The following is a 52840-nucleotide window of genomic DNA, read 5'->3' on the forward strand; positions in this document are numbered from 1 at the left end:
AATTCCACCTACTTGGGAGACTGAGGCAGGAAAATCGCTTGAGCCCAGGAGTATGAGGTTGCTGTGAGCTATGATGACACCACTGAAATCTAGCCCAGGCAACAGAGTGAGACCCTACCTCAAAAACAAAAAACCCACAGATATTATTTTACAATTCTGGAGGTCAACTTCCAAAATTGAGGGGTCAGCAGGGCTGTGTTCCTTCTGGTGGCTCTAGAGAATTGTTTCCTTGCCTTTTCCAGGACCAAGAGGCCTCCTCCATTCCCTGGCTCGGGGACCCTTCCTTCCCCCATCTTCAAAGCCATTCTCTGACACTCTGGAATAGTTCTTCAGCTTTTCTTTGTCCTTTAAGACATTGCTATTTATTAAGAGTACAGGCCGGCTGTTCTGTAGGATGTCTCTCAATTTAGATTTTTCTGATTGTTCCTTTATTATTAGTCGCATTTTGGCCCCAGTGTTCCATAGTTGAAGTCGTGTCCTTCCCACATCAGGCACATGTTACCAGTTTGTCTCGTTTTATTGGTAATGTTATGTTTGATGGTGATACAGTTCTTCATTGTAAAAGTAACTTTTTTCCCTTTGTAAGTCATCAGTAGTCTGTGGGGAAGATACTTTGAAACTATTTAAATAGCCTAAGTCCCAGTGAACTTTCATCCGATGGTTTAGCATCCCTTACTGATAATGCTACGGTGGTTGCAAAAATGTTGAGTTTTCTAATTCAGTTGCTCCACGTACATTTATTAGCTGACACTCCCTTGTATCTATCCTGGCCTTTCTCCGGTCTGTTCTCCACAAAGCAGCTAGAGTGACCTTTAAAAACCACAGATGTGATCCAACCCTTCGGTGGCTGCCCTCGGCCCCTCAGATGAGGCTGGCACCCTCCATGTGGTCACAAGGGCCCGGCATGACCTGTCTCCTTCCAACCTCTTGTGGTTTAAGTTTGCATTTCCCAGATAACTAAGGAAAATGAGCACTTTTTCATGTTTTGGATATTGTCTTTTGTAAAGTATATTCGAGTGTTTTTCCAATTGTTCTATTGGGTTGTCTTACTTCTTTTAAATTACATTTTATGTACTTAAAAACTTTTTTATTTACTTAAAGATGAATACCTGCTCATGGCTAAGAAATTTAACATGTTACAGACCTATTTCTTGTATATTTTCCCAGGGATATTCTATGTACATATAAACATATCTATCCCTCAACTGTTCTTTTTTACACAAATACAGTTTTATAAAATAGACTTAATATACTTTGAAAAACATTCATATCAATTCAAAAATCTGTCTCATTTTCTTTTTACAGTTGCACAGCGCAGTATTCCATTTGTGAGTACAGCATAGATTACTTTATTTCATATATTCATGGGCACAGAGGGTGAGTCTTTTGTTTCTACAAACTTGCCACTGTACATGCTCAGACACAAACATCTTTGTGCACATGGGTGAGTCTCTCTACAGGGCTGGGTCAAAGGTATGTGCACCTAAGTATTTTTGTGATTCGTCTTCTAACTGGGTCTGCAGAGCGCTGAACAAATCTACAACCGTACCAATCTGGTTTGCCTGGCCAACACAGGGTACCTGTATTACCAAACTTTGATCTTTGCCAGTCTTCTAGGTGAAAAATGGTATCTGCTTCAACTTTAAATTTGCGTTCACTCCTTTTACTTTGAATGAGGCTGAGCATCTTTTCATGTATTTGAATGGAGTCTCCACTTTAAATGGGCTGTTTCCTGGGATGAGTGCTTAGCTGGAAACTAGCTCCTGAAGTTTTGGTTTTCGTGTGAGGGGGAAACAAAATCAACCCAGGAGACGCATGTTCTGTATGCCTGCATGGGCTTGAAATGTTAGAGCTTTTCTGCTCCTAGGCCCTCAGCGAAATCAGGGAGAAGCAAAAAACTCTGTGTTGAACCACAGTCTTAAAACAGGAAGAAACCTTAAAATCAAGTCTAACTCATATTTTAGAGATTTTTTTTTTAAACAAAAGCTGAGGCTCAGTGAGGGGAAATGACTTTCAGAAGACCACATATCAGTTCTGTTGAGAAAGAGATGGAGATTCTTGATAAGAGTTGAACTGCTTTTGTCAACTGCTACCATCCCAGAGAAATATTTTAAAGAATGATTTTACTGTGCAGTTTCCTTTAGCAAGGGTGTATTTTTTGCTTTTTTTTTTTTTTTTTTGAGACAGAGTCTCACTCTGTTGCCCGGGCTAGAGTGAGTGCCGTGGCTTCAGCCTAGCTCACAGCAACCTCAAACTCCTGGGCTCAAGCGATCCTCCTGCCTCAGCCTCCCGAGTAGCTGGGACTACAGGCATGCGCCACCATGCCCGGCTAATTTTTTGTATATATATATTTTAGTTGTCCATATAATTTCTTTCTATTTTTAGTAGAGACGGGGTCTCACTCTTGCTCAGGCTGGTCTCGAACTCCTGACCTCGAGTGATCCACCCGCCTCGGCCTCCCAGAGTGCTAGGATTACAGGCGTGAGCCACCGTGCCCGGCCAGCAAGGGTGTATTTTTAAAGTTACAGCAAACAAGCTACACTAGCAGCTAAAAACACAACATAAACAAGCGTAAAAGAAAATAAAATTTCAAGACCCTCTAAATTTATTATGCTAAGGGGGAAGTTAAGCCCTAGAGACTGAGTGATGTAGCATGTTTGCAACTTCTGCCTCTTGGACTGTAGATTAACTTTCTTCCTCATTGTTTTTGTTCTGTAGGAGAGACTAGACCTCCTCCCCTTCCAATAACTGATCTTTGTCATAGATTAACTGCCTCCTTTATTGTCCTGTGCCTAACTCAGACCAGATGGTGCAAAAGACTCCACAACTGTTACATCAGTGTGGAATGCTAAATATACCTTTATTGAAAGAAAAAGACCACCTCAACTAATTAGATCGTTGTAACTATGCATTAAGCCTTATATAGAAAGATGCTGAAATTCTGTTAAACTTTCCTAAACTTTGTATGAACAATCCCAAACTTCTACACTTTGGAACACTGACTTCCATTCTTCGGACTTCCTGCTTCCCAGGTGGCTGGCCTCAAACTTTGCCCTCCAATAAACTCTCTTTAAACTAGATTCTGACCGTTTTGGTTATTTTAGGTTGATGCAAGTGTAGGTAATGAGGGCAATTAAGGGGTAAGGATCCCTCCACTCTTCATTTTTTACAATGGAGGTAGTGCCACTTGCAGACTTTGAAGTGGGTCAAAAACGTTATTGGGTGCGTAGTGGAAGAAAAAGAATCCCTTTCTCCCTACACTTTTTAAGTTCTTGGTAACAAAGACAGATTAACAAGAGGAAAACAAGTTTATTTACATGTATATCTCACATATGAATGGGAGAAACTCAGGGAAGAGTAACTGAAAGAGGCGTCTTAGAATTCAGGTTTACATAGTATTTTCCACAAAGAACAATACATTTGTAGAGAAATGACAGGACAAAGGACAGCGGGGAAGGTTTGTAAATGGAGGGAAACTTAATAGAGTAAGGTTGTTTGCAGATTCCTCTGGGCTAATAAGAGCCTAGCGTCTCCACTACACTAAAGGAGAATCTATACCCGGCCTTTAGGCAGAAAAGGGGGAGGGTAAAGAGAGTGTTTCCTACAGGTGCTGCTTCTTAATTGCCTTCAGCTCAAAATAATTTTTATGTCAAAGAGGCATATTTTGGGGAAACACTTTCTGGTTTCCTTTAGGTGTCTTCTTTTGTCTTTAAGCTATCTCTATCTCTAGAGGTTGTAGAGGATTGATAGCAATGCAAATGATTCTTGCCCACAGACATTAGACATACAAATGCATCTTGTCTGGTACAAGTTCAATTAACTTCCCCCTCCCCACCCTGGAAGAGGGCAGTTTTGCATTTATTAAGCAAATTCATCTCAGCATTCCAGACTGCCTATATGTATTTGCCTTTTGGATTCACCTCTGAACTAACTGTGGCATCATACATATGCCCTCATTGAGTTAAATTAAATCTTTGACACGTGTTCATTTTATATTTGCATGACAGTCATGATTTTACCTTTTAAAAAAAAGATGTGCTTTTAACATTGCTTATAGCAACTGTACCCCAAGTATAGTGGCTGCAGGCAGTCTTGCTCTTATCCAGAGATAACCATCCTTTCTTTGAGCATACCGAAAAGAATTGAGGGTTGATTGGAGGCCTACCTCCTGAAGGAATCGAAGGCACCAGGAGATAGGGGGCCCAACGTGGGTTGACTGAATGCATAGCACCAATCTGAATACACAGATGTACAACACACAGTCACTAAATTTTAAACTTTTAAAGCTGGACTTCTGATAAATTAATTCATTTAATGCACACCTTACTTCCAAAAGTCTAGCTGGAATAAGAGTTTCTGGGAGCAAGAACGGTAAAACGTGAGAAGGTGGTTTGCAGATGGTGAGTCTGACACATGCCTCCGCTCTCATTCACCAACCTTACAGAAAACACGGAATACTTACCGGTTTAACAACAAACATAATGGAGCACCTACTTCCCAGCCCCGGACAAACTGTCCCGATATGATAGGGAATGCAAAGAAATAAAACACATGTTTCTACTTTCGAAAGACTCAGGACTTATCATCTGGAAGGGATCGCAGCGATGCCGTAGCGTAGAAGGCCCGAGGGGGCAGGGGGCCGAGCGGACCCCAGGGGTCAGGCGTCCGATCCCAGGTCCAGGGCGGCTGCTTTCTGGCTCAGTCATTTCCACTCCCGCGCCCTTATTTTTCCATTTCCTTAGTTCTCATTCCTGCGCACCGTACAGGCCCCACTGAAGCTGGTTCAGAGAGGCCGCCGCAGGCCCGGTCCACGCCACCTGCCAAACTCTCCACCAGGTTCGACAGCCTAACGGCGCGGCTTGGACCCTGCGGCAGCCCGTAGGCCCCATTCTTTCTCTTCCGGAGCCCATCTGGATAGATCTCTTTATTTTAGCCAGAGAGGCTTGTCACTAGGAGCTGCCTTTTCTAAAGGTACTACCAGTCTGAAAGAGCCTCCGTCCAGAGGAATTCTGGCCTCCGCGTCCCCTCAAACCGCCCGAAGCGCCCCTCTCCGAGGTCCGGAGCGGCGCGACCGGAACTGTGCGCAGGCGCGGCACCAGTGACCTCCCCGAGTTCACTTCCGGGGGTCGCACGCCCTGCTCTCCTGCCAGAGCTCTGGGCTCCGGCGTCAGCTCCGCGGCCGCCTCCCTCCTACCGGCTCGGCGGGACCGAGAGGACCGAGCCGAGCCGCGGGGCCCGCTCCGGCCCGGCCATGAGCGCGGCCGCATGATGCTTCCCTGCCTCGGCTGCTGCAGTCGCCGCCGCCGCCGCCGCCGCCCGGGAGGAGCCGCAGCGCCGGGCGACCCCGCCCGGGCCTCGGGTGAGTGCAGCGGGCTGGGCCGGGCCGGCTGCCCACGCCCGGGTCTCCCGGCCACTCCCAGCCCCCGGCCTGCTCTTCCCTCGGCCCCGCTGCTCCCTCTTCTCCACCCTGCCGCGCGCCTGCGACCTTCCGGAGTTCCTGGGGCACCTCTGTGCCCGCACCTGACTTCCCTTCCAGGTGTCTCCTTGTCGCTCCTTAGTTGATCTCTGAGGACAGGGCCCTAATTGCAGCTCTAGCATTTGCCTGACCTTGGTCGTGACACTCAGCTCTTCGAGCCACAGTTTTCCGTTCTGTGGCTAATGATGGGGTGGTGGTTATAGAGCGGCCATAAACCCTTCTGTAATCTGTCAAGAGTGTTTTTATAGGCATGTATTGCAAATGAGCTTTCTTGCATGTCGCGTTGTGGCTTCTGGAATGCCCCTGTTTTTCCCTCCCCTATAAGTTGTTAACTTTTTTATTCCTTGCCGGTGTTCCTGGTTATAGTCCCACCTGCCCCACGTCAGTGATCTTTGCGGGGTAGTTGCCTGAAAGGGCATCTGGGACAATCAGGTCAGCTTTTAGGGCAGTAAAGTTCATCTCTCCTCAGGTGTTGTTGCTTCTAGAACTCAGTCCATTTTTGCTGTTGGATAGATTCACTTTATTAGCTTATGAATAACCAGTTTCTTGTGGCAGTTAAATTTGGAGTGTTAGAAGAATTGTTGATGCAGCTACCTGCCTGGTAGCTTCTTTCAGTGTCTAGGCTGTGTACAGTGCTGTCCAAATCGATGTTTCGTTTGCAGTCTGCTTAGTGTATGTACTTAAAAGCACACGCATTTTTGTCTGTGCCACTGTGACTGTCTCAAATGGTCTAGAGATTTAGGTCATCTTTTTCTTCATAAACTCTTCACCTCACAGATGAAGAATCTCAGCTTGTTGATGTTGCTTTACAGCTTTTGCTTAGCCAAAGTCACCTTTTAAAAAGTCACCTTGTTAAATTTGCTTGTTAGGAAGTCAGAACTCGGTTAAAGTGAAAGGCCTTTGGGATATTTGAAATATGGACTGGAACAGAGGTATCAACTAAACTGCATTTCTTGAACATTTTGGAAAATAGAAAGGTTAGAGTTATTGAAGCTATTTGGATTTTGTACTTTGGAGTTAGACTGGTATGTTCACATTGGCTTCTGAATTGAGTTGAAGGAGAACAAGACTATCTGATAGGCCGGGCGAGGTGGCTCACGCCTGTAATCCTAGCACTCTGGGCGGGAGGATCGCTCAAGGTCAGGAGTTTGAGACCAGCCTGAGCAAGAAAGAGCAAGACCCCGTTTTTACTAAAAATAGAAAGAAATTAGCTGGACAACTGAAAACATACATAGAAAAAACTAGCCAGGCATGGTGGTGCATGCCTGTAGTCCCAGCTACTTGGGAGGCTGAGGCAGGAGGATTGCTTGAGCCCAGGAGTTGGAGGTTGCTGTGAGCTAGGCTGACGCCATGGCACTCTAGCCTGGGCAACAGAGTGAGACTCTGTCTCAGAAAAAAAAAAAAAAAAGAGACTATCTGACAAGGTAGTTTAGTTTCTTAAATGATTCACTAAATAACAATGGAAACTGTTACCAATGGCTCAGAGCCTGCCTTCCTTGACAAATTAATGAATTGGAACTTTACAGCTCTGCTAATCAATGTACTGTAAAAACAGAAATCCTCTTCAAGAATGGAAAAGTATTATGAATAGAATAGCTCTGTCAGTGAGAAAGTATTAAAATGTACTTCATGTAAGAACATTCTTGCCCCAGTGTGGTGGCTGTCGCCTGTAGTCCCAGCTATTTGGGAGGCTGAGGCAGGAGAATCGCTTGAGCCCAGGAGTCTGAGGTTGCTGTGGGCTATGATGATGCCATCAAACTCTAGCCCAGGCAAGAACAATCTCGATTAAGTCAAAAGTATGAACATACTTTTACATTCTTACTGAAACTGTTGTCTGCTGGCTGGGACTCTTTGACGATGTAAGTAATCTTTGTTAGTTTGAGAAATTGGAACTAGAAATAAGTTCACATACAAAGTTAATGTTTGGGATGCGTTGAGAAGTAGTTTTCATGACCAAATGACTATACCAGATAATTTTCCTAAAGCAGCTTTTTGGAGTATGTTTCTTTAAAATAATGTTTTAGTTACAAAAGACTACATGTTTGTTTTATTTAAAAAAAAAAAATTCAAATGCTAGAGCAGAACATAAAGCATAATGCCCAAACTCTCATTTTCATTGGAAATTGTTCTCCAAGCTGGTCTCCAGGGCGTGTGTTAACTGTCTGCCGTGTAACCCTTCAGTTGTAATAGCCGAGGAGAGTTTCGGCTGACCGTGGGGGTAAGCCAGCTGTGAAGTTTGGAGGGTGCGGGCCCCAGTGCACGCAAGACCGCCCTCACTTCTGACACCAACTGCGAGGGGTTTTTTGGGGGTGGGGCGGAGTTCCTGAAACCATCCTCCTGTTGAGTACTTCACCCGAAGGACTCACAGAACTCACTGAAAGCTCTTACGTTCACAGTTATGGTTTATTCCAGAGAAAGGCTACAAATTGAAATTGGCCAAGGGAAGAAGCTCATAGGGTGGAGTCCAGGGAAATACCAAATGGGGAAGCTTCTGTTGTCCTCTCCCTGTGGAGTCAGAACACGGTACTTTCCTGGCATTGATGTGAGACAGTATGTATGGAGCATTGCTAGCCAGGGAAGCTCACCTGAGCCTTGGTGTTTAATTTTTATTGGGGCTTCATTACTTAGGCTTGATTGATTGATTGACCGATTGCCCACCTGGGTGGTCTCAGTTTCCAGGTAGACTGATACTGGGTGACCCACAGCCTCCACCCTGAAATCTCATTGTAGGTCTTTCTGACGTGCCGGACCCCACCCTAAATCATACTGTTAGCGGAGGACAAAGGCCAGACAGCACCCTTCCTTCCTTCCCTAGTGCCCTTCCTACCTGAAAATACTGTGTGCTTGTTTGCTTTGCCACTGCTGAATGAATATCCCTCTTAGATCACGGAGAACACAAAGGCCACAGGGTAGCTTTCTCAACCTCAGTTCCCTTCTGACTAAAATGTCCCTGAGTATTCTTCCCCTTGTGTTGGAGGAAGGAAACCCCTCCTTCCTGATGTTAACTCTTGTGTCTTTCTGTTAGGGGACTGAATTATCACTTACTATATCTTGCCTCCTTGATTGTTTTTTCTTGTGCTGGCTTCTTTGCCTCTATCTACAAACATTTTCTTACCTTGCTAGTTTTAGCCCTGCTTGCTACTGAGTGCCATTCCATTCTTGAAAAATATTTCAGTAGAATCCTATTAATCCTCTAATAAAATCCTCCTTTATGAGGCCCAGAGAATGCCTTATTTTGCTACAGCACCTTGTAGTTTTGAAAACCTTGTTTTCTCCAGGGCCTCGTCCATAGGTCGTAGTGCTTGAAAACTGATGAATGAATAATTTGGCTAGGCAGAGAGAGAATTCTATTTGGAAGAAACAGCAGAAGCAAAAGCACAGAGGTGTGAAAGGCGAGGAGTTTAGGGGAATGGAAATGAGCACCGCGTGGAAGAGAGTGGTGAGAATTGAGTGTGGAACCCATGGGCAACCCTAGAAGGTTTTGGACCAGATTGATTTGTGACCTGTGCTGTGATTTTGGATGATAACTCCTGCAGCCATGGAGAGGGTCGTTGGAACCTGGTGACCCTTGAGGTTAGGGTTCTGCAGAGTATGGGCTAGAGATGAGGGCTGCCTGAATGTGGGTTGTGGGAAAGGAGAGAGGAGAACAGTCACAGCTGTAAGGGGGATGTGTGATCAGCATCCATGAGTGAAGGAGGAGTTCTGCATCTAGAGGTTTAAAGCTGCTCAATAAGTCCTGGTCGCACGAGGGATGTTACTGACATAGAAACAGAGGCTATCTCTGTGTCAGGCTGGGGGTCTGGTTCGCTGGGAAGTGGTGCAGCGCATTGGCAGCACCCGGTGAGGAGGGGCAGGCAGCTAGAGAAGCTTCCAGTCTCTCTTGAGACAGGCTTTTACAGTTCATTGAAATGTTTTGAATTCTTAGATTCCATAATTCCCACATTCCATTTATTCATTACAGAATGCACCGTCTGAAACTGAGTGCTCTGGGAGCCAGTGTATGTTAATGGAAGAACATGGGCTTTAGAGTCTAAACAGCCCTGACTCCACCTTCATTGGCTGCGGATTTGAGCAAGTTACTGAGCCTCTCTGAAGACTCAGTTCTGAGCATGAGCTAGTGATGGTGCCCAGCTTTTAGGGCGGTGGTGGGATTAACTGTGATCGTGTGTACAAAGCTCTGCATGCACAGTAGATGTCTAGTAAATTGTCTTTCCTTTCACCCTCAAATATGTTACCCTGTCATTAACTTGTAACTGAGAGCTAAATATGTTATTAGCATGTCAAATTTTCATAGTATTTTGAATGCTGGTGAATCTGATGTTATAACAGTTCATTTCACGCTAAACAGAGAAACCCTATTTAGGAAGATGTAGAAAGAGGTTGGGCTCAGGCTCAGCTATTCCCTGGGACAGGACAATTAAAGAAATTTGCAACTCCAGGGTTCTTTTTATTTCTGGATTGAGAATTCTTGAGGATTTAGTTACCATGCTGAGATTTTTAAAAATATTTGCCCCATTTGACTCTTCCAGTTGTGGCTCTAGTACAGGGATAAAAGTGAACTCTTTGGTGTACATGTAAACATTCCTTGGCGACAGCCTCAGCCAGCCCCCACGCCGTAGGTGAGATACCACGCACATGTTTTCCGGACATGGGGTTGAGGCTTCCCTGTGAGTGGGGATTTCTCTCTGTCCATCGCCTGTCCCCTTTCTCCCCTTAACCCTCTTACATCTCTCGTCCACTCCTTTTCTCTGCAAGACCTTCTGACCCACTCCCATGGCAGATGTGACTACCCCGTGGTCCTCTCGTACTTCCCTTCGTGTGCCCGTGGGCTTCATTTCCACTTTTTCTTGTGTCCCTCAAGCATCCTCCCTGCTTTTCTCACTCACTCATTCACTCAGCAAATGTTTGTGGAGGGCGTAGTGTGCTGGGCTGTGTGGGGATGTTACCAGAACATCCCCTTGAGGCGATGACAAAAGAACAAGACAGCAGCCAGAGCGGGTAGGAAGTGTGGTCAGCAGGCTCGGTGGGGCTTTAGGGACCACGCCGTGTGTGGGAGGCTGGTGTTGGATCTTAGTCTAACTGAAAAGGCAGTCATCCGATGGATGCAGGCCAGGGAGTGACATGTTCTGATTGTTCTCTGTAAAAGGCCATGCCGGGTGCTGAATGGGGGACAGGATTATTGGGTGAGTAGAGGCATGAGAATAGGAAGGTCTGGTTAGTGGGTGCTCCCAGCCCTCCCCAGGTGAGTGTTCATGTACCTTGATCTGGGCAGGGTGGGGAGGTGAAGAAATGGTCAGATTTGGGATGGGTTTTGGAGGTACAGCCACAGGACTGACTGAGGGGTTGGATGTGGGGAGGTGGGGGAAAGAGATGGAGGGCGAGTCCTTGTTTTTTGACCTTAGCAACTAGATGGTGTGGGATTGCTTACTGAGATGGGGAAGAATGGGGTCATGACAGTTTTGGGGGAGGTTCTGCTTTGACCCGTAGCCAGTTAGAGACAGGTAGTCACTGGTGCATTAGCAGTTGGGAGTTTTCCAGATACAGGTTTTTTATTTTTCTCCCCCTAAACTTCCTGGGACTGAGATCTCATAAGCTCGTTTCTGAGGGGCATGCAGATGGAGGGAAACCCAGGACTGGGCCTGGCTACTCCCTGCGCTTGGATGTCTCTAGAGGAGAGGTATCTAGTAAGAGACTGAGGTGTGGCTAGTGAGAAAGAGAGGTGCAGTGTTGTGTGTCCCCGCTGCGTCCCTGGTTCCTTGTTTGCTGTGTGTGTTCTCTAGGTTTGCCACCTTTTTGATCTGCAGTGTCCAAGTGCTACTTTCAAGTGATTGATTGACCCCCTGACTGACAGTCTCACTCTGTTGCCCGGGCTAGAGTGCAGCGGCATCATCATAGCTCACAGCAGCCTCAAACTCCTGGGCTCAAGTGATCCTCCTGCCTCAGCCTCCTGAGTAGTTGCGACTGTAGGCATGCGCCACCACACCTGGCTAGTTTTTTAATTCTAATTTTATTTTTTTAAATTTCAGAGTATTATGGGGAATTTTTCTATTTTTAATAGAGATGGGGCCTAGCTCTTGCTCAGGCTGGTCTCAAACTCCTGAGCTCAAGCTATCCTCCCGCCTGGCCTACAGCGTGCTAGGATTACAGGGGTGAGCTACCGTGTTTGGCTGATGATTAAATGTTTTAATATAAAAGACCTTTCTAGAAAGGTTAAGTAAGGTTACTGTTCGCAGTGTGGATAATGTGCTAGCGTACTATTGAGACTTGGCTTCAACTGGGTTCATATTCTGGTATTTTTTTTCCCCTTAAAAGGTAATATTTTGTTCTTTAGATTCAGTAATTTGAGAAGCAAACCTTGGTTTCATGCGGCGTGCTAAATATTTCATGAAGGCAAGTGGACGGAGGGAACGCAGGGAGCATAATCACAGCAAACTGCGGCGATGGTCTGGGTGCCGCCTTCGTTGGCCAGGTGGAGCGAGGGCTTCGGTGCTCTGCAGTGTTCCCACCCCGACTCGGGTTCCCTCTGCCACCAGGCTGGAGCCATACCTGGCGTGTAGGTGCTTCACTGTCTCCCTCCAACCCGCTTTGGGGTGTAGCAGTCTGTTCCGCACGGCCACATGCGGGATCTCACTGTCACCCGAATGGTGCCTCCTCTGAAGTCTTACAGGCCCCCGAGACCCAGCCTCAGTCCCGCCTTTTCAGTCCTCTGAGTCTGTCCGGGTGCGGGTGTGGTGGCGTGTCCTTCGCCTGTCCTGCCAGCCTTCTCCTCCCCTTTTCCTCACGGACTCCGAGGTCAGCCATTGCAGTGCAGCTGTCGCCTCTGCTGATCTCCAGCCCTTGGGAGCCTTTCGGGAGCCGAGAGGGCTAACCGGTCCCGTCACTTCATTAGACACAAGGTTCCGCATTGTCTGGGCTGCAGGGTCACGGTTCAGCCCTCCCTTGGCTGGGGCTCCCCATAGCTACCCTTGCACCTTCCTGCGTCCTCACATCCCCAGCCCCACCTCGTCTCTGCTGAGAAGCAGTCTTGTCCAGTATGAACTGCTGAAGCTTCTGTTCATCTCCACGTTTCTCTGTAGCTGCCCCTTTTTCCTCAGGAAGAAGGGCCAGCTGCTTTGTCAGCTGTCCCCCGAACCCACTCGCTCTGGCGACTTCCTTGATCACCTGCCCTGATAACCTGGCTGAGGCTGTGTTCGTCTGGTTTCTCCACAGTAGAGCTATTCCCCCTTTCCATACTCTTTAGAAGGACGTCACCGCACAGCCACACTAAGGATTGCGGATACGTGCCACCTCCCTGTGGCAGGAGGTCTGCATAAATGACTTGGAATTCTTCAGCACAGGAGATTTGTATATTCTCTCATACTTATTTGTTTGTATCAGTCTGGACTCATGGGTATTTATTTTTTACTCTGAGTTATAGTGCAATACTGTTTTATTTTGTTGCTCAAATCGTTCCAGCTTTGGCCATCGAGAGCTCTTGCAGTTGGTTCCTATGTCCCTTTGACACGTCCCATCCGCGCGCACGTGTGTGTGTGTGTGTGTGTGTGTGTGTGTTTTGAACACTTCCTTACTTTCTGGCAGTACGAGATGCTCCAGGCTCATCTTGTGTATTTCCTGCCTCAGCCCTGGTTCCTTTTATTTTAGTGGAGAATGGTATTAGAAACCAAGATCTGGGTGTTCGGTGTGCTGGTGGCTATCAGGGTGTGGCTCTTGGACCCTCTCCGCTGACAGAGCAGGTAAATGTACGTGCGCGTGCTAACCCGTGTAAACACAGGCATCCACAAGTATTTCTGTGTGTGACTGTGTTTACAGTAAACTAAACTTGAGTTCATGCTCCCGTCTCCACCTCTGTCTCGTGCCCGCACGGTCGCTGCAGCCTCCTCCCTGCTCCTCTGGACCCTCCCGCTCTGCAGCGAAAGGCCTGGCTCCCACCGTCGGCCGCCCATCACCTAGCTCTTCAGTTCCAGAGTGTGGGGACGATGGTTTCAGAACTGTTAATCACACCCCGTGGGAACAGCTTAACTGAAATGCTGTGCTGGTGGCTCCTTTTGCCTTCATCCTTAGAGATTCACTCACTGCCCGGGTTTCTTTGGTCAGCACCTTTCCCTGCCCTCTGCATAAGTTTCCTCATGTTTCTCATACAGTTAGTCTTTTGTCACAGTCTGCGTTTCATCCTGAGATCCGTGACCTGCTAAATGATTTCTTAATAAATTGCATACGTTAAAGCTCACTGTGCTATAAGGTTCTATGAGTTTGGGCTCGTTCATAATGCCATGTAGCCACCGTCACAGTACCATGGAGCAGAATAGTTACACTGCCCTGAAACCAATCCCCTCCAGCCCTGGCAGCCACTCACCTGTGTCCCGTCTCTGTAGTTTGCCCTCTTCAAAATGTCATGTAATTGGGATCATACAGTATGTAGCCTCATTGCTGGCTTCTTAACGATATGCTTTTAGGGTCCATCCATGTTGTTGTGTGTTAATAGCTCGTTTCTCTTTCTTGCTGGGTTATAAGGACGGACCACAGTTTGCCCATTCACCTATTGAAGGATGTGTTTTTAGTGCATGCGAATAAAGCAGCTGTGAACATTCCCGTGCGGGGTAAGACTGTGTCTGCTGGGTTGTGTTGGTGGGACTATGTCTGTCTGGCTTTATAAAAGCTGCCAAAGTGGCTGTACTGTTTTGCATTCCCACCAAAATGAGTGAGAGTTTCGGTTCAACATCTTTGCCAGCAGTTGATGCTGGTCAGTTTGTTTTAAAGAGATGGGGGTCTCGCTGTATTGCCCAAGCTGTCCTCAAACTCCTGGGCTCAAGAAATCCTCCCACCTCAGCCTCCCAAGTAGCATCTCTAATGGGATAAGGCGCTGAGTGTCTTTCCATTGGCTTATTTTCCATCTGTGTAACCTTGTTAGTGAGGTGACTGTTCAGATCTTTGGCCTATTTTTAAAATTGTTTTTGTTTTCTTATTGTTGACTTTTAAAAGTTCTTTATGTATTCTAGATACAAATTCTTTATCAGATATAGGATTTACAAATGTTTTCTCCCAGTCTCTGTGGCTTGTCTTTTAACAGTTTTTTTTCTCTTTCACCTTTTGCCTGGCCTTCTCTGTGGTTTCATTCCCTGGGTGTGCAAACTTGGACCTTCATTCTTTAAAAACAGAAACCTGCGGTGAACCTATATTTCTCTTGTAGTTGCAAGAAAAGTTCAGATACTTACAAAATTAGAAAGAAACGGGAACCATTGTGTTGGGGCCTCTTAGTTTACATGCTGTTAGTCTAATAGCTTAATTGGCTTAACTAGGCCTATTGGTCGTCATTCTGTTTCTATTAAATCCATTTTGGGGGCTATCCTAGGCTCTTTATGTGTGTCATGGTCATACCAAAATGCATCATTGGGTGGTACTTAAATCCCATGGGTCCAGAGGAGCCCATCTGTAAAATGGAGAGACCGAGAACTTTTTAAGGATTGTCGTAAACATTAAGTGAGATAATACATGAGAGGGGAAATTAAAGGATTTTCCTCCACTTCTCCCTGTAGCTACAGATGTGCATCATTTAACTGCAGTTTGAAAAATTTGCTTCTCTAATGTTCTCAGCATTCAGTCTCCCAGGCTCTCGGCACTTTGCTGAGACTGCCAGTTAGGGTCTGAGATGATCCAGTTGAGTGGTTGCCAGCTGCAGCCTTCCTGGCTCGCTCCCCCCACCTTGCCTAATGCCCTGGCCAGCTTCCTTCCTTTAGTGTCTGTTCCCCAGGGCTCCTGCTTGTCACCCCTTTGCTTCTCTCCGCGCCCCGGCCTCTTCAGGCCCTGCTACCCTCCTAGCCCCAGCCCCGTCCGCTCTGCTCTGGGTGATGGGAGGCAGTCAGCTCCTGGGTGCCAGTCCTCCTCCTGCCAGCCTAGTGTCATGTTGTTGCCAGTTACCTTTACCTTTTTTTTGTGGAGACAGAGCTCAGTCACCCAGGCTGGGGTGCAGTGACATGATCACGGCTCACTGCAGCCTCAGCTCCTGGGCTCAAGCCTCCTGAGCAGCTGGGACCACAGGCATGTGCCACTGTTCCCAGCTAAGTTTTATTTTATTTCATTTTATTTTTATAAATTAATTAATTAATTAATTGAAAAGGAGTCGGCACATCCAGAGTGCAGTGGATAAGCCTCGCCCTGGGAAAACCACCTTTGTGATCGTGGTATATCCCCTGCCGGGTTTAAGTATCCCGGCTAAATTTTTTCGTTTTTTTAGAGAGTGCCACCATTTTTTAGAGAGTTGCCTATGCTGGTCTCGAACTCCTGGCTTCAGGCAATCCTTCTGCCTTGGCCTCCTGTGTACTTGGGATTGCGGGCGCAAGCCACTATGCTGGGCCCACCAGTTACCTTTTAAACCATCTGTGCGTTTACCTAAGGCTTGGTGCTTCCCATTCTAACAGAGCGAAGTCCAGACTTCCAGACTCCTTGGAGTGGCAGTCAGAGTACCGCTTTAGGGGACCCCAATCTTGTCCTTTTGGTCATGTGTCCCTATCTTGCTTCTGGGCCCTGTCCCTCACTACTGTTCTCCCTTATTGCCCGTGCCTTGCTGGTCCACCAGGGCCCACCCATGGTGTCATCTTTATTGACTCTTTTCTGGTTCCTCCAAACAGAATTAGCTGTTGTCATCCCTCTCCCTTATCACACTTTGCTCCTGATTTGGGGACAGCGTTTAGCACATTGTTCACAAGGCTTGACTCCCACTTGGCTGGTTCTTGGGCTTCAGTGAGCCCCTGTGGCTGAAGCCCGGTCTGTGGGCCTTGCAGAGTGTGTGCTTGGACACCCCTCACCCCGTGTCTGAATCACAGATAGAGCTCTCACAGCAGGGTTGATTGTGCTTTGTATAATTCTTCTGTGCTTGCAACAGAGATTCGCTTATTTCTATTTTTTATAGGTCCTCAGTGGGTGTATGAATAGTAAAGCAATGACGACTTTAAACAGTGTTTTAGTATAAACATGAACATCAGACTCTAGGGTAGACATTTTTAGTATTGCAGTGATAAAAATAATTATTAAATACATCTTGATTGTTTTTTGTAGTAACTGATCACCAAAGAATACTATACTTTTTGTTTATTTATTTGTTTTCAGTGTGTTTATGAGAAATACACCTTTTGTTTATATTCAAGGAAAAAAATCAGAAGAGCTTACGAAACTTGCTTGAAGTTACAGATAAAAGTGAATCCAAGACAGGGTCTTGACTCACGAATGCAGTTTGTACAGGAAGAAAGCTGTCTTAGCAGCCAGCTGGGACTTGCCTTTCGCTGCATCCTTCCACTTTCACACCTGTGTGTGCCTGTGCTGGGTATTTTTGTTCCTCCTCATGTTTTTATTGAGTCATAATTGATATACAAGGAAATGCACAATTTTAAGGATATAGTTCATTGGGTTTTGAAAAACAGCTCACTGAATTTTGTTTTGACAAATGCACATACCTGTGTAACCTACTTCCCTCTCAAGATCTGGGCGTGCGCATCAACTCAGAACGTAACCTTGGGCCTCTTCTCTGTCATTTTTCCCTTGTGCTCAAACCCCTCTTCCGATTTCTTTCAAAGTAAGTTAGTTTGCCTGGTTTAGAGTGTCGTATGGGTAGACAGTCTGTATATAGTCTGTGTCTGGCTTCTTTCACTTAGCCTATTTTTGAGATTTATCCATATTGGTGCTTGTATCAGTAATACTTTCCCCTTTGCGCAGAAGTATGCCATTGTATAAATAAATATACCACTATTTATCACCTGTCGATGGATATTTGAGTTGTTTCTTGTTTGGGGATATTATGAATACAGCTGCTGTGAACAGTTTTGTACAAGTTTTTGTGTTCATATTTTTTTTCTTGATAAAATATCTAGAAGTGGAATCATTGAGTCATGGGGCAGGTGTTAGTTTACCTTTGAGAAAGTGCCAAACTGCTTTCCAAAGTGGTTGTTGTATTGGATACTTTTTAAAATTTATAAAAGTAGTAGTGCTTTGGTCTCATTCTAGAAATTCTGCTGTAGACCTGCAGTTGGCAGTCCTGAATTTTGCAAACCAGTTTTAGGTTCTATAACTTTGCTAAGATGAGCTCATTGGAAAATAGTTCCAAATATTATTAAGCATTTAAAATTATTGGCAATTGCATAGATATTCGAATAAAGTTATTATTTATAAATAGTGTACTTAACAAGTCACCTCCTTAGTTTAAGCAACTTGGGATTCCTGGCCACACCTGTCACTAAAAAGCTCAGAAGGAACCCAGAGCTGGGAGTATGTGAGGGAGCCATTGGCGTGTCAGGGTTTGCTGAGGGCCTGGGACAGACGGTTGCCCAGCGAGCCCGGAGGGATCTCACGGTAGCCGCACGGCACACTTGAGGCAGGAGACAATGAGGGCCTCTGGGTTATCAGGAGGCACCCAGAACGTGTTCGATGGCAGAAACCAGGGAAAGTCTCCCTGGCCACCTCTTGTCCTGCCCAGGCCGTGTCCCCTGTGCCCTCCCAACTCCAGCCTGCTGGTGTAGACAGGCTCTCGGTTCACACAACACACAGCAGTGGAGGGTTTGCAGAAGCAGAAAAACGTGGGAGGTAAATCGCGTACAAACAAGCAGACAGGCCAGCAGGTGCTGCGGAGCCAGCCCAGTGGCAGCCAGAGTTCTGCCATCGGGAGGGGGCCGGGCCTGCCTTGCCCTCCCGAAGCCCCTTGCCAGAGCTCCGCTGTGTGGACGCCCTGGCCGCACCCTCTCGTTTTGTTTTATCTTCTCTCCTTACGCCTTCCTCTTTGTCCTGTAGTTCTCCTTTCGGGAAGATTTCTACACTCGTCCAATACTATTTTTAAAATTCTACCATCGTGTTTTTATTTTTTAATAGGAAGTTCTCAGAAGGTTCCCCTTTTTGTTTCACAGATACAATCTTCTCTCTTATTTTTTAGAATGTTTATTAGAGTTCTGTGTTTTGTTGAAGTTCTCTGTGCGTCGCATCTCTTCTGAATTCCTTTCCCCCCGTTTCTTTTTTGGGCCCTGTCTTTCATGAGGCATGTTGTGATTTCTTCATTTTTATGGCAGAGCTGTGACAAGCGTTTAGAACCTCTCCGTCCGTGGGTAGGGTGTCGCCTGGTGGCCCTGGTCTTGGGGAAGTCTGGCAGCGAATCTGACCTTTTTGTTGGGGTTCTCCGACATCTTGATGCCTTTAGACCTTTTCTCTTGGGCCATGTTAGTGCTTCAAGAGAGGATTTCTCTGCTCTCCCCCCTGCCAGGGTTCTGGAAGGCACGTGGGAAAGGAGCGCTGGGCATCTCTGCTGTCAGCAGGGAGCCCTCCCTTGGCTGCCGCGTCTTCCTTCCCGTCCTCGCCCCTCTCGCAGCAGGGCCTGCAGTTCCGTCCCGCACCTCCGGCCTCTCGGGCTCTCGCCCGATGTTTCTGGAATTCCTTTACTGTGGCCAGTGAACTGGTCTGTTGAAGGTGGAGCTGCAGGCCAGACAGATTTGGTCTGGATTATCCCCCGGATCTTTCTGGAGGGATTTTATTTTGGCTCATGGATTTGTATTAACACTGAGGCTAAAAGAGCAGAAGGGCAGAATGGACAAATTAATTACTTAATTTCCAGGATTGTCAGTCAGTCTCAGAAGAGCAAAACTTAGTAGAGCAATGATTTCATGGTTAAGGATAGTTTTGAATGATGGAACTTTATGTGTGAAATGTTCTGTTGCTTATATATGCTCTAAAAATTAATCATACGCTAAGATGCATTATATACTTTTCTATCGTAAATAATTTTTCTAATGAGATTTTGTTATCTTTCAGATCCTATCACATAGGACAGTATGCACCTTAAGATCCTGAAGAAAAGGCACAAAATGCTCAAGTGATGTTTAGAAATAATTTGTGAGGTAAGAGTGTATAATCTTTAATCAGATGTTTAATCAGTGTTTCCGTTCTCACAGCTGACACTAACTTGCATATTTTTGAAAATACAGCGTGTGTGTGTGTGTGTGTGTGTGTGTGTCTGTGGTAAAACATGGAAGCCTCGGCACAAAGGTGGACGGTAACAAAGTAAATCTTTTCACCTGCTGTGTGGGGGTTGCTTACCGCACGTGCTTATTGGAAGCAGGGTGCGTCTTTGGGGGTGCGTCTTTGGGGGAGCATCAGGTGAACCGCACTGGGAAGTCACAGTCCTACAAGATGAAGGGCTACTCCAGTGTAAAGGAAATGGGAAGTGTTTTCTTGTGTGCTCGTCCCCTTAGATAATGAAGATCTGCAGTGTTGCTTTTAGGGTTCTGGGAAACGGGACTTTATTTAATGTGGAGATAAAGAGGTTGGGTTTAAAATGCAGAGGGAATTACATCGGCCATTAGAGGACAAGAGTGACGATGCGACCTCGGTCTGACAGTCGATGCTTAGGGCTTTCAGATGCTCCCAGCAACGAGCTTCGCGAGTGTGTGATCAATAGTGATTGGTGTCTAGTGCGGAGACTGCATCCGCACTCCTGCCCAGCACGCACACGGCAGTATCGCAGCTCAGGCTGCGTGCCGGGCCGTTTGCTGTGTTGTTCCCGGTGTTCTTAGATTAGACTCCAGTGAAGGGCGGGTTTCTTCATGGCCTCCCTCCTTCCTGTTGCATTAACGAAGTGTGAGGACGGTGACGGGGACGCAGCAGATGCCCCTGCACTTCACTGCAGAGAACGCGGTCTGTCCAGGCTGACTCGCTGTGCTCATTGACTGCCTTCTTGCAAATGAGTGATTTCTGGATCTCAGGTTATTTTCCTATTGACTTCTAGTGGGTCTTACAGACTTGTCACTAAAGCACTCAAGCATTATACGTCACTAGTGTGCACTTCTGGGCATGTCCTGCCGTGACCAGGGCTTGGTGTCTCTGTGGGTACTCCCCTTACGCAAACGTACCTGCTGTCTGCACCCCAGGTGAAGGCACGTCCCCGCGGGCTGCACCCTGCTCTCTGTGACGATTCTCACCGACACCCAGACCAGGAAGGCCGAGCTGCACTGGCTCAGGGGTTGGCATGTGTGCCGTTAGACAACTCGCAGGACCCTGCTTTCTGTGTAGAACTCGGACCGCACACATGCTGCGCTCTCACGGGCGTGGAGCTTGCTGACTTACTGCTTAGCAAGCACGCACCCCTTTCTCACAGAACGCGTCCTGCTTGAGAAGTAACCACGAATGAAGTGGTTCTGGTCAGAGGAATTTTCTAGCTTAAGGCCTTGATGTACTTGGGCCCACAGTTGTGATTCACTAAGAAACTCCCATGGCAATTACTAGGAGGTTATTTGAATCTCAGTGACGGACCACTTTCTTTCTGTTGCATCCGCCTTTAAGCAGCATGTCCTTGCTGCGTGCCAGGCCGCAGGCAGGCACGGGGCGGGAGCACGGGGCGGAGACCCAGAGCCTCCCTAGCAGGGCTGACCCCAGGCAGGCAGACGTGCGAAAGTTCTCCAAGGTGGAAAAGGGGAGGTAACTAGACGGAGAGCTGATGAGTGTGCCTGAGCATTCGGGGGAGGCGGAGCAGCCTCCACATACTCTCTCGGCCCCCTGACAGAACCAGGCTTCCCCAGTGTTACAGGCAGAAGCAGTTTCAGCCTCAGTCTGTAGACAGGTACGTCGGATGTTTCGAGACCCCTTTTCCAAGTGCTTCCCAGAGGAAGAAACTCCCTTCTCAGTGGGGTTTACGCAGAGATGGCAGATTCTGCACAAGTGTTTGCAGGAGCTGAGCACGCGGATCTGGGAGAGTTCAGTAAATGCTACCTGACAAAACGGTGGGGTAGGGCCTGTCCAAATTCTTTGGCTCTTTAATTTCTTCTATTTCACGTAAACATTTTTTAAAGCCAATTTTGTCTGATTCAAAAGTAGGGCTATTTTACTGACTTTGGAAAACAATTTCATTTTTCTCCTGTACCCATCAGTATTTTTATATTGAGAGGGAATTCTGCAAAGTATCTAGGGCATGAACTCATCAGCAAGTGCATTTATTATATGTTTTCATAATTGCCATGTTCCAGTTGCATTTAAGGAAGAAAAATGTCACGCCCAAGTTTGAAAAACTGCAGTCGGTTGAGAGCGTTCCTATCACTCCTCCTTTTTCATACTCGAAAAGCCACGTTCTCCGCACCGTGTCTGTCTAGGACGAGCAGAGCTTCTGGGCAGTTGCTGAAACGCGTGTCCGTGTCCTCTCCCCTGTGAGAGAGCTCAGACACAGTCAGCCGTGACTCCTCCCTCGCTCTCTGTTGTCATGAGCATCACGACTCCTCTGTCAGACACCGGGAAGAGACGGTGGTGAATTTAAAGAAGCCGTGAAAACAGTTACTAGGGAAAATGCAATGTTTTCTTTAGTTTCTTTGGACCTCATATGTTCTTGGCAGTCAGATGCTATAGGAAATAGGGGAAAGGTATCAAAAGAATAGCTTAAAAGTGAATGGATTAATGAAGGAGACTTTAAAAAGATTAAAACTGAGGTGAAGGGGCATTCTAGAAAGAGTATAGAGTCAAGAAACAGAGAGAGAAAGGAGCCTGCTGCAAAAACATGATCACGGAGAAATGCGGGAAGGAGCTGAGCTCCGTGTGTGTGTGAGCCAGTGTGGAAATGAGTGGAGACCACCCATCCACTCACTGTCTTCCTTGGCCGCTCGGTACGTCTGTGCCGAGTGTCTGCGCGGGAGCTGTGAGTGAGCTGCTGGCCGGAGCACAGACGGGGCCCGGGTGGAGTGGGAGCAGCAGTGGCACAGCAGGGTCCCTGTACCCTGCGGGAGCCTGGCTGCTGGGACTTTGCGCCATCCTGGTTTGCATGTGGCTGTGCTGGCCACAGGTGACTATGTAGGCATAGCCTGTGCTGTGGGACTTACTGGGTAGTAGACAGTGAAACAGTCATTGGGTGAAGGGTTTAAAAATTCAAATCTTAACTAGTTTTCATGTTCTCTTCTGCTGTGTATATTTAGACTAACATTGTAAAATGGCCAGGGGCAAACCGTAACCATCCCATTTGAGGGGTCTTGTGAGCATGTATGTATGTGTGTGTGTGAGTGTGTGTGTTGCCCATGAGCCTCGCCAGCTCTTTGTCACCCCCTCTCTAGGGGGTGTGTGTGTGTGTGTGTGTGTGTGTCCCCCTGAGCCTCACCAGCTCTGTGTCACCCCCTCTCTAGGGTGTGTCGGGGAAATCATGCAGCCATCAGGACACAGGCTCCGGGACGTTGAGCATCATCCTCTCCTGACTGAAAACGACAATTATGACTCTTCGTCATCCTCCTCTTCCTCCGAGGCTGACATGGCAGACAGGGTCTGGTTCATCCGTGACGGCTGTGGCATGATCTGTGCCGTCATGACGTGGCTTCTGGTCGTCTATGCAGACTTTGTGGTGACGTTTGTCATGCTGCTGCCTTCCAAAGACTTCTGGTACTCCGTGGTCAACGGGGTCATCTTCAACTGCCTGGCCGTGCTCGCCCTGTCGTCCCACCTGAGAACCATGCTCACCGACCCCGTGAGTGCTCACCGCGTCACGCCACAGACTGTGGCCACGGGCCTCTTGTCCATATAACCTCAGGTTTCTATTAATTCCTGGATTCAGGCTGGTAGCATTTTTCACGTCTTAACCAGAGAATAAACATTGCTTAAATAGCAGTGATCTCATGTATACAGATGGAAAATATTATCCCATTGGGCTGCTCTTTCAAGTGAGGAGATTGTGCTAGATAATATCTAAAATCCCTTCCAGTTCAAATATTTTGTGTCTCTAAAGGATGGACTGAAATCCAAGAGGCCTGGGTTCTAGATTTCAACACTTTACTAAATCTTTTCAGTTGTCTTTTGACCGTAATTTAACTTCTTTGGGCTTACGGTTAGATTTTTTCTCTCACTGTCTAGTTCTCTTATTGTTTTGTCTCTGCCAAAGTGTGGAGCAAACATTGCACTCAGTTGGGTGGTAAAAGGTAAAGGCTCAACCCACCTGCAAGGCAGAGAGGGAGGATTCCGTAATTGCTGCTGTCCCCAGGTGTTACTTTGGTGGAAGCTGGGCACCGTAGAATGTAGGCACAGTCACAGGGAGGGAAGTGACAGGTGTGTGGAAACCAGAAAGGTAGGTCGGACCTGCCGCAGTCCACTGCTCTCAGTTCCCGCTGTGTCGAGGGCCACCTGGCTCAGCTTCCACACCGGGTTCAAGGCTGCGTCTCTGAGTGTTGAGACGTCTCCTGGTTCGGGAAAGGCACTGGGGCCGACTGCACGGATCCTTGGAGCCCAGCCGTCAGTCACCTCCAGACCGTTCCAGGCTCCCCCCAGAGCTTGGAGGAGATGCCCAGGGGCCGCAGGTGTGCGCAGCCAGGTGTTAGTGGTCCATACGGGGTTTTATTGCAGAAAAGTTGGTTTCACTGCTTTAGAACAATGGTTTTAAACCACTGGTGCAGGGACTCCTGATGTATGAATGTAAACGCCAACCATAGCTTCATCTGTAAGATTAGGACTCTCTTTTTGAGAATGAACTGATACTGATCAGCCTCACGTAATGTGGTTTATCCGTGGATTTATCTAACTTACGCGATATCTGAATGTGTTACATGGGGTTTTGATGTACGTTATTTACTTTGTCTCCTATTTGACTGGTAGGGGTCTTGGGTAGTCTGTCCCTGGGAATAGGACAGTATTATAGACCCAACCCGGTGGGCAGTTGCGGAGCAGTACCTTGGGAACAGACTTGGAAGCAAAGTCTGCTGTTGGTTCTGTAGTCTGATCTGATCGTGGAGTCGCTTCCCCAGGGGGTTTGTGCCTTCGGAGATTTTTTAGGGGTCATCTCTTCATTTCCTTTTACTCAGCAAAAGGATCCCTCTCTTGCCAAGCCCTGCTCCTGAACCCCGGTGTCTCCATCCTCTCCTCCTCCTTGCCTGCAGTCGAAACACCTCGTAGTCGGGTGCTTAGATTATGCAGAGTGGCAGGAACAGGGACAGGGTCCGGATCAGTGATTTCTAGTAGAATATCTCACTGTTGGAAAAGCCCGGTTACTATTGACTACCTGCTGGAAGTGAAAGCTGGGCCGGATCCGTCCTTCACGGGCAGTTACGGTGAGACCACGTCTGTGCAAAGCTGCTTGCTCGTGAGTGCAGGGTGGGGAGCGGGAGGAGGCTTCTCTGGGCAGAGTTTGTTTGTTTCTGCTAGTAAGTGCACTTCTCCCGTCCCCCTCTGCATTTGGGCTCTCCAGCCTCTCAGCAGACCAGCTGCCGTCCCCGCCCGCTTTCCTCCTGGCGGGGAAAGGCCTCCGGACTTCTGGGAGGCCCTGAGAGCTGGGGGAGGCCCGGAGGTGGGGTGGAAAGTGTGCAGGGCACTGCCGCTGGCCCTGGTGTGGGTGTGTTTCTGCTGCTTGTCCAGCCCCGCAGAGGACCTCGAATGAGGCGCCTCCAGGGAGGGGCACCAGGACGGAGGGAAGCTTGACATCTTGGACGTCAGGGTTGTTTTTATTGAGGTTTAATTCACACGCCGCAGGATCCATCCTTGTAAAGCGTGTAGTTCAGTGGTTTTGACTACGCTCTCAGAGTTGTGCAACCGTCCCCACAGTCAATTTCAGGACATTTTTATCACCTCAGAAAGAAACCTCACACCCTGAGCCGTCACTCCCCAGTGCCCAGAGCCGTCGTGTGCTTTTCTTCTCTAGTGATCGGCCTGTTCTGGACATCGCATGGGAATGGAATCGTGCAGCACGTGGCCGTTCGTGTCTGGCTGCTTTGAGCGCCGTGCTCTTCAGGTTCACGTTGTACACGCAGCAGCACTTCCTCCTTTCTGTGGCTGAGTGACATCCGTGGCGTGGACAGGCCGCACTTTGTTCACGGCCATCACCGGGCGGGCATTGGCGCCGTGTCCACTCCTTGGCCATTGTGAATGGTGCTCTGAACGTCCGTGTGCGAGTTCTCACGTGGGCAGCTGTCTCGGTTCTCTCGGGTCCCCTCCCAGCAGTGGAGCGTGGAGTTGCTGGGACACGCGGCACTCTGCGTGAAGCTTTTCGTGGAGCCGCCCCACTGCACATTCCCACCGGCAGCGTCCACGTCTTTGTCAGCACTTGTTACTGTGCATCTTTTGTGCCGTGGCATCTCATTGTGGTTTTTGTTTGCATTTCCCTAATGACTAATGATGTTGAGCATCATTTCATGTGCTTATTGGCCATCTGTATGTCATCTCTGGAGGAATGTCTGTTTGAGTTCTTTGTCCATTTGGATGTCACTATTTCAGCCATGCCACATGTTAGGATTCTGGTGGCAAGTTATAGAAACCACTGGGAGTCGGCGTGAATAAAACTGAGAACCGAGGACAAGGGTGCCTCTGGCCCCCTGGCAGGCTGTGGGGTGGGACGTGGGAGCTGTTAGGAAGGTGCACAGAGGGGAGAGACTGACAGACACATCAGCGTCTTGGCTGTCCCTGCCACCTCGTGAAGAAGGGCAGCTCCACAGAGCAGATGGAGTTGCAGTCGGTAAGCTCCAGACCCACAGCTCTGAATGAGAGACTGGGCGTGGCCCAGCAGCGTCAGCTGTCCCCTCTCTGTCCTATCACTGGGGAGTTGCTTTCTTTCTACAGGTCACGTCTTGACCATGCCAGGGTCCAGTCTGGACTGAACTAGAACCGTCACACTGCCCCTGGGTGAGGCAGTTGAGGACATGGGGCATACGCTCCAGTGGGACTTCATGTCATTTTCCTAAACCAACAGGACCAGGCAGTCCTTGCTGGGGTTGGCTTGCGTTTGCCTTGTCACTTGAGGAAAGTCATTGGCGCTTGGAGCGAGAGGGCGATGGGGTCCGTGGCATTTTACGGATAGTAACGAGTCCCACCGTGGGAAGATGAGACTTCTACCAATCTTAACTTCTGGAAACACGTGGAGGACTTATCACTGTGCAAGGCCCCCCGCTGCCCCAGAGCCCGCAGTCTCACGTCCCGCCCCACTGTATGTCCTGAGCCTCCTGCTCACCGCTGGCCCCGTGCCTCCTCAGGGTCCCCCCGCACAGCTGTCGCTCCTGCCCCAGGGGCTCTGCCAGCGTGTTGTGTCATCGCAGCCTCACGGCAGTGTGAGAAGGCGGCCGAGTACCTGCCTGAGAACATGAGGCCTGGCAGGTAGTAAGAGGCAGAGCTGGGACTTGAACCAGATCGTCTCCAAAGCCTCTACTTTTTTGATTAACTTCTTAGAGAGTATGTCAGACGTGCTCAGTAGACAGAAAAGACTGCACAGTGACGGCCCCGTCACCACCTCAGGTCTGGCTGGTGTCACCGGGGCCCTTGCCCACGCTCTTCCCCCCGCCCAGGTGATTTCAGTAAATCTCACTCATGTCGTTTCATTTGTAAACATTTGTATCTTTTTAAAGGGCTGTTTTTAAAAAATACAACCTCAGTGTCAGTAGCTCATGTAAAGCAATTTAATATTTAATATCACTTATCCAGTTAGAGTTCAGATTTTCACTTTTTTGTTTGAACCAGGACCCAGATAAAGCTCCATTGCGATTGGTTTATGTATCTCTTAGTATGTCTTCCAATTAATCCCTGTGGCCCCTGCAATTTCTTTTTCCTTGGGATTTTTTTAGATTGAAGAAACATGGCCCTTTGTCCTGTCACTGGCGTTTGCAGTTTGTTTCTGTCCTGGGTTTTAATACGCTCCTCATGCCCGCTGTTTCCTGTAAATTAGTAGCTAAATCTGCTAATGCTACAGATGCTCCTTCTGAACTGCCCCTTGGTTAGGTCCTGGGTTCCAGAATGCAGGGGCCAGGGGGGTCAGCAAGGAATGAGATGGAAAAAGAAAGTAAAGAAAGCTTGCTCTGCAGAGCCTGGCTTCCCTGGCGGCCTGAGGTGGTGGAGAGCACTGTCCCCTGCCTGGGCGTCAGGTGTCCCTCCCCACGGCAGGCGAGGAGGGACGTGTGCAGGGGCAGCTGGAGGCCATGAACAGGGCACTTCCCCAGGCGTCTGTGGCCTGGTGCCTGCAGCCGGGCCCGTGGGAGAGGCGGTGAGAAACATTCAAGATACGTTTAGAAAAACCTCCCTTGAAAATGGTTAAAGCATGAACTTGAGGAATGTGCTCGGTTACCTGGAAGGTTGGTTTTGGTGGACGGACACATGGCCCCTGTGGATACAGAGGAAACGGGTGGCCCCCTGCGGCCCTCTTGGCAGGCACTTCCTGGCAAGGCCCTGTGTGATGGTGTGACCTCGTGCAGGGGCAGCCCCTTCTGCATGCTGTTTGTGCTTCTGCTGAACCACACCTCGCAAGGCTTCGAGTGTACATGTAGGTACAGACTCAGGCCTCCGGTGAGTGGGCTGGAAGCCCCAGGAGGCCGTGCCCTTGAGGAGCTGTGTTGTCTGCCCAGGGTCTGAGCAGAACCGAGGAACACCTGGAACCATACAGTGCCTGGAACCCCAAGCAGGATCTCAAGTCCTTAAGGATCACCTAGTGAGTGCTTTCCTCAGCTAACAGATCGTAAGTGACCAAAAGAACGGATAGCATTGGGGTGTCTGCTTTCCAGAGATGTATTGTGCCATATCACGTCACATTTGCTTTTACTGTGGAAAAGTACATGCATATCTCAGAAATTGAGGTGTTTGGAGTTTTAAAATCTGGCCCATTTCTCTCATTGAGAAAATTTGTAACACTCAGCACCTGCAGTGTACATGCAACATTATGGGATTTTATAAAATCATAGTCGGCATTAAGACTCCTGGCTTCATGGAGGACAGTTGGTTAAAGACTCCAGATTGTGATATGTAAGTTAAGTAAAATACTCTCCTTGTTCTGATTTAAATTTTCGAAGACAAAATTTAAACCCTTACCATTTTGAACTTTTCTTTAAGGAGGCAGTTGGAGGAAGTCAGCTGTAGTGGGGGCTGGGAGGGGACACTCGGGTCTGCCTTGTAGCCCCCTCCCACCCCCGCTTTCCCATCGTCTCAGGGGCCTCCCTGCCTGCTGCTGCTGAGGCCAGCGCTGCCTCATGGGCCCCGAGTCCAGCGGGCTGTGTCTCTGCGGCATACTCACTCGCTGTGCGTCCCAAAACGTGGATGTCACAGAGGTCAGGCCGGTGGCTTTAAGGAGCTCCAGTGGGGCTTCTGTCTCCGCCTCCAAGATCTCCCAGGACTTCCTCTGGCCGCCACCCCTCCATCTTCTGGTGCCTGTGGAATCACTGCACCCCTGGACTCCAGATGTCTCTGCAGGTCTCCGTCCAGACTGGAGCATTTCTGCATGAAGTGCAGGCCCTGGGCTGAGGAGCAGGCTAGAACTTGCTCCCTTCTTTGAGGCATCAGCACCCCCAAGGCAGGTCTCCCTGCCTTACTGCAGCCTGCCACAGCTTCCAGAATAATCTCCCACAAGCACGGTTCCATTACGTATCTCCACTGTCCAAAGAACAAAGCCTTCCTGTTGCGGCCAGCGCGGACCTCGGCCGGCCACTGTGCGGCCTCGCTGCCCTGGTCTCAGGTCGACGCAGCACTGCATGGGTGACTCTTGGCCTTCGTGCTCTGCCCCGTGCCGCCAGCTCATGGCCCCCTGACGCGTCTCTCCGCCACCTCCCTGTCGACCATCCTTGTCCGGCTCCTCTGGCACTTGGTGTGTGGACAAATGCATGGTCACACCTTCGGACACTGCTCCCCAGGGGCTGCTCGTGCCACACACAAATCCAGTCAGGAGGTCTGGGCCGCAGGTGCCACAGTTCCTGAACACTTGAGAAGGTTGGCAAAGAGACAAATGTATTGCAAAACCTCAGCAACACGAGATAAAGTCCTTTTGAGATTGCTTTGTTCCTTGTTCCCCTCCTGCCCCTGATAGGAACCCCTGGTGGCTCTTACCAGTTAAACCCTCCCCTTTAGAAGGGCGAGAGGGAAATGGTGTGGCCAGAAACGCCCTGGCCTGCTGGGGACAGTGCCCTTGTGTGCCAACACACCTTGCCTCTGGTGGGTCCCGCAGTACGCTGGGGAACTCTCAGGTGATCCAGCAATTGATGAAAAGGATGATAAGGTATTTATTTTTTGTTTAATACATATATCCTTTCTCGTGGAAAATAAAACTTCTGGTCCTGCCCAATTAATAGTTATTTTTCATATGCTCTAAGTGGTAGCCACAGCATTATAAATTATTTGATGACCTATAAAGTCTAAGATGAATTCTTAACTTTTCCTTCTCTCCACCTAAAACACATTCTTACTGTACCGTAGGGGGCAGTGCCCAAAGGAAACGCTACGAAGGAGTACATGGAGAGCTTGCAGCTGAAGCCGGGCGAGGTGATCTACAAGTGTCCCAAGTGCTGCTGCATCAAGCCAGAGCGCGCCCACCACTGCAGGTGCGCAGCCCCGCCCCCGCAGGAGGTGCTGTCCGGGCTGCATGCTATGGCCCGAGGGTGTCCTTCTCCTTCCCGGGTAGAGAGCTGAGGCCAGGGGCCAGTGCCAGCTAAGTGCCCTGGAGTCTTGCCCAGAGTTGATAAACAGGACAGAATTCGGGATCCCTTCCTACCCGAGGAGACTCGGGGGGCGATAGCCAGGGGAAGTGACGGGTGCCTGCTTCTGTTTGGGTGGCATGGCTGCCACGGCTGCGTACGTGTGCTCAGCCTCTGCTGGGCACATCCCGTGTGGAGTCCAGGGGGACGGCTCAGAGGCTTCCCCTCACTCCTGCTCCTGGCTTCTTCCAGCCCGATAAATAGAGGGGCCATTGTGTGTCAGCTTTTGTCCTTAGCAGGGTGTTGCAGCATAGATGCCAGGTTCTTTTGGACATGCTCTCAGATGCCAATTATTCTAGTTTTTAAAAAACATAGTCTAATTATCCCTGTGTCCTTGGACTATCTGGCTCACTTACTAATAGAATTTCTGGCTCACTCCTCACACTCCCCTGCTGGTCTTGGTTGCATTTTGTCCACTTGCCCGAGCTCTGCTGACTCCTGACTTTCAGACAGTGTGTTTGCTCCTTGGCTGGGTTCGGTGGCTCACACCTGTAATCCCAGCACTCTGGGAGGCCGAGGCGGGAGGATCGCTTGAGCTCAGGAGTTCAAGACCAGTGTGTGGCTGGGCGTTGCTTGTAGGTGTTAAAGTTTGACAGTCTGGGTCTGTTTCTCCACTCCTTGAAATGATTGTCACACATCTCTGTGCTGTCACACTGATGGGGCGTGGCTGTGCCTAGACAGTGCCTTTTTCCTGGTAGGTCATGATGTGCCAGGACACATGGATGAGGATGACCTGGAGACGGACGCCCACGGGAGGAAGCAGCTATGAATCCCCGGGGTTCTGAGTACTTTATGACTATAGTGAAAAGTGTTAAACGGTTCATATCCACACAGTCTGGCCGGAAAGTAAAAAAAGCAGGAAATGGTAGAGGATGGCAGATTGGTGGCTATCTTGGGCTGGGGTGGGAATGAGGAGTGACTGCCTGTGGGCATAAGGTTTCTTTGTGGACAGTGGAGGGTTCTAAAATTAGGTGGTGATGGTCGCTCAACTCTGCAGATACAATAAAAATCATTGAGCAGTGCATTTAAAATGGGTGAACTTTGATGGTATGTACATTATAGTTCAGTAGATCTGTTTAAAAAGATGAAATGGGAATTTTTTTATTTTTTTTATTTATTTTTTTTTGAGACAGAGTCTCACTCTGGGCCGGGCGCGGTGGCTCACGCCTGTAATCCTAGCACTCTGGGAGGCTGAGGTGGGCGGATCGTTTGAGCTCAGGAGTTCGAGACCAGCCTGAGCAAGAGCGAGACCCCACCTCTACTAAAAATACAAAGAAATTATATGGACAGCTAAAAATATATATAGAAAAAATTAGCCGGGCATGGTGGCGCATGCCTGTAGTCCCAGCTACTCGGGAGGCTGAGACAGGAGGATCGCTTGAGCTCAGGAGTTTGAGGTTGCTGTGAGCTAGACTGACGCCACGGCACTCACTCTAGCCTGGGCAACAGAGTGAGACTCTGTCTCAAAAAAAAAAAAAAAAAAAAAAAAGAGTCTCACTCTGTTGCCTGGGCTAGAGTGAGTGCCGTGGCGTCAGCCTAGCTCACAGCAACCTCAAACTCCTGGGCTCAAGCGATCCTCCTGCCTCAGCCTCCCGAGTAGCTGGGACTACAGGCATGCGCCACCATGCCCGGCTAATTTTTTCTATATATATTTTTAGTTGGCCAGATCATTTCTTTCTATTTTTTTAAGTAGAGACGAGGTCTTGCTCTTGCTCAGGCTGGTCTCGAACTCCTGACCTCAAGGGATCCACCCGCCTCAGCCTCCCAGAGTGCTAGGATTACAGGCCTGAGCCACCACACCCGGCCTAAATGGGAATGTTTCATAAGTTGGGTGCGGCAGAAGTCAGGCAGAGAACCTGCGTCAGGGAACGAAAGGTGATGCTACTGTAGAAATCTACCTGGAGTTAAGAAATCTGCAGCCATAGATGTTTCGCTTGATGTAATTCAATGGTGCAAACTATTTCTAAAAGAATAATTGACAGCAAATTAGTTATTTAAAATTGGATAGGCTGAGTGCGGTGTTTCATGCCTGTAATCCCAGCGCGCTGGGAGGCCAAGGTAGGAGGATCACTTGAGCTTAGGAATTAGAGACCAGCTGAGCAAGATCGGACTCTGTCTCTACTAAAAACAGAAAAATTAGCTGGGCGTGGTGGTACATACCTGTAGTCCCAGATACGCGGAAGGCTGAGACAAGAGGATCACGTGAGCACAGCAGTTTGAGGTTGCAGTGAGCTACAGTGACACCACAGCACTCTACCCAGGGCAGCAGAGTGAGACTGTCAAAAAAAAAAAAAAAAAAAAAAAGTTGGCTATATGGTATATTTTGGGCAAAAATAAAATAAAACTGTAAAAACATGATTTTATGCATGGGTGTATATATAGATAGTTGGATGACTGGAGATGAATAATTTGAAGATACTAAGAATTTCTCTTTCTTTGAAGGCAAAAGTTGAAACTTTTTTTATTGAAATAGACGTAGAATTTGTAAGCTTGCCAGATTGGGAACACTGTTGATAGGTGTACGCACTCCAGTTCTACTGGGAGAATCTGACACTTGTGAAATACGCCTCAGTGGAACTTTTGCCCTGAACCTGTTAGTCCATTTTACTTAGGAAATAAGATAATTTCAGTTAATTAAAATGATAAATATTAAAGGGTACAGTGAATATGTATTATAGATGTTTTTTAACATGCTATATATTTTTTTTTTTTTTTTTTTTTTTTTGAGACAGAGTCTCACTCTGTTGCCTGGGCTAGAATGAGTGCCATGGCGTCAGCCTCACTCACAGCAACCTCAAACTCCTGGGCTTAAGCGATCCTCCTACCTCAGCCTCCTGAGTACCTGGGACTACAGGCATGCGCCACCATGCCCGGCTAATTTTTTCTATATATATATTTTAGTTGTCCAGATCATTTCTTTGTATTTTTAGTAGAGACTGGGTCTCGCTCTTGCTCAGGCTGGTCTCGAACTCCTGAGCTCAAGCAATCCTCCCGCCTCGGCCTCCCAGAGTGCTAGGATTACAGGGTGAGCCACCTCGCCCAGCCAATATGCTGTATTATTACAGAATATTCATTCTGATTTTCTTCCACCTTGGTTGTGTTTGGTTGTTACTCTGGTTTCCTCAGCACGGAACACTGAAAATCAAACTCTCCTTTTCAGTATTTGCAAAAGATGTATTCGGAAGATGGATCACCACTGCCCGTGGGTGAACAACTGTGTAGGAGAAAAGAATCAGAGATTTTTTGTGCTCTTCACTGTAAGTAAAAATATTTTTGTAGTGACTTATGTTGAGTTAGAATAAATTTCCCTGCTCCAGATAAGATTGTAGATAAAGAATTTCTAACACCAGACCAGTTTCTTTCCAACTGTTTCTCCAGGATTCAAATTACAGTACTGTGCTGTCACCAGTAGGAAGGAGTCCCAATAGATTAACACACGTTGCTGGTGTTATTTTAGGTGTTCACCGTGGCTTAACTCTCTATCAGATGCCCTAAACTGCCATTGTTAAGAGGATCTTCCTAAAGTATGTTAGAGCTTATATCTCTATTGTATATACTTCTATAAAATTATTTAACTTGGGTCTGATATGGTCTCGGGTAGGCAAATATCAACTACTGCAATTTATTCCTTTCCTCATTTTTTTCCTGAAAAATAAAATGGAAGTGTAAATGTAATATTTCATCAGCCTTTGCTCCTAGAAAGATTTAATTGTTTTTTTGTTTTGTTTTGTTTTTGACACAGAGTCTCACTCTGTTGCCCAGGCTAGAGTGCCGTGGCGTCAGCCTAGCTCAGAGCTACCTCAAACTCCTGGGCGCAAGCGATCCTCCTGCCTCAGCCTCCCAGTTAGGTGGGACTACAGGCATGCACCACTATGCCTGGCTAATTTTTCTCTATATATTTTTAGCTGTCCATATAATTTCTTTCTATTTTTAGTAGAAACAGGGTCTCACTCTTGCTCAGGCTGGTCTGGAACTCCTGAGCTCCCACCTCAGCCTCTCAGAGTGCTAGAATTACAGGCATGAGCCACCCCGCCCAGCCAGATTTAATTGTTTAAAAGTTACTAACCAATTTCCTCTGATTCTAGATGTACATAGCTCTGTCTTCAGTGCACGCTCTGATTCTCTGTGGATTTCAGTTCATTTCCTGTGTCCGAGGGCAGTGGACTGGTGAGCTCTGGTTTTGTCTGTCATTCCTGGAAGCGCATGCTGTCGGGTTCAAATGGGAGAAGGTTAAAGGAAGAATCTGTTTTCCAATTTTGAAGGAAATCTTTCCAGTTAATTCAGGAATTAATTGAATTCTTAAAGAAAGAATATGGTGAAGTTCTAACACCGCCATTTTGCTAGTTTAATTTCTGTTTTGCAGATTTTTGAGACTGGAGGGAAATTAGTGTTGTTTCCACCAAACCTTGTGTGTGTTTTCTGGTTAGCTAGCTCACCACTGTTGAAAGCAATCCCTGGCATTACTTAATATGAGGGAATTCAAACAAGTGTAAAAACAGGTGCTAATTGTCTAGCCATAGATAAGCAGGTAGGTGTCGCTAGGTTTGTGCCACCCCAGGGGACAGATGGGGAGTGGCCTCCTGTGAGGACTACTCACAAGTGTAGATACACTTGACCCGAGTTGCATTGTAATAAGCAACTGAATACACAAAGACAGCGTCAACAGAAACCTCTGGAAACTGCTGGCTGGGAACCAGTGGTGTGAATTTTTGTTGGAAGGGCCGCCCTCCTCTGCGTCTCGGAGAACAATGAACGGTCGTATTATCCAGAGTGGACACATTCATTCCTCCACGGAAGCCGGCTGAGGCTGGCACTGTAGGATTCTTCTCCGAGCTAAACACCGTGCCATCCTGCAGTTTGGGATATCATTGTGCTCTGCTGTCCAGTCCTAACCAGCTTTTTCTTGTTCACAGAATGCAGTGACTTTTCACCTCCAATAACTGTAATCCTGTTGATCTTCCTGTGCCTTGAGGGTCTCCTGTTTTTCACTTTCACCGCAGTCATGTTTGGCACCCAGATCCACTCCATATGCAATGACGAGACGGTACGCCGCGTGCTCGGGTGTGCTTGCCTAGTATTCGGCCAGAGCTGGGGTAGATGGGAAAGCCTAATGTCAATAACAGGTGCATGGGTGTGAACTGGGGAGATTAACTGGACAGGCCTGATAAGAGGCGACAGGTTCCCTGTATTTGCATTCCTTGCATGTACACAGCGCACATTTCAAGTGTCAGTTTGATTGGAGAGTCAACAGAGCCAGGCAAACTCCTGTTCCCCTGGAGCAGCTCAAGGAATCGAATGCCTTTATGCCCTTGCCCTGCAGCGCCAAAGCAGGCACCCAGCAAGTATGTGTGTCCAGTGATAAGTGAATAAAAACGCTGGTGCCCTGGCTCGGAGGCCTGCCGTGGCGGTCTGGGTCGGCTGCCCAAATTGGGGACACAGCCCGGCCATCTCTGCGGCTGCGCCACGTGCACGGAGGATCCAGGTGGAGCCGGGAAGGAGAGCCCTCTCTTGCCTGGAGCCCCCGCTGTACTTGAACACAGTGGGCTTCTGAAGTTCGATGGTGTCCCCTGTTTTCACCACTTGGCGTAACCTGTGTCTGTTGAGGTCCTAGAGCTGCCACTACCTGATGTTCTTTCTGCTTCCAGGAGATTGAGAGACTGAAGAGTGAGAAGCCCACGTGGGAGCGGAGGCTTCGGTGGGAAGGGATGAAGTCTGTCTTTGGGGGGCCCCCTTCGCTCCTCTGGATGAACCCCTTCGTTGGCTTCCGATTTAGGCGCCTGCCAATGAGACCCAGAAAAGGAGGCCCGGAGTTCTCTGTGTGAGCCCCCCTCAGGCTGAACTTCTGACGGACTCTGAGCTATTTATTTGGGGTCTGAAAGGGTGTCGACAGCTCATCTGTGACCAGCAGGCGAGTGGAACCCACACAGGCCAGTTGCTGGCAGTAAGCAGAGTTTTACATACGTACAGTCACAGACGGCAGGTTCTCCAGACTGGACGAGGCTGTCCTCAGTGTTCACCTGTACCACTAATGAAAGGTGTGTGGCCACGTGACGAGGCCAAATGTCATTACCTTCCTGCACAGTTAGGATTTTTGTTAAGAATACTTTGCATTTTCGAAGAAGCTGTTTGGGATATTACATGGGTTATTAAAATCCTGTGTTATAAGCTGCTTTTTTCAATCATGAAGAAAAAAAAAAAAGTCAATCCAGTGAACAAGAACTCTCCGACCGGTCACTCCAGGGAGGTCCTGTCGACCCTGATCCGTTAGCGTCCTCCCGCGGTCCCAGCAGGGGCGTCTGTATAGAAAGACATTTTGGTCTCGATTAGCTCTGACGCTTTGCACTGAAGTTGCAAAAGATCTGTGCACTGAACGGCGAGGCGGCTTCCGGCACACTCCCCCTGCCTGGAAGAGGCATCCTCGGACCCTTTCAGCGAGTCTGTCTGTGCGCGTGTCTGTGCGTGTGTGGGCTGCGTGCGTGTCTAACTGGCGGTGTTGTTGAGATGATGTGACACGTATCGGCTGTGTACAGCAAACAAGCTATTTTTTAGAAGCCGAGTTTCAGGGAAGAGGGAGAGCTGCCGCGGGGCCTCCCCGTGGGGTTACTATGAATGTATCGCATATTGGGAGTATCTGATCCAAAGAACAATCATTCCTGTGCGCGCCTTTGTTGCCCTCCTGTTTTAATTTTATTTTAAAAATCTTGGGTGCATTAGGGCCTTGGAACTGATTTTTTTTTTTTGTTCCAGCCAAATTAGCAGTGTGAAAATGGCACCTCGGTGAGAGAAGAGCGAAGTCTCACGGTGGCCTAACACGCGGTGCAGCTCCGTGCTGCTGGCGGGTGTGGGGCGGGCGGGCGAGCCAGCCTGGCAGCGCAGGGGAGGTGGGCGTTGGCCGGGAAGGCGAGGGGACCACAAGGCAGCCAGCCCCCAGCAGGGTGACTCCACACGCCTGGTCGCAGGCAACGCTGACGCCGCGAAGTCAGGATGGCGGCGGCCTGTCGGGACTGTGTGTCAGCATTTGTGTCTCCACCCACAGCTCAAGTGGTGAAATAGGATCCTTGGTGCGGAGCTTAAAATTATGCCAGAAAGCAAACAGCTCCCCTCCTTGGGGACTTGCCTTAAACTTGCCTGGTTTGTACATTTTTTGCCGGTCGCATCAAGAACCAATCTGTGACAAAATCTGAGGGTCTTCCTTGAAGAAAGTGGGTGTTCCCTCCTGGGAGCTTCTTGCCTTCTGTTCACCTGCGAGCTGTCCTGTTCTGTGTTTGGTACTCTGTGTCCTGCCTCTGCCAGGGCTCTAACCACTGCTCACGCACAGCCGCACAGGGACCTGCCAGGACGCAGTCCTGGCCAAGGGAACGAACCTGCAGGATGCTCTGACAGGGACGGAGTCACTGCAGGGGACGAACTGTGTCAGCCAGAGGAACAAAACACGTTGCGGGTGATCCAGGAGTTTCCAGAGATTATTTTGCATATTCATTTGCACATCTGTTGTCTGGGTTGGACGTGTGTATTGGGCTTCAATGTGAGGCTTTTAATATGTATATCCTGTTTATCAATAAAAATTATTGAAGTGGTTGAATCCTGTGAGACTTGGCAAGTGTGTGAAATCAAGTATACTTGACTTTTCAACCTCTTCTTTCAATGTAACTTTTATATGAAATAAAGTAACCCGTTGACAGTTCTCAAACAGTCTCCTAAGCCCCGGTTCTTCGCGGATGTCTGGGTGTTTTTGGTGGGGGTTCTGCCTGTGGTTTGGGGCCCAACCCGGGCGGTTCCAGTCACTCCTCTGCAGCTTCCAGAACCTCCAGGTGCTTCCACGCCGGTGACGAGTGACCCGGCCCTCGGGCTGCTCACGTGTGTTTCCCTCCCCACATCCCATCATGGCTTCAACGCTTTACTCCAGGTCGACTCACGTTTTACTTAGCTTTACCCTAAAGAGTCCTGTAATCATTCTTTTTAGTACATGTTGAAATAAAAACAGTCTCTGTAGTCCAGAATGTCAGGTACCTATAACTTGATTTTACTTCATTCAACAAAGTTGTTTAATATTTGTGCTGTGAGGGACCCAAAGTGCCCTCTTGGCAAGATTTGGGCCAGATGGGCAGGTCGGGGCATACCACACACACACTGTGCCACGGGGCGCTCGGTGGCATTCCAGACAAAGGACCCTGGAGCTCGGAGGTGTGTGCCTGAGCCGGGTCGCAGCAGGCGGCAGGCCCAGGCCTGTGTCTGCAACTCTGCAGAGTTTTGCCACGATGTCACTTGTATTCCTCTTCTCGGGATGTTCTATCCGCTCATTGTTATAATGATGTCTGCCTTTAAATTTATCACCCAAATAGGCAGTGACTAAATCCCGTCTTCTGTTCTGTGTGAATTTGGTCTGGCTACGTGAGTAGAGAAAAATAGCTCGAAGGACAGCCTGGAAACAGCACATAAAAAGCCACATGCCTGTAACATCTGGTCTTCCCAGTGGCAGGGTGGACTCCCCACGCTGTCTGCAAAGCCGTGCTGTTCCCTACCTGACTGCTGATTTAAGCCCAGACAACCTGAGACCAAGGGCAGGTAGGCAGTGGTGATGCGGACCTGGGCCCTTCCGCAGCCGGGAGCCGAGTGTCTCCGAGCTGGGAGGGGACGGGTGGCTCGGCGGCCAGGCAGCTCCCTGAAAGGTCCAGGAAGTTTCGGAAGAAGGTTCTGGGCACGACGCGTCTGGAATCCAGAGAACGCCGGTGTCCCGGAGGCCCTGTTAACTGTGCGCTTCACTGCCGCTTCTCACCCGGTGTGCACAGGTCTTGCCTTTTGTTCATCACACAGCCCAGATTGTCGTGACCGGCTGCTCTGCCGCTACACCAGGGAGGGCCCTGTAATGTACAGTTTCCGCTTTTCCCAGGCAGAGGGGACAGCCTCATGGGTGCCCGTCACAGCCCCCCTGAGAGCCTCCACCCCGCCAACCTCTGCGTGGGCGGCTCCTGCACCACCGCCCCGGCCCCACCCAGCAGGCCTGGCTTCTCCAAGGGCACGGGGTTCAGTCCACACCTTCTGGAATCTTCTCGTGGCGCAGCACACTCCCAAGTAGGTGCTGGAGGAGGGCGTGTTAGGGTTCAGGTTTGCAAGATTTGGGTCTGTCTGAAGTGCCGTATCCTGCCTCGCCTGTGGGTGCTGGCTCGGCTGGACCATGGAGTCCAGGTGGAGTCCTTGTCACTGCGCATGTGGAAGACACCCCCACCGTCTTCCACCTCCCAGAGCTGCCACTGGGGGGAGCCACGCTCTTCCGGCTCCTGTTGTATGTAATAGAGCTTTTTTTTTTTTTTTTTTAAATCTCAAGCAGCTTTTAGTGTCCTCTCTTTAGTCCTCAGTTTCTCAGAGTTAACAACAGTACGACTCGGTCCCTTGGTTCCCCCGTCCCGCTGCTAGGGCCTGGCGGCCCTTTCCGTCCAGTTCTGGCCAACGTCCTGTGTCCCGTATGGGGGAATCTCGCTCTCCCCGTTTTCTTTTCTAACTAACGGGTTGCATGTTGGACCGCCTAGACCCGTCCTCCGATTTTCCTTCCTTCTCTGTTTGCTGGAAAACATCCTACCGTTGTCTTCTAGCTCTGCTGCTGGATATTTTTTCCGAGCTGTGATAGTTTCATTATAATTTGCAAGAGCTTTTCATTGGTCCCTTATTTTGAGGAAACAGCATCCTGGTTCCTTCTATTGGTGCAGCATGTTCCCCGTCTCAGCACACTGAGGTTTTTATTGTGTGTTTCCCCTCGACTCTCGCATTACTTCTGTTTCCTCCCGGCTTCTGTCCCACCTTGTTGTCCTGTGTGCTCTCTGGCTGTCCTGTCGGAAGCTGTCCCAGATGTCCTGATGGAGACACCAGCAGCTGCCTGGCAGGGCTGTGGGGAGCCGGCTTTCCCACGAGGAGGGCCCTGCGGGTGCTGCAGCAGGGGCGGGAGATGGGCTCTGGCTTTCTTGGGGCAGCTGGAGAAGGGCCCAGAGGCCTCACTGGCCAGTGAGCAGACTGGCCTATTCCCTGCTCTGTGCCCGGTTCCTTGAATCCAGAATGTTCCAGGAATAAATTGCCCTCTCCTTTGGGGCCGAGGAGTACCTGGGAGTCTGACCTGCTCTCTGGAGACCTCTTTTACACTTCTGTGAACACCTCTTTCACACACTTCTGTGTCCAGAACTGCTGCCGGTCTTTGGCTCTCCCCACGTCCCTGGGAGGCAGGGTGGCCTGTGTGCCCATTTCACAGGTGGGAAGATGGAGGCCACGATTCGCTGACAATGCCTGGGAGGTTGGAGATGGCCGCATTTCCGTACAGTGTATCAGCCTGTCCTCAGACACTCCTGACAGCCCTTGTTCACTGAAAACCTCGTGTGTCTGTCCTGTGCTAGGATTTAGCACGCGTGATTTCCCTTAACTCTGTTGTCACTATTTCACAGGGGGGAGCCAGGCTCAGAGAGGTTGCTCAGGGACCCGCAGGTGGCAAACAGTGATCATACTGTGTTTAATGTTACAAACATTAGCTATTTAATGATAATGGTGACACTAATAATGTGAGAGGCTGGCTGTGTAACGGAGGGGGCTCCCCCCCACTCACCTGAGCAGCCAGAGGCACAGAGCTCCGTGAGTACCAAGCGCTGGCTCCGCGGATTCACGTCACCCTTGGCGTGGCTTGGTGGGGGCCCTGCAGGACGAGAAAGGTTGGTCCTGAGCGTGCGTCTGCACGATGACCACCAGGGGGCGCCATGAGACAGCAAATGCCCACACACTGCTCAGGCCACAAGAACATTCCTCCCACCCCCAGCTCATCCGTCCGGCGCGTGTCAGGAAAGCCTCTGTCCTCAGTAGACACTAACACAGACATTAAATGCATGATCGTATACGGTGATTTGTGCTATGACGGCAAAGAGCAGCAGGGAGAGGACATACCAGGGTGGACATCCTAGAGTTCTGAGAAGCAGTCAGGACAGGGCCCCTGAGGGAGGTATGGTGCTGCACAATAGTGTGTGCAAAGGTCCTGGGGCAGTGCTCCCAGGGGCAGCGAGTTTTAGACTCTTTGACGTCAATATGGAGCTACAGCTGGTTAATGCCACAGAATGCTGGGCGCCAAGAGCTGCAGGGTTCATCCCACTGAGCCCACCGGGCTCAGGAACGTGCTAAGGGGCAAAGGTACGAGGGGTCCCTAGGCTCAGTGGGGCGGACACTCATCTAAACCAGGTTTCTCAAAGGATGGGCTGGCCATGGACCTCAAAGCCCAGGAGCAAAGCAGACGGGCTTCTGAAGATAGCGACTTCTAAGACCTCTGGGGCGGGGTGTGAGGGGTTCTCAGGTGGGAATGCTGAGGACAGTTGGGGACTGTGAGTGGCCAGGAGGGATCTGCACATGGCCCATCTCTGGTCTCTGCCTGGGTGCGGCCTGGCCATCGGCAGCACCAGGCAACAGTTGCCCTCTGGGTGGCCCTGCCCCACGGAGCTCTCGGGACACCCCCACCCTCAGCTGTCACGCTGTTAAGCTCCTGCTCTGACAAGCCAGGCCTCCCCCCCACCCCCTGCCACCCCAACCAGCAAAGCTTGGGGGAGGGGCTGGGCCTGTGGCCAGGTCCCTGCAGGACCAATGGGCAGGCAGGGCAACCCCGCACAGCGACACACGTGCCGGGTTAGGTGGCCTGACTCCAGCGGGGCTCTTCCTGCACCTCGTCCCCTCCCTGGATCCGGTGTGATGTCCCCCACCACTCACCCTTCGCCCCTGCCCTGAGCTCTGGCCCAGTCAGAGCCCCCACATCTCCCCAGGAAGCCTCCTTAGTCACCCGCACACCTTGGTGTGAACAAGCTTGGGACTTTCCCCAGGACACTGGTTCTCTAAGCGTGTCCCTCCCGGGACCAGCAGCCTCAGCCTCACCAGGAACTTGTTAGAAATGGAAATTCTCGGGCCTCTCCCCAGGCCTCCTAAATCAGACGCCCCGACAGCTGGGCCCGGCACCCTGTGCTCGAGCAACACCCCCTCCCCAGGGGGAGAACCGCCGCCCCGGAAGGCAGGACTGGAAGGTCGGGGTCCCCCCACATGGAAGGGAGTGGCTGTTAGAGCTCAGCACAGCCAGAAATCGCCGCATCTGTGGTCCCCCGGCTGTCCCGGCCCCCAGCACAGCTCGGCAGCTGTGGGACCCGGAGCAGGCGTCTGTGGGACGACACAGTAGCGGCTCCTGCCTCCTGCAGCTGCGGGAGCAGCAGAAACAGCGACCCGTGAAGGGCCGAGGGGGTGCTTGGCGTGTAGCAGGCCCCCGAATGGCAGTGACTATTACGGGATGGCCGGGGGACGGTCCCACAGCCAGGGCAGGACTGCAGGCCGGACCCGAGAGCAGCGAGCGGGAGGTGGGTCCCTGCCCACCCTGTTTACCCCGAGCCTGTTTTTTCTGGATAGCACGGTGTTCACAGTTGAGATGGTCTTGCAGTTTTTTGTGGGTTTTTTTTTTTTTTTAAACCAAATAAAAACTTAACCAACTAAACAAAACCAAGTCCATTTATAACAAAGTCCACCAGGGCAAACATTTACAATCTCCCCAGAAAGCGTTTCAGCCATGGCAGAGGGCCTGCGGGATTTTAAAAGGCTGCAGCTCTTGTCTTTTAAAACCACTAACATCTTCATGTTTGTCCTGCGCCTTTTTCTCCACGTGGAGGTACTTTTCCATCGGGCCTCCTTTTCCCCGTAAAGCCCGAGGAGGGGAGGAGCAGCCATCTCCCAGGTGCCGGGACCAGACGCAGACGCTCCGCCCCGGGTCATCCTGGGCTGAGGCCGCAATTGGTGCCTGTGACCCAGATCTGCCCCCGGTGGAGTTGACGAAATACCTCTAGTCAGCTGCTTAGATCTACAAGTCAGGGGGTTTCACCTAGAAATTCGGACCCACCACTGCCCTGGGTACCAGTTCCTCTGGCCACGTCGGCGGCAGCCGGGGGACGTACCTGTGCTCGGGCACCCAGGACGGCGGCTGAGTCTGTCCTTTAGAACAGCAACTTACTATGGTAAAATCCGTGTAACATGAAACTATTTTAAAGTGAACAATTCAACGGCACTTAGTACAGTATGTCTGCAAACGCCGCCCTATCTAGTTGCAAACACACCACCCCAAAAAGAAACCCCGTCCCGTTAGCAGTCCCCTCCCCGTCCTCACTCTCCCGTGCCCCAGCCCCAGCCCCGGTGACCACCGACCTGCTCTCTATGAACTGGCCCATCCTGGACAGTGTAAATGAGCTCACACAGCATGAGTCCTCCGATGTCTGGCTTGTGCCACGTGGCACATTTTCAAGGCACATCCACGTTGTGTTACGTGTCAGCACTTCATTCCTTTTCGTGGCCGAGTAATATTCCACGTGCGTTTGCATCTGTAGCGTGCATCTCTACCGCAATGTCACCCAGCTGCCTCCGTGGCAGAGCAGGCCTTGGACCCGTTCCCTCCCCGCCAGCCTCACGGGCTGGCCGTCCCCACAGCCGCTCGGGTTGGCAGCAGACACCCTCCGCGGGACAGGCTCGATGGACAACAGGCCGCCCCCCACGGTGTCCTGTTAGAAAAATACAGTTTTAACCCTTCACTCTGAAATAACTTCAGACTTGTAACAAAGTTGCCAATATAGCGCAGACATTCCCCAGACATCCCTCCGCAGCTTCCCCGAACACCCACACCCACCTCGTCACCGGACAGTTGGTGGGGCCCAGCCGCTACCCGGCTCCCCCACAGCCTCTCCCAGATCTCTCTGCCGTCCCATGGGGCCTGCCCGGCCCAGGATGTAGTCCGGGTCCCACGCTGCGTTTAGTCGTCACATCTCCTTTGACCCCTCAATCAGCAACGGTCCCTCAGTCTCCCCTTGTCTTCCTTGACTAGTCCTGGCCAGTTATCTTGCAGAACGTCCCTCTGTTTGGGCTTGCCCGACGCTTCCTCCGGAACAGACGCAGGTTCTGCTGTGTCTGTGCTTTAGGCCCCTCTGGGCTCATTTCTGGGGGGAGCAGCTCCCTGGGAGGGAAGTGGCGGAGGGAGGGGGGACTCAGGCACATCTCCGTCCTCCTGCCGAGAACTGGGGCTTCGTGGGGGCCCCAGGAAGGAGCTGAGTGACAGGCACCCCTTGCAGGGCTGGGGCCTGTCCAGCAGAGAACACGGCAGGGTGGGCTGCCCTGTCCTGGCTTGTCACAGCCCCCAGCCCATCCTTCCCTAGAGGCTGAGGTCAGAGCAGCCCCTGCCCCCCACTAAGCTGGGGTTCACCCAGAAGTAGGCAGGGCTTTGGGGGGGGGCCATTGCTGGGGCTGTGGGCTCTGAGCCCAGGCTTCAGGGTGTTAAGAGAAAAAAACCAACTCCATAAAATAATTTAAGGAGGTTTATTCTGAGCCAAGGAATACATAAACCAAGATGACTTGAACGAGTGGCCCTGAGGTGGTCGGATTACAGTGTGGTTTTACACATTTCAGGGAGAAAAGAACTGCAGGTAAAATCCTACAATCAGTACATGGAAAGTGTATCTGTTCAGGCTGCAAAGGTGGGACGTCATGAAGCTGGGCTACAAGTCATAGGCGGATTCAGAGATTCTTTAATTGGCAACTGGCCGAGAGAGAGAGAGAGAGAGAGAGGCTTTGTCTAAAACTCTGGAGTCGGTAGGAAGGAAGGTTGAAGGCAAGGTAGGGCAGTCTGCTGATCACAGCGAGGCCACGGCAGACAGAGGGATCTGTTCAGCAGCGGGGTGGCCTGTGGCAGGCCTCAGCCGTGGCCTGGCGTGGCTGTGGGTCCTGTTTATGGTTTAGTGTCTTAGTGCCACAGAGGGTCTGTCTTGTCGGTCTTATGATCTCTGTTTTGACATCAATGCTGGTCAATTGTTGCATCTAAGCTCCAGCAGTGGAAAGACACTTGGAGGAGTTGGGGCGGCCTCCTCGACCCGTGGGAAGCTGCAGGGGTCCGGGAGGAGACCGTCGCCATCGAAATAGAAACAGCAGCAGCAGCTACCGGTGGTCGAACCCTTAGCCACGCCCGGCCCCCACCGCCCGCTCAGGCACTGATGCCAGGTGGCACGGGAGGGGCACGCCAGGCTCGGCTCAGAACCCGGACCCTCTGAAGCCACTGCCGTGTTTTTTTTTTTAACTTTCCGATGTAAAAATTACCCAGCATATGTATGAGTGAGTAGCACACACGCACGGCCCAGAATGCCAAGTGTCCCAAAGGCTGGACAGTGTCCGAGCACACCCACGCCAGCAGGCACGTGTGTGCATGTACACTCATGCATTTGTACCACAGGTATGTCTAAACGTGTGCTTGTCACATAAATGGCAGCCCAATGCTGTTCTGTTTTCATATCAACACGTCAGAGAACGAGACCCTCGTGTCCCCCCACCCCCCGCCGACTGCTTTGCCGTGTGGCCTGCCACACCTAATGGGACGAAGCCAGTGACCCTCGGGTGTGGGCCAACCCCGCCCAACCCCACACCCAGGCTGGCCAGGCCCTGGACCGGTGCTGGCCCCAAAAGGGAGGTCAGAACTGTCCTGTGTTCCCCTGGCTCAAACCTCCCAGGGCTGGCACTTTGCAGGGTTGGTTTTTTTTTTTTAATTTAGACACAGATCTCATTACGTTGGCTAGATGCGAGACGATTCCAACTCCTGGGCTCAAGCAATCCTCCAGCCTCAACCTCCTGAGCAGCTGGGGCCCCAGGCGCGCACCACTGCACCTGGCTGGGCCTTTGTTTTTCCAACACTTAACGCAGTATTTGTACTTTGTACACTTGGAGTAGATGCTTGTTAATTGAAGGAATGGTAAAACGAATGCCTACTTCTCACTCATCGTTTAAGGCCTGGCTCAGACACCACCTCCTCCAGGGAGACTTCCACGGTCACCCCAGGCAGGGTTAGGGCCCTCCTTAGTCCCACAGGCCCTGTACCCTCATTGCAGCACCTCAGCTGCTCTGAGCACGACGGAGCGGAAACCCAGATGACTCAAAAACTCTTAAACACACAGGACAACTTAAAGATGTACAATGTGGTAACGCCCGATGTCGGCGTGGGGGCGGGGGGACGACGAATGCCCGGGGGACGACGAATGCCCGGGGGACGAATGCCCCAGTCTGTGCTGGTGGAAGGTTAAACCATAGGACATTCAGGAGGACAGCTGGGCCATTCGAGTCAATGTCTTGAAAATGCAAAGCGTTCGGCTCAGCAGCTCCCCTTTTAGGAATAGCCCCAGGAAATAATCTGTGTAACAAGTGTTCTCATCCGGGCGGCCACCGACCTCAGACTGGCATTCGCGTGATTAACTAGAGCAGTGGCTCTTCCCTGGCCTGCTCTCGCTTCCCCCAGGACGGGAGAGCATTTCGACTATTTTTGAAAACAGCATCTAATCATACTTACAAGTCTCCACTTAGGTGGTGACTTCGCTGCCAGCTCCTAGAGCCACAGAATTTTCACTCTGGAGAAGACTCAGGGGTTTCCTCCTCCAGCGTTTCCCAAAGTGTGTCCCATGGGAGGTTCATGGGCATGTGGGAATGGATGGTTTCATGACTGAGCTTGGGAGAACGGAACATCTTCCTCCCTGCGGGACTTCTCAGAACCTTTGCAGATAGCAGCTGCAGTGTTTTTGCACCACGTTTGGCCGCCGTCTTGGTTTCCTGCAGCTGCTGTGACCAAAGACCACAAACCGGGAGGCTTAAAGCAACAGAAGTCAAAAAATAAAAAAATAAAAACAAGAGAAGTCCACCCTGACCCATCCCAGAGGCCAAAAACAAAGTCTGAAGTCAAGGTGTTGGTGGGCTGTGCTCCGCCTGGAGGCCCTGGGTGGAGGTATGTCCTGGCTGCTGGTGGTGGCTGGTGACCCGGCTCGCGGCTGTGTCCGTCCAAACTCGGCCTCTGTCTTCACATCACTTTCTCTTCCTCCCCCCTCTCAAAACTCGCTCTTACGAGGAGACGGCGATGGCATTCAGGGCCCACCTGGCTAAGGGGGGCCAACCTCCTCTTCTGGAGATTTTTAAATCGATCACATCTTTTGCCATATCTCAGGTTCTGGGGGTCAGAATGTGGACATTTCCGGAGCCGGCACTCAGCCCCTGCAGCCACTGACTTCCTCCGGGGCCGCCGCTGACGCCACGGGGCTCCCAGGACACAGAGGGAAACTGCTCTGGTCCAACCTGACTTATTTTACACACAGACAAGTGGGGCCGGGAGCAGGGAAGGGACCTGTGCGAAGTCCCAGAGTCGGTGTGTGTCGCAGGCGGCCACCCAGCCCTCTGCTCAGCGGCCACACGGCCTCCTAGCTGGTCCTGCACAGGATCAGGCGTGGCCCTACGTGGCGTGGTCCAGTCCTCCAGGTGGTCCTCCAGGGACCACAACCACTGCTGCAGGGACACCAGTGATGTGTTCGGGTGTCTCTTCTCGGCCAGGCACCCACGTCGTCCCTATGTGCCATGGTCACTTTGCCCATCCCCAGCCATCATTTATCCCTGACAGATAAGGAAACTGAGGCTCAGAGTGGTGAAGCACCCTGCCCAAAGCCCTGGCAAGCGTCGACGGGGCTGTGCTCCCTCGGGGCTCCAGGGCAGGATCCTTCCGGCCTCTTCCTGGCTGAGGGTGGCCGCTGGCACTCTCGGGGCTCGTTGGCTTGTGGCTGCATCGCTCCGTGGTGCCTCCACGTGGCCCTCTTGTCTCCAGTGAGGACACCGGCCATTGATTAGGACCCGCCCTACTCCAGTGTGACCTCACCGTAACTCGATCACACCTGCAAAGACCTCGTTTGCAAATAAGGTCACAGTCACAGGTTCAGGTTGGGCATGAATTTGGGGGGACCCCATTCACGCCAGCACAGGTGGAAAGGCCTGGGGGTGTCCGAGCAGGCACAGGGCTGGTGGGTCTCAGGGTTCCAGAGTGTCCTTCTGCCTGTCGTGTCCAGATGGACCGTGGGGCTGGGGGGACTCCCGGGGAGCGGTGAGGGGGCCCTGTGGCCGTCCAGGTGGCTTGGGGCGGGGGCAGTGGAGTTGACAAGGAGGGGGCCTCAGGTGTGTCTTGAAGGTGGAGCAGGAGGTGTCCCCAGCGTTTGGGAAATGAGGCCTGGAGGGTGACTCCTGGGCCTGACTTCTCTGTGGGAGCCCGTCAGAGGTGAGAGCCAGCCAGTCGCTGGACGTAACTTGGGGAGCCTGGCGGGGACCTCAGGGGAGCAATGGCGCCTCTAGTGCAGCCCAGACCCGAACATGGAGCCGGCCTGTCGCAGCCCAGCTGTGGCCTTCTCAGGAAGAAAGTTCTGCTTCCCAAGATGGCCCACGAGGCCTTCGTACCTGGCCTCCAGGCCACTCCCCCAGGACTCCTGCCCTGGGGACCCACCGCCTGCCCGCAGGACAGACCCCGCCGCGCCGTCCACACGGGTGTCTGGACACATCGGGGACCTCCACTGGGTCGTTCCTCCCCTCGGAGCCCAAGCGACCTCTTCTGGAATACAGGGTTCGAGGGCTCCAAGGTGGCTTCGGGCCTTGTGGTCATGGTTGTGGGTGTCCTCCCGGCCCCCGGAAGCTCTGCAGACACCGTCCCCACATACACCCCCACAGGGCCTTCCCGGCAGCGGGTGTGTGCCTGGGGTGTTCTAGGGAGGGACAGGGTGGCTGTCTGGCCTGACCCCTTCCTGGGAGGGGGCACCGCGGCCGCGCTGCCAGCAGACAACAGTGCAGGAGTGTGGTCTGTGCGGAGCGGGAGACGTCGCCGGGCGGGGAGACTCTGTGGCTTCGCGTCCTGGGCTGGGCTGACCCGCTGGGCTGGAGCCTTCTCTGTTTCAACAGGTCTGAGCACAGTTTGTGCCCATGAAAAAGAGCCAGGGTGCCCAGGCTGAAGTCGCACGCCAGCCCACTGGGCCGCAGCGTCCCTTCCCAAGCTGGCCACACGGCGGGTCACAGAGCCAGGAGCGAACCCTCCTAATTGGAGCTCTGAAGTTTCTTGTGAGCCTCTCCCTCTTGCCGGGAATTCAAAGGATGTGGTCCAACGCCTGGGCAAAAAGGAGTCTGACCCGCTTCCACGGCACTGGCGACACTGGGGGGCATAGGGCGTGGCCATCAGTTGGGCTCTTCCCTGCCCTTGCTGGGGACCGTGGGCAGGGTGTGCAGCTCTCAGTTTTCTCATCTGTAAAATGGGACGTCACTTCTACACGTGGCACTGGGCCTGCCCAGCTTCCTCTCCAGCCTTTGGGGAGCTGCTTGCCTTGATTTCAGTCACGTGATGCTGGCAGAGCTGCCAATCACAGGATCCCACTCCCTGAGTGAACATGTGACCCAGGCCTGCCCAATCCTAGGGCTCCCATCCACTGGATGCTGATAGGTCCAAGGGATAGCCATGTGACCAAACCCAGCCAATCAAAGTCCTTCCCTGTGGTTTTATATTCTGAAACAGGTAGAGAGAGTTTTTTTTTTTTTTTTTAAACCAAGCTGGGAGGACCCTAAGCCAAGGCTGTCTGCATTTTTCTCCCACTCCTGGGAGAAAACCCTGTCCACTCAAGGAGAAAATGAGGTCCCCCAAGCAGCTGAGACAAGGAGAGATGGCGAGTGTGAGACCTCAGAGCACCGAGGTCCCTGGTGACAGCCCTAGTGGGCCCCAGTGTGGCTTTGGGGCTGAAGCATCCTCTGGTCTGAGTTCCTGTCACTGACAGCCATGGGAGTCCTGCCTGACGGGACCTCTGGGGAAGGTGGGGAGGCTTACTCAGCACCGGGTCCCCCGGGGGAGTGGTTTCTGCAGGGCACGTGTACGAACTTTGACTTGTGTTTACTTATTCTGCAACATCCCTGCCCTGAAGAACCAAACGCAGTTTGCGGCGCCCAGCCTGTGCGTGGTGGGCTGCAAGGGTGGGGAGGGGAGGCAGGAGGCGGGAGCGTGATGGGGTGGAGCCGGCTCACGGAGGACTCCACAGCCCACCAAGGGCCTCACGCCAAACCTCAGGGGGACAGGAGGACCCCGAGGCCTTCACCCCTGGCCCAGAGTCACACCCAGGGACTTCAGGCAGAACCCAACCCAGGACCGGGCTTTCTGAACTCCAAAGCCCATGTCCCCAGGCTTTTGAATTTCATGAAAACTCAGCAGAATCTTTTGAGAACAAAAGATCATCAAGTAGAAACCTGTGACCACCTCTGACCACGGTCGCTTCAGAGACAGCTTAGTCCCCAACAAGGACGGACATAACCTGTGAATAAAGGCCAGACCTTGAATTTGGGTATGTCAGGGGACACCTGCTGATTTTCCCGTGTTTCAAGGTGTTGACTTTGGCAACTGGCAGCAGCTGGCAGACACGAGTGTCCTGGGGCCACCGTGACAAAGTACCCCAAGCTGGGGCTTATGATAGTACAGACGTGTCCTCGGCCAGCCCTGGAGGCCAGAAGTCCAAAACCAAGGTGTGGGCAGGGCCACACTCACCCCGAGGTCTCCAGGGGAGGATCCTTCCTGCCTCTCCCAGCATCTGGCATTGCCCAAGGTCCCGGTGCCCCTTGGCTTGTAGACACAGCCCGCTCTGCCCCATCCTCCCACGGCCTCCTGTGCACGTCTGTGTCTAAAGTTTTCTTGTAAGGACACCAGTCATTGGATTAAGGCCCACCCTCATCCGGTATGACCTCAGCTTAACTAATTACATCTGCGAAGGCCTTACTTTCAAAAATAAGGTCACATTCACAGGTTCCAGGGACTTGAGGGTATCTTTTTAGAGGATGCAGTTCAACCTGGTAGAGGAGGCCAGCCTTTTGTGCCCCCACCTTGCTGCCACGTGTGAGAAAGACTGAGCCAGAGACAATTTCCTCGTAGCCTGGGGAGACCGCGGGGGGACCGCTGGGGACCCCTGGCCCATTCCACCTTCCCTGGCAGCCGTAGGCTCCGCATGTTTCCCTTCTGAGGAGCGGCTGGCCCGAGGTCAGCCAGCTACGACACAACTCGGTGGCAAAGCCAGGCTGGAAGGCGGAGCGTTAGGGCCGGGCCATGACCTGGGAGGGAGCCCAGAGTCCGAGCCCCAGTGCAGGAAACGGGCCCAGCCCAGAGAGGCGAGAGCAGGACTCACAGCGGGGAGCCGCACCTTTGCCTTTTGGAAGACGAGGGCCCCCGGGGCACCGCCCAGGCTGCAGGTGCAGACGGCGCGCAGCACCCCCCAGCCCAACCTCGTGCCCAGTCCTCTGGGCAGGGACCAGTCGACTCCCAGGCGACGGGTGCCGCAGGGGCCTTGAGAGCCCCACCAACCCAAACGACACGCTTTCCAGAGAGGTGCAGTGACTAGCCTGAGGTCACACAGCAATCAGTCAGGGCCGACGTGGGCGGCCGGGGCCCTGACACCCAGTTCTGCCAATGACAGCCTCAGCCTCTCACCCACCAAGGCCACACCCAGTGAGGAGCTTTTTTGCCCCCGGGAACCCAGGGTTGATTTCGCGGTGCTTTGACAGTGGTGGTCAGGAAGGAGATATCGCCCGCTCAGCAGCCAGACCAGAGCTGGGACTGCAGACGCTGGGCGAGGCGGGGAGAGCTGACAGTGACAGCACACGCCCTCGTCCCAGCCCCCCCAGGACGCGGCGACACGCCCGGCTCACCTGTGAGCCGCCAGAAGCGCAGGCGGTTTGCAGTAGGCCCGGGGTGTTCCCGTCCCCACTCAGGCCCTTGAGGGGTGTCAGTTCATCTCCCAGAGCCTCAGTGTCCTCATCTGTAAAATGGGGATCGCAGGCCCAGCCTCACAGGAGTGACAGTCCGGGGACAGGCATGTCAGAGGTGCTCGGGTGACAGAGGGTTCCCTGTGCTGCCGTGACAGAAGTCCACACGCTCAGCAGCTTGCTTGACCAGGTTCACTGTGTGTGGGTCTGGAGGTCGGGAGTCCAACACAGGTCTCACTGGGCTGAAGTCAGGTGTCAACAGGGCGGTTCCTTCTGGAGGGTCCCTGGCCTTTCCAGCGTCCAGACACTCTTCCCTCCGCCTTCAAAGCCAGCAACACTGCGCCCCGACGCTGCTTCCAAAATCACGGCTCCCCTGACGACAGCTGGGCCAGGTTCTCTGACTTAAAGGTGCGTGTGATTGGATGAGGCCCACCTGGATGACCCCGGCTACCACGGGCCCTTCACCTCCGTCCCACCTGCAGAGCCTCGTGCCGACTCAGGCAACCTGCGCACAGGTGCGGGGACTTAGGGTGAGGACGGCTGAGCATCACCCAGCTCGCCCGGCGCAGGGGGCTTGAGTTGAATCCCACAATGCAAGGGATACCCGGGCTGGGCCCTGGCAGTTCTTTCTGGAAGAGGATTCCACTGAAAACCAGTTCATTCGAGGACCATTTCCCATCTTTCTGCTGTTTTTGACTCTTTTCAAAGAGGCCCTGTCTCGCCAGGGAGACTGGGTCACGTCTGCCAAACCTTTGCTTCAAAAAAAAAAAAAAAAAAAAACAAACCCCACTCGGAAATTTCCATGGGCCCAGGCCCTTTTCTTGCCCCATGAACCAGCCTAGAATCCAAAACCCAGGAGGGCTTCTTGGAGAGAAGGGCGTCAGGCTTCACGCTGTCCTGTGGCAGTTTTCTTTTGTTTGTTTCCCTCACCTCCGTCTCTGCACTGGGAGGCTGCCGCAGGACTGTCCCCTCTCTGCCGTGCCCCTGTCCCCTCTCTGAGCCCTGCGAGGTCAGTGGTCCGTGTCTGGCTCTCATGAGACCAGCTCTGGGAATTCTGGGAACGCCTGGCTTTTTGAGACCACTGTCTCATCAAGGACTTAAAAAAAAACCCTCAAAAAACATCATTTTGATGCTCGAAGCTGAGCGTGGACCCCTCTGTATCTGCTCCCCTCTTCCCTGAGCAGGAGCCTCGTGTCATGGCCCTGTGGCAATAGGAGAATGGGTGCTGGCCAGAGGGACCCTGACAGAAACTCACTGAGCCGTGTCATCACGTTCCTCCCCTCCAGGAGCGACAGGAGCAGGACCAGCTGCGAGCACCCACCGCACGGCCCCTGCTGTTCCAGGTGCCGGCGACTTG

At 51.2% G+C, this 52840-nt stretch overlaps 1 protein-coding gene and 1 long non-coding RNA gene across 5 annotated transcripts; one reads left to right on the forward strand and one right to left on the reverse strand.

Moving 5' to 3' along the window:
• Nucleotides 1–5153: 5153 nt before the first annotated feature.
• Nucleotides 5154–37013, forward strand: ZDHHC7 (zinc finger DHHC-type palmitoyltransferase 7). Of its 3 annotated transcripts, XM_069456509.1 has the most exons (9): nucleotides 5154–5359; nucleotides 19259–19344; nucleotides 22603–22977; nucleotides 24469–24539; nucleotides 29612–29736; nucleotides 33050–33146; nucleotides 33975–34056; nucleotides 34803–34933; nucleotides 35535–37013. In XM_069456509.1, the coding sequence occupies exons 3-9, from the start codon at nucleotides 22620–22622 to the stop codon at nucleotides 35709–35711; spliced, it is 1041 nt and encodes a 346-aa protein (XP_069312610.1). In that variant the 5' UTR covers nucleotides 5154–5359; nucleotides 19259–19344; nucleotides 22603–22619; the 3' UTR covers nucleotides 35712–37013. The 3 variants fall into 3 exon arrangements, with proteins under 3 accessions (XP_069312610.1, XP_069312607.1, XP_069312608.1); XM_069456506.1 differs by lacking the exons at nucleotides 5154–5359; nucleotides 19259–19344 and having other exon boundaries at nucleotides 21418–22977; XM_069456507.1 differs by lacking the exons at nucleotides 5154–5359; nucleotides 19259–19344; nucleotides 24469–24539 and having other exon boundaries at nucleotides 21418–22937.
• Nucleotides 27796–52201, reverse strand: LOC138373882 (uncharacterized). 2 transcript variants are annotated; one of them, XR_011231296.1, is made up of 5 exons: nucleotides 51427–52201; nucleotides 40475–40561; nucleotides 33956–34095; nucleotides 32050–32165; nucleotides 27796–30685 (listed from the first exon to the last, which is right to left on the reverse strand). It is a non-coding gene; the product is annotated as an uncharacterized lncRNA (long non-coding RNA). The 2 variants fall into 2 exon arrangements; XR_011231295.1 differs by having other exon boundaries at nucleotides 27796–30880.
• Nucleotides 52202–52840: the final 639 nt, after the last annotated feature.

Source organism: Eulemur rufifrons, chromosome 23 (assembly GCF_041146395.1).
Source record: "Eulemur rufifrons isolate Redbay chromosome 23, OSU_ERuf_1, whole genome shotgun sequence".
Classification (NCBI taxonomy): Eukaryota; Metazoa; Chordata; class Mammalia; order Primates; family Lemuridae; genus Eulemur; species Eulemur rufifrons.

Excerpts from the sequence above, each read along its gene's own strand:
- ZDHHC7 (XM_069456506.1), top strand. The coding sequence starts at position 22,461 with ATGTATGTATGTGTGTGTGTGAGTGTGTGTGTTGCCCATGAGCCTCGC. Across the intron at positions 34,057-34,802 it reads TGTCCGAGGGCAGTGGACTG|AATGCAGTGACTTTTCACCT; the intron begins GTGAGCTCTGGT and ends TCTTGTTCACAG. Across the intron at positions 34,934-35,534 it reads CCATATGCAATGACGAGACG|GAGATTGAGAGACTGAAGAG; the intron begins GTACGCCGCGTG and ends TTCTGCTTCCAG.